The sequence below is a fragment of the Akebia trifoliata genome, chromosome 10 (genome assembly GCF_017979445.1).
Source record: "Akebia trifoliata isolate Shusen 1 chromosome 10, ASM1797944v1, whole genome shotgun sequence".
Taxonomy (NCBI): domain Eukaryota; kingdom Viridiplantae; phylum Streptophyta; class Magnoliopsida; order Ranunculales; family Lardizabalaceae; genus Akebia; species Akebia trifoliata.
The window spans coordinates 16,292,885-16,364,973 of record NC_141384.1 but is presented as its reverse complement, the minus strand read 5'-3'; the positions used below and the strand labels follow the sequence as shown (position 1 = coordinate 16,364,973).

At 35.6% G+C, this 72,089-nt stretch overlaps 1 protein-coding gene and 1 long non-coding RNA gene across 3 annotated transcripts; both read right to left on the bottom strand.

The window, feature by feature from the left end:
• Positions 1-36,687: 36,687 nt before the first annotated feature.
• Positions 36,688-49,921, bottom strand: LOC147393194 (Glutaredoxin family protein). 2 transcript variants are annotated; one of them, XM_086455448.1, is made up of 6 exons: positions 49,755-49,921; positions 49,562-49,650; positions 48,444-48,676; positions 37,789-37,862; positions 37,136-37,234; positions 36,688-37,045 (listed from the first exon to the last, which is right to left on the bottom strand). In XM_086455448.1, exons 1-6 carry the CDS (start codon positions 49,867-49,869, stop codon positions 36,969-36,971), a joined length of 687 nt encoding a protein of 228 aa, XP_086311574.1. In that variant the 5' UTR covers positions 49,870-49,921; the 3' UTR covers positions 36,688-36,968. The 2 variants fall into 2 exon arrangements, with proteins under 2 accessions (XP_086311574.1, XP_086311575.1); XM_086455449.1 differs by having other exon boundaries at positions 48,444-48,670; positions 49,755-49,920.
• Positions 49,922-54,212: 4,291 nt separating this feature from the next.
• On the bottom strand, positions 54,213-58,002 carry LOC147393193 (uncharacterized). The gene is made up of 3 exons (XR_015182252.1): positions 57,718-58,002; positions 54,997-55,349; positions 54,213-54,906 (listed from the first exon to the last, which is right to left on the bottom strand). It is a non-coding gene; the product is annotated as an uncharacterized LOC147393193 (long non-coding RNA).
• Positions 58,003-72,089: the final 14,087 nt, after the last annotated feature.

Genomic DNA, 72,089 nt, shown 5'->3' with positions numbered 1-72,089 from the left:
AAGGTTCCTAAACTCTAGGTTTACTACGTGTAATACAATTTATCTAGCCACCCTTACCCAAGTGTACCTATATACCTCTCGAACGTACTCAATCAGACGGTACATGGTGACTTGATTTGATATGCCGTATAGGTGATAATCTAAAACTCTAACCCACTTCTCTAAAGTCAAAAGCAATCAGTTTAATCCCCAGTTGAGAGGTGGCGCACAGTGCTGAGCAAGGGCCCTCTTAAATACCTCTTGTCTAGAATAGACGTAGTCTATCCCCCTCGTACAGTAAGGTACAGCGGGGCAGGATCTTGCTTAGGCACTGATTTTGACCAAGAAATGCAATTGGTAAACTTGGATTATCTTTGATATACCGTATAGGTACGAGTCTAAGGTTGTAGTATCCCACGAGGGAACCGACCATGTACTAGTACTACGTTGGCAATCGGGACATGGGACTTTGCGGTTTACAATAGGACAAAAGGTTCAGGTCGCCCCAACATGGGTGCATTGATATACCTTTTAGAGTCACCTGATTAAACGGTACTGATGCCCCAGTTTTATATACCCTAAGATACGTGACTGGAGTTGTGGTTTTCATGAATGACGTCGCATCTCCGAAGAGACCAGGCCACGCACTAGTGCCACATTGGCTAGAAAGGACATGCAAGCGTGCAATGTAACAAAATAAACGTGCTAGTGGTGCGTGTAAATTAGGGTGGGACGTGTCCGGGGCATTTTTCGAATGAAATATCCCGTGGGCCAAATCAAACCTGTAACACCCCAGATTTTCAACTCATGTCTCGAGGAAATTAAATGGTGAGATTTAGAGGAAAATGTCGAAGGAGAGATTTAGAGTAAAATACTCGAATATTGCTATGATTAATTTTGAGGAAAATCGACTTCGCCATTAGATTCAAAAGGATCAGAATATATACATTAGCTTGTAAGCAAGTTCGAATTCGAGTTCGGAGGAAAAAGTTAACAAATCCTCGAATTTCGCGTTAAGTGGGATCCAAAATAGTGGAATTTTGTTAGAGCGAGAATCGAAAAGATTTGATGATACCATTAGATCCGTAGTAAAAAATTATTCAAAATGGTATATTCGTTTGTCGTTTTCCGAGTCCGAATAGTTAAGTTACGATCGAAACTAGAAATGATGGGGAAATTACAAGTATACCCTCAGCCCTTTTATAAAAGAAAACTCACTTTCTTTTATTTCATTTCACTTCTTCATTCTTCTCCAAAGAACTCAACTCAGCCATTCTCTAGACCTAGGGTTTCAACCCATTCTCACCATGTTCTAGAGCGAACGAGTCCGAGTTGAACCTCGACGAAGAAGGCAAAGTTGTCGGCCACGACGAGGGCTACAACTTCACCACCTTTGGTTGTTCATTCTTGTTCATTTTCTCCATCCTCCATCAAAACCAGCCGGGTAGCTCGAGTAAACCCCAACACATTCCATCCGAGGGCTTCATCGAGTTAGGAGCTAGGTCTATACTTCATTGTAGAAGCGAAGGAGAACGTCATTGTCGGATACCTTGCAAACCCTTGCTTATTTGGCATCCAAGTCAGCCCAACCTCAACTCTCGAGCCATCCAACCCTGATTTGTAGTGCTAGCTTGTATCCTTGGCGTCCACAACCAAGTAAGGGACTTCCAATTCTTATTGGTAGCTTTAGATTTCCGAAATGTGCATTTAGGGTTTTGAAACAAAACTTATTGTTTGCATTTAAATCGTAGAAATTGGTGTTTGATTTCAAATTCATGATAGAAGTAGGTGTTTTATTTATGTTTTATCGAATTTTGATAACAAAATCGTGGGTGGGTCGAATGGTTCGAAGAGTGGAAGAAGAAATCGAGAAAGGGATCGAAAAACCCAAAAAAAATCGCGAGTGAGGTTCAGGCTGTAGGTGGGAAGGGTCGGTGCCACCGGCACCTACCGAAGGTATCCTGTCGGTCCCACCGACAGAATGAGGTTTCTGCCACCGACAAAACCAAATAACGCGAGAAAATTTTGTTCTGGCGGCAGGACCGTCGGTCCCACCGACATCTGCCGATGACCAATCTGTCGGTTCCACCGACAGAATCCTGGTTCTGCCACCGACAGCCACTGACAGACACAGTTTTGATTAGAACAGTGTTCTGACTCTTGGCTTGACCTCCTCACACCTTATACACTATTTGTCACCCTTTATTTCATTAAAAACAGTAAAGTAAATGGAAAGTAAAAATTATCAATTTACTTTAAGTTCTTTAATGAAATTAAGGTTTTACCCCCCATTTCGGAACAATGGGAATGGTTTTAAGATCCAAATCTCAAAGGATCAAAATCCAAATTTTGGTTTTAAGAACAAAACGTAAATTTCGACGTTTTCGACAAGTTTTCAAAATATAATAATTTTCACATTACTTTGAATTAGATTACAAAAACTATATGGTGTCGAATCTCGTAAGCGAGACTTTCATTTCGAAAAACCCATTTTCAATTTCGAGAACTTTGAAAAATTGAGTTTCCGACACTTAGCCAAATTTTTACCAGCTTTCATTATTTTTAACAGTTTTTGCTCCGTGCGTCATCGGGACCTTGTTTGTGAATAAACTTTGAAGGTTTTCAATGGAAAGACCGAAATAATGACCTTGAAAGATTGGAAATGGATGGTTGATTTGAAAAGATGAAAAATGAGAATGTTGAAAGAATGGGAAAGGGATGAAACGGTAAATTGTCAGAATCACACCCGAGGGGTGATGTCTGCTTTTTACATGGTATGTTGTGTGTAGGTTGGTGAAAGGATATCCAGGTTATTAATGAAAGGGTTGCATGTTTATTTCCGATTATGTTAGCGCGTGCGCTGAGTACTGTTATTTATTTTAGGCCGGGTGGCCACGGTTGCATGGTAGGAACTGGATATCCGTTCTCAACCCTGTTCTGTTAATTTCTCTTTTGTTTAAATGAAAAATCATATATGTACGTAGCTATTTTGTGAGCTGTTAAAGGGTTTGTGAATGCCTGAAGGGATAGTGTGTCACATCATCCGGAGGGGTACACTATCCTGGGATGTACGGTAGGGACCACCAAACTCATACGTGGTATGGGACGCGTATGAGAGTGGAGTCACAACTGGAATCCGGGTCCATTCCTTTCTTATCTTTACCAGTGAACGTGTATTGTAAAGGTGGTCGTATACGAGTGGAGTGTCATTTGGGAATCACATGCACGCCTGATAGGCATAGACGAAGATGATTAGTCAGTGATCACTAACAATCTAGTAGTAGTCGAACGTTCTAACACATCGAAAAGAGACCCATTGCTTACGGTCACGTCAAACGGCCAGCCTGAGCCGGATAAATGGTCCCGCAAGCGTGGTAGACACGACCAGCCACAAAATCAGGAACTACGATGTTTTTGAGGAATATCATGTCCTGACTGGGAGCAATCTAGTCGTAAATCCCAACTCTTTAATTCCAATACTCCACCATTTGTAGTATGTATATGTTGTTATATTTCGAATTATAAACTGAGAAGCATGTCATTTATTTCAATGTTGTCAATACTATTTGCATAAAATGGAAAATGTATAATGAGTATGGACGATTGATACTATGTGTAATTTTTAAACTGTTTAGTTGTTCATCCCTGGCTATATGTACCAGTTAATTGTGCTTCATATTGTAAAACCTTACATGTATTAAAATGTTCAGTATGCTTTATTCGATCATGCTTAGGAAGGGTTATTAGTAGGAATTGGCTGTGGACTTACTGGGTAACCATTGTTACTCACCCTTTCCTTCCTATTTTTTTTTTAGTTTCAGTACTTGCAGCTACCGAGGCAGGCGTAGAGTCAGCAATTGAGGAGTATCTGGTCGATCAGATCGACGATCAGAGTTTATTGCCTGGTGAGCACTAGGGCCACATCCCTTAGCGTTGTCAGTTTCATCTAGGATGTGTGTAGTTTTTGGATTGAGAGTTTAGGCCTATGTTAGAGTGAGAATGTTTTGGTAAGCCTGTATATTGATAAATCTTCCGCACTCTGATCTACTAACATATTAGATGTAATTAGTCTTCCGCTGTTATTTTTTTCTGTATCTACATTTTTATATGCAGGTTTTGTTATAAATTGGTTTATCAGGTTTGAGTTCCGTGAAATGTTAACATAAACAAAGGAGACCATGCCGAAATTTCGAGGTGCCACCTAGTACCTTGGGATTTGGCCTTGGGATTTGTGTTAGCGTTTGGCGGGGCGCCACAAAACCATCACAATATGGATTTCAAATATTAAACAAAATACAAACAACATCCATAATATTCGATTCAAAATCAAAGCATGCACATGATAAAGATATATCAGATCATGGCATATCAAATGGACAATCACAGAATATTCAATTAGATTTAACATTGAAACCGGCATAGAATGAATCAAAACAATTTTTTTCTTTTGTTTTATTTTTATGGTCCAGTCAAAGATCATTTTGGACGACCTTAAACAAGTTGAGATTTCAAAGAATATTTGAATCTCAAGGTTTTTCAAAAATTTTATGAATTTTTTAACTTCTTTGTACCTCAAGGGTTATCGAAAAACTACTATCAAGAGGGTAACCTTAAATTCGGGATTCCCATATCCTTTAGGATTAACATTGATCAAGCTTGAGAACAAAATGCCCCTAGTCTGATAGGAAACATTGTACTGGAGATAATTGAACACAATTTTTTAAAAAATACCCCTAGTATAAGGGGGAAAAGTACATGTTATGGAAAAAAAGAAAGTGCTCCATGTTATGAAGGTTTGAAATATTTGATTACCACAAACGCAATAAAGATTCAACTTTTAATTTTAACATTTTACATTGAAGGTTTTGAGTCGAGCTCAAGGGAACAAAGCATTGCCTTTTTGAAATTCAATGTAAAATCTACCATTTTTCCTTTTGGTTCACTTGGAGAAGTAGAAAATTTTCAAATTAATCGTAGATGATGCTTGTGACTTCTGAGTCTTAAGCTGGGTACTGAAACTTGGTGGCTCGGACTACCCTTTTAGCTTTTCAACTTCATGGAAGTTTTCTTCTGTTTTTCTTTGTTGCTCTAACTTTTGCCTAGATTACCCTTTCAAGTTTTCAAACTAGCTAACATGCTCTAACTTTTGCTTAGATCGCCTTTTCAGGTTTTTTATCTAGCGAGTCCTTTTTTTCTTTTATTTTCTTTGCTCTAATTGTTGCCAAAGTCGTCCTTTCGGATTTTCAACTTTGCGAGCTTGTCTAAATTTTTGCCTAAGTCGCCATTTCGAGTTTTCAACTTAATAGGCTTTTTTCTTCTTTTTTTATTTTCTTCCCTTCTGAACTTCTGGAATTACTATCTGATCATGCTTTACTACATTTCTTGACTTTTTTGCACGGTACTTAGAAGGACTTTCATAGGTAAGCTTAGGACTGGGCATAGAAAGAAAGGAATTTTGAGGTTCAAAAACCCAAATATCCCTTATGTGGCATTTCTTTTATTTTACTTTGAATTTTCTTCCCCATTTTGAAGATGTTTTTTTTTTCTTTTGAATTTTTTTCTTTCTAGGTTTTTTTTTGTGTGGGGAAATATACTTTTTTTTATTTTGATATGGTCGGGCCTGAAGTAACTTCTCAGGTTGCCTACGTACCCCAGAATTTTTGGATCAGACCAAAACGTAGTTCAAATTTTTCCTTCCCCTAGGTTAGGTGATCAGGCTGAGAAAGAAAAAGGTATTTAAAAAAAAAACGATTACAAAGGGCTGAGAAAGAAGATATTGAACTGGGTAGCAGGAAAATTGATTTGGTCAAAGATAGCCTCCTTAAATGTAGTACCGCTTGATCTGGTCAAGATTGGTTGGTTCTGGTAGTTCAATTCTATCATGATCTTGAAATCTGATGGTTAAATCCAAGAATATTTCTTAATGAATGAATCTCTCCTCAGACTTCCTCCTATAGTCAAGGAGGGGTGCTCAATTTTCTTTGAAGTCTAATGGTTAAATCATTGACTTGTAAGTGGTGAACTTTGACTTTCTTGTAAGTGACTCTTCTCTGATAAGTTTACATGTGGTACAGAACTTCTAGGTTGTTTTTTTTTTCAATCTAATTTAGCTCTTCGTACCCAATGACGAGCTTAGTCCATTTTTAGCTATTGACTTTCTGTCAAGACCTTGAGATACGGGATTTCCATTTCAACTGGTAAGATTGCTTCCATATCATATACTAGAGAGTAGGGAATAGTTCTAGTAGAAGACTGTATTTGAAGTACGACACCCCCATAGTGTGAATGATAGCTTTTCTGACCAATTTTGGTATGATTGACATATTATCACGATGATTATCTTGAGACTCTTACTAGCTACTTCAACCGCTCCATTAATCTGAGGACGGTAGAGGGATGATTTGTGATGCCGAATCTTGAACTTTGAACACAAAATAATTACTTAAGTTTTGAAGTACGACCCATTATCAGAGATCAGCTCAAAAGGTACCCCCCTATCGGCTGATAATATGTGTTTGAATGAACTTTACAATTCGAGATGTAGTGAAGATAATGCTAATACATGTCATAAAATCTTCTTTGATTCCATTGATATGGGCGAGTATCTACTCTGTGTTGAACAACACCCAAGCTTGTACCTAACTTATCCTCATAAGATCACACGAACAAATCTTTCAAAATTTCTGAGTAAATACATTATCCCTTTGTGTTCCTTTGGAGGATAAGATGTTTTCTATATGAACTTCTCTAGGAATTATTTTCTTTCGAGGTCAATGACCTTTGCTTTCTTGATTAAAGATTGAGCCCGACCATTATCTATCCTTGAAGTTAGATTATTAGTTAATCCGTTAATGCACTCGAGGTATTCAAAAAATTTCTTTATCCGATCAATTTCAGATGGGACGACAGACACCTCTATAAACTAACTTGACCCAACAGGAAAATAGTAGACTTAATCTAAAGAAAACATGACATTGATGGATTGGTATAAAAAAAAATTGGACTCAGGCTAACCCACATAACTCATGGAAACTCAAGATAACTACCCACAACGGGCTTGATTATGGATTGAGGACTAGGGGCATTGCTTACAACCGGCAGGACTGAGGCATTATGATCTTCAGGGAACAACTGTGTAATTTTACAAGATTTTGGGGTCATTTCTGACGATTCACTTGGTGTTGACATTCATTCTAACTGACCGGACTACTGACCCTAGTAAAATGGTGAACGATTGAGCTTAGGTGCAATGATAACCCTTAAACATCATTGAAGGTGAATTTAATCAATTCCAAGGTTACCCCCTTGATAACATTTTAAATGAACCCTAAGATTTTATTGAATTCTGTACACCAATCCATTAAACAATTTATCTATTCAATGATTATTTAGAAGGAAAATAATTTTATTGCACTCTTGAAAATTATTGGAAAATAATGTTTTTATTATATAAAAATTTTCACAAATCTGATTATTTTTTTACATTTATTTTCTTTTTAGAAAAACATATTTTGGTAATTTTTCAAGGTCTATGCAAAAAAATAGATTTTTTGTAAAAAACATATTTCAAAATTTTTCTATGTAAAAATAGATCTTTTGTAAATCATTTTTCCTTCCTTTTCTTTTCTTTTGGAAAATATTTTTTCTGAAAAATATTCTTATTTCGGAAAATATTTTTCTTGGTTGAAACCCGAATTAGAAAAGGGTTTGAATTCCATTTTCATTTAAATAGCCCGGCCTATCATGGTCGTTAGATCGAGATGGACTGGGTCATTATGAATCATTGCCAAATTTTTAAAATGGACTCTTTATTGGGTTGGTGCACCTAGTAATACAGTAATTTCGAATCAGGTTTAAACAAAAAGATTGCTCCTTGAGGACAAAATCGTACATTCCTGATCTCATCATTTGCAAGGTCAATTTCCAACAAACAACCCGGGAACACCCACGATAATTTTGAGTCGTGACCTATAGGGAGGTTTTTATACTCATGGTTTACTACATGCAATGCGATTTATCTGGCCACCCTTGCCCAAGTGCACCTATATACCTCTCGATACGTGGGACTTGGTTTGATGTACCGTATAGGTGATAATCTAAGAGTCCAACTCAAATCTTTGAAATCAAAAAACAGTCAGTTTAATCCCCAGTTGAGAGGTGGCGCATAGCGGGGTAGGATCTCGCTTAGGCACTGATTTTGATCAAGAAGTACAGTTGGTGAACTTAGATTAATTTTGATATACCGTATATGTACGAGTCTCGGGTCATGACATGTGACTTTGCGGCTTACAATAGGATAAAGGCTCAGGTCGCTTTAGCCTGGGTGCATCGATATACCTTTCAGTGTCACTTGATCGAACGGTACTGATGTCCTAGTTTTATATATCATAAAGGTACGTGATTGGAGTTCTGGTTTTCATACATGATGTCGCATCTCACGAGGAGACCGGGCCATACACTAGTGCCACGTTGGCTATAAGGGACATGCAAGCGTGCAAAGCGGTAAACGTGTCAATGGTGTGTGCAAAACAAGGTGGGGTGTGCCCGGGGCCTTTTCAAACAAATGGGCCCATGGGCTTCATCATATTATCACAACATGGGTATCACACATATTAATCAAAACAATACAAATCCCATCACATCAACATTAAGATCAAAGTAAGCACATTCAAATATCTATCAAGATCATGTCATAATAGATAAGTAATCACAAAATATTCAATCAAATTCAACTTTGAAACATGCATAGAATGAACCAAAACAATTTTCTATTTTATTTTTATGATCCAATCAAAGATCACTTCGGGTGACCCTAAATTAATCGAGATTCTCAAAAAATATTGAATTAATGATAAAATCATGCTTGTGGAAATGGAGATTTTTTTATTATTTATTATTATTATAAAAAACTACTAAAAGCAAAAGTCTAAAAAAATAAAAAATAAAATAAAAAAAATCATGTAACCCGCAAGTGAGTCATTATTGCCATACCATCTTTTACTAATGCCACCCCAATTTTTATGTAAATCACTATGTAACTGCTATCATTGAGGTAACATTAAAAAAATTGGTGTGTCAATAAAAATCTCTTTGGTCACAAATAGGGCTGCCAATAGTATTTTACAACAATTGAGACATTATGGCACACCCAATGTTTACTTACAACACCAATTCTTTTGGAAAATAAATAATTATTTACATATGGATTGGTGTGTCACAAGTACAAATTGGTGTGTTAATAATAGATCTCTAAAACTTTCGTCAAGCTTCCTGGCCCCCCTTCTTTTAAAAAAAAAATTGATTTTTTTTCTTTTTATGTGTGTTGCTGCCAACACAATACACACAGCACTCGCAACAACCTTTTTTTATTTTTTTTATAACAAATCAACACCCCATGTAGCGCTAACAAAAATTGGTGTGTCTATAGCCGATCTCAAACAACACAGAGAGTTATTTCTTCTCAACAATGGCTGCCATGATATGTATTCTCCTTAATGAGATTAAAAGATTCACGATCGTGGTTGCCACAAAGAAAAGAGATCGGCTCATAAAGTCGCTTGACTTTTCCATCTCTCCGATCCTTCAATTTGTTTATATAATTTAAAGATGCAACAGAAATTATAGAATCTATGATCGTCGAAACATCTAAACCAGATTTTCCCCAAAGTAGATCTAATTCCATCCAAATCGATGGTGATGAGATCATCCTAGCTAGATAATTTCAGCAAAAAGTTTCAGATTTGTCTTTCAAATTCTAAAACTCTCCAAGTTCATCCACTTCTGCTTGTAGAAACATATTTGATTCGATTCGATCCAATCGATCATCCCTCATCATAACGGAAGGTGACGAAAGATATCCCACTTTTCTTAAAAAGATAAATCAAAACACTCCAAACCCAAGAATACGTCAGGTTCATAAAGTACTGAAGAAATCATAAAAAAACGAATCTTGCAAAAAAATCTCGCACTTAATAAAGATGGATCGCCTGTTCAAATTTCTAATCGACAGTGAAACATCAAATTTTTTTCAGGAAATCTAATGCACCAATTTTTAACATTTCTCTTTCTTGATATTCTCTTCGTTTTGGTCATTGTGGTCCAGATTGAGAACCTGTGTTTCAATCATGGAGAAACAATAGTTTCTTCATGAACGAAGGTTTGGATTTTGGTTTGAACAGTGAGTGTGTGTGTGTGTGTGTGTGCGTGCAAAAGAGAAAGAGAGGTCAAAAAGAAAGGCATTTTTTTCTACTATTTTTTTCGTCCCCTTCTTTTGCTCACATTGGGGAAGAAGATAGAAGCAGTAAAACACGTTTTCTACTAATGGCACACCACGTGTAAAAAAAACTTTTATGATTTTTTTGTTTGCACTTTTTTTTCTTGGAATCCTCTCTTCATCACAAACGACATTAAAAAGGCAATTTTTTTTTTCTTAGCGCATCACTCACAAATAATTTATTTTCATAACTTCTCACCTATGCATATTAACGTGCTAAAAAAATAAATTTTCATTCAAAAAAAATTCCTTTAAAAGTCTATGGCTCCTCATCCCAACCACCATCATTCCGTCCTCAATTCATATGTCAATTTGAATATTTCATTATTTAGAGTCATCCCAAAATGACCCTAGATTGAATCATAAAAAGAAAATTATATGCCAAATCAAAGTATCCAAAATCGAACCAAAGAATACCAATAAAGGATAATACAAGTCCAAAAATAATTCAAATAATAAAAATGGGTCAACACCCATTTTTTCACATCATCATCCTCTCAATATCCTGCATTATTTAGGGTCATTCCAAATAACCCTAAGTTAGCAAATAATATTCCATAATAATACGCTAAAAAATGATGCCGAGAGACCATAATACCATCCCAAAAATAAATGAATCAAATAAATTAAAAAATAAACAAAACAAACATAAAAAAAACTAGGTCTAAATGGCAATGTTCTCATACTTGGGACTTTTCAATTTGATCCTCAATAATCCCCAGTAAAGTCATTACTGAAAGTGCCCTCGATCGGTGGGATGTGTAGATCCGCTTTTGATTTTCGAGGTTTGGGAGTCGCCATCTAGTTATTACGGTATAGAAATCGAACATTGACTCAAGATGGATAAAAACAACTAATCTACAAAAAGAAACTAAGTTCGGGGATCATGTTACGGGATTGAAAGGTGTTAGGCACCAACCCCGCCCAGTAAACGCCAGTCTCTACTATTTTCCAAAAAATAGATTACATCGCTAAAAGACCTAAAACAAATAAAAATAAAAATAAAAGTAAAAAAAAGAATACCTAGATGATCGCAACGATTTGTTCCCTCAATACTAGCAGGGAGCGTCCTTATACGAGTTTCCTTGCTTTTCCTCCGTCATTGGATCTATTTTGAATCTCCAAGCTGAAGTACCTCTTTCTTAGATCTGAGTATTTCTTAAATTTTTTGATGAATTTCTAGGTATTTTTGAAGGATTTTTTGATATTTTTTGAGTAAAAACTGGGGTTTGGATGATAAGCAGAGAGTTAGGGCTTCAAAATCAGGGTTTGGAGAAGGTTAAGGAGATTTTTTGACCTACTTTTTTTATGGTTTATTTTGACCTACGAAATTAAGTTGTGGAGGCTCTCTATTTATAGATTTTTTTTTAAAGAATTAGGGTTTGAATAGGTCTCCTATTAGATAAGATAAATTAGGATTTTGACTTTAGTCTTATGAGATTGATTTGGTCTTTTTAGATTAAGGTTTTGACTTAAGTCTTATGAAATTGACTTGGTCTTTTTAGATTAGGATTTTAATTAGGATTTTGACTTAAGTCTTATAAGATTGACTTGGTCTTTTTAGATTAGGATTTTAATTAGAATTTTGACTCAAGTCTTATGAGATTGGCTTGGTTTAGATTTTTAAATTAATTTTATTAAGGTTTTACTTTACGTTAAATAATATTTTATTTATTAATTTCAAAATTAAAATTTTTTTTAAATTAAAAAATTACCATTTTGCCCCCGAAGAGAACTTTTGCATTTCAAGTCGGTTTTCGATGTTCCGGGATGTTTTGAAATTGATTTTTCGTAAGACATTCAATGGGATTATTGGTTTGTATCACTTATGAAAATTTTTAGCATGAAATGATTGTCAACCTTATGAGGGGCATTTTCGTAAATTTTTTAAATTTTGTACAAATTGGCGAAATGATTTATTTGATTTCATTTTATTATTTTATGTGTTTGAATGGGTTTTCCTAAGCGTAAGGGGGCTCTAAGGATGTTTTGATATTAGGGGTATTTTGATAATTTGATCATTTTTTTAGTGATTTTTATTGTAAAGCTTCTTTTTGTCTACAAGATGATGATTTCTATGTTTTTGAGGTTATACTTTCCTAGCTTAGCATGGTTTTTACAGTTTTGTTAGTTTGAGATACCTCGTCTGAATTTTTGAAACATATCTAGTAACAAAATAGAGCATTGGAATAATCATCCATCATTGGAAACTGTCGCGATTAGGTTGACGAGTTGATTAATCAGGCGAGTGCAAAAATGGGGTGTCTCAACTAGTAACCTACGCACAGATATAGCATTAAAAGTTGGATCCCCCTTGGATCTAGGCTTACATAGGTCTTCTCTACCTTAATTTTCAAGGTAAGAAACTGGTCGGGGCCCTAATCTGATAAGAGTTGTGGACATGAGATTTTTGTTTCCAAATATCTCTCACTTTGGGTTTGGAATCGCCACCATTCTTTTTATAAAAGGGGTATGAATGGTCACTCAGGTTGTATATTTTGAAAAGTGTGTTATTTTAGCATTTAATGACCCTCGTACGGATGGGGCTCGTTGGTCTACCTTGGATCTAGGTAAAGGGGTTCATATTAGGGAGTAGGGAAGCTGTTAGGCACCCTACTCCTTATACCGTTTGTAGTAACCTCAAATTTGGTGGATTTGAAAATAAACAAAAAAGAAAAATCAGATAGATCTGATTGTGCCCTCAAATGTAAGAGACTTTGATATTGGTTTAAACTGTTGAGAGCCTCCTTATTGAAAAAAGGGCCCTTCTATGGCTTAAACCTCTTGTGGCGTATAAGTGTAGAGAAAAGAGAGGAATAGAAGAGGAGAAAGTAAAGAAAAGAAAAGGGAGTTTATTTGCTTCTTTTTTTCCAAAAAGCCACCTTGATTATGTTTTGATCTTCTTTGATCTTCAGATATGTGCTCCCTTGTCTTGATTTTGATATGACAAGGAGTTGGACTTTTGATGATTGAAGGTTGTGGGTGTTGATATTATGAAAGAAAGTTGTGAGTTGAGAGTGATTTAAAGGGAATTGTGGGTTGAAAAAGTGTTGAAAGAGAGTTGTGAGTAGAAAAAATTGTGAGTAAAGGGGTATTTTTTCATTGGGTCCTATTTTATTGAGAATGAAGGAGAATTTCTAGATTTTTGAAAGTCATTTTTAGGGGCATAGTTTGGTGAAATAATGAAAATAAGTAAAATGGTTTGAGGTTTGTGAGAGGGAGTGTGTATGAATTGATGGTGGTTGTATTTTTTCATTAGGTCTTATTGTGTTGATTGGAGAGAAGAAATGTTTAGATTGGTAAGGGGTGTAAAGATGACTTGTAAGGATAGGTTTGTAGGAAATGATGAGAATAGGTTAGGTAAAGGTATGGGTTGAGATGTGGGTAGATTTTTTTTAGAGAAAGGTGATGGGGATAGGTAGATGAAGTAGGTGAGTTGAGGTGGTGACATGTGTCCCACCTTAATGATCTTCGGTGATTGGTTGTGATTTTAGGATTTGGATTGAGAATTGGGCTTGGGTAGGGTGGCTTGGGTGGGTAGAATGATTGTGGTAATGGGTTAAATAAGTATGATGATGGGTTGTGAGTCCAATGAGCTAGGTGTGGTAGGTTGGTGGTTTCGATGTAATAATGGGTTGAATAGGTATGATGATGGGTTGAGTCCAATGGGCTTAGGTAGTAGGTTGGGCTTGGGTATAGTAATAGGCTGAGTTGAATTGGGTTAGGCCCTTCTATGGCTTAAACCTCTTGTGGCGTATAAGTGTAGAGAAAAGAGAGGAATAATAGAAGAGAGAAAGTAAAGAAAAGAAAAGTGAGTTTATTTGCTTCTTTTTTTCCAAAAAGCCACCTTGATTATGTTTTGATCTTCTTTGATCTCAGATATGTGCTCCCTTGTCTTGATTTTGATATGACAGGAGTTGGACTTTTGCTGATGAAGGTTGTGGGTGTTGATATTATGAAAGAAAGTTGTGAGTTGAGAGTGATTTAAAGGGAATTGTGGGTTGAAAAAGTGTTGAAAGAGAGTTGTGAGTAGAAAAAATTGTGAGTAAAGGGGTTTTTTTTTCATTGGGTCCTATTTTATTGAGAATGAAGGAGAATTTCTAGATTTTGAAAAGTCATTTTTAGGGGCATAGTTTGGTGAAATAATGAAAATAAGTAAAATGGTTTGAGGTTTGTGAGAGGGAGTGTGTATGAATTGATGGTGGTTGTATTTTTTCATTAGGTCTTATTGTGTTGATTGGAGAGAAGAAATGTTTAGATTGGTAAGGGGTGTAAAGATGACTTGTAAGGATAGGTTTGTAGGAAATGATGAGAATAGGTTAGGTAAAGGTATGGGTTGAGATGTGGGTAGATTTTTTAGAGAAAGGTGATGGGGATAGGTAGTTGGATGAAGTAGGTGAGTTGAGGTGGTGACATGTGTCCCACCTTAATGATCTTCGGTGATTGGTTGTGATTTTAGGATTTGGATTGAGAATTGGGCTTGGGTAGGGTGGTTGGGCTTGGGTAGAATGATTGGGTAATGGGTTAAATAAGTATGATGATGGGTTGAGTCCAATGAGCTTAGGTGGTAGGTTGGGTTTCGATGTAATAATGGGTTGAATAGGTATGATGATGGGTTGAGTCCAAGGGCTTAGGTAGTAGGTGGGCTTGGGTATAGTAATAGGCTGAGTTGAATTGAAAACAAACTTTATCATTCACTTGCTTGTTAGGATAGATCTTTCTTTATGCCTTTGCTTTGTTCATTCTTTTATAAGCTTCTATTGTATGAAAACCCTTGCTGTATACTTGTTACGAATGCTTATTTTGCTTGGCATGCTTTCATTATTTATCATGTTATCCTTCGAACATGTGCCATTAGAAATTGTAGGATTTTCTTTGAATGTTGGGGTAGTTTCTTTAGGTTAGGTTGGGATGGATTTCAGAGAATGAGTGGGGGGTGGTTAGGAATGGTTCGGATGAGTCTAGGGTGAGTTTTTCGTTGGGCATTTATGGTAGGTTGAGTTGGAATTGGTTTTTACGAGGTTCGAGGTGGTGAGGCATAGTCACGGAAAAGGATAGGGTCAAGCTTTTGGTTTGTGGGGAATGTCTTGGATGGATTCTTTTGGCCGGGTTAAGGTTTTGGTTGTTGGCGAGTTTGGTCCGGGCTAGGGTTTTGGTTGTTAGTAGGTTTGATCCGGGTTAGATTTGGTTTTGATGCGCTGCCTTTATCAAATAGTTGGTTTTTCCTGTAAATGGTATGTACTCCAAGGAGTAGGGCAGCTTTGATTGGTGAGGTCAAGGATAGGTCAACTATGAGGACTAGGTATAAGCGGGATACTATCAGGGCATCACCCGTGGAGGAGGCAATGTAGTCTTCGGTGAGCAGTTAGTTTTCCAAGAGCAAAGCTGAGGTTGGTACTTCCTGACGTCGTGCTGCAATTAGACATGGACCCGGAACGAACTGTAGACACCCCATTTTTGCATCCGCCTGATTAATCAACTCGTCAACCCGATCGCAAGGATTCCCAATGATGGATGTGTATTCCGTTGCTTTATTTTGTTACCAGATGTGTTTCAGAAATCCGGATGAGGTATCTTGAACTGACAAAACCTTATAAATCACGTTACGCTAGGAAAATACAACCCCAGAAACATAGAAATCATCATCTTGCAGACCAAAAAGAAGCTTCACGATAAAAATCACTAAAAATTGATCAAATTACCAAAATACCCCTGACATCAAAACAACCCTAGAGCCTACGTTACGCTTAGGAAAACTCTCTTGAACACATAAAATAACAAATCGAAATCAAATAGATCATTTCACCAATTTTAACAGAATTTAACAAAATTACGAAAATGCCCCTCATAAAGTTCACAATCCTTTCACATAAAAATTTTCATAAAGGATACAAACCAACATTTCCATTGAATTCCTTACGAAAAACTGATTCTAAAACATCCTAGAATATCAAAAACTGACTTAAAACGTGAAAAGTCCTCTCCGGGGGGGTTATTAAACGGTAATTTAAACAATTTTCATGATAAAAAAATTCCGAAATTAATAAATAAAACATTAAATAATTAAATTTAAACATTAATGAAATTAATTTAAAAAGTTGAACCTAAAAAATCGATTAATCGGACTCTCAGGCAAAATTGTTGAGGGTTCGTGGGATATTTCTTTAAGGACCCCTCCATTTGGGGGTCCAAAGAATTAAAGAAAGAATAGAGGGGGGTTCTCCAAAAATTAAAAGTAAATCAAGCAAGACTGAAGTCAAGGTATTAAAGTCAATCAAGTGAGACTGAAGTCAAAATTAAAGTCAATTAACCAAGACTGAAGTCAAAATATTAAAATTCAATCAATTAAGACTAAAGTCAAAACATTAAAAGTCAATCAAATAAGACCAAAAGTCATAATATAATTCTAATTAAATAATAACTCTATCTAATAGAGTTCTAACTTAAAAACAATTCTACCTAAAACAATTCTAATTAAAACACAATTCTACCTAAAATAATTTAACTAACTAAAACACAACTCTAATTAAAAGATCTCTAATTAAACACTAACTCTATCCAAATCAACCCCTAAAAACATCTATAAATAGAGGTGCTCACACCCTATTTTCGTATCAAATAATAAACCCTAAGAGAAGTAGGTCTAGAAGCTCCCATAGCCCCCCAAAAACCCTAATTTTGGAGTCACAACTCCTTACCTAACATCCCTCCTTCAATTTTAGTCTAGAAAACACCCAAAAGCCTTCTAAAAACACCCCCAAATCCACAACGAAATTGAAGAGTTCAGATTCAAAAATAAGGAGATACCTTGCCTCGGAGATCCGAAGTCAAATCCGGAAGCAGAACGAAGTAAGGGAGCACGGTACAAGGAGTTCTTTTTGTCAGATCTGAGGGAACCAAGTCCTTGCCATCGGAAAGGTAAACCTTTTATTTTTATTTATTTTCTTATCTAGGTTTTAGCAATGTAATTTACTTGGGAATTTAGTAGAGACCGGCTTTGGCCGGGCGGGGTTGGTGCCTAACACCTTCCAACCCCGTAACTTGATCCCCGAATTCAGTTTTTTTGGTTTTAGATTAGTTTTTATCCGTTTAGAGTCATTGATCGGTTCCTAGACCGTAATAACTAGGTGGCGACTCCCAAACCTCAAGGGTCAAAAGCGGATCCGCGCACCCCGCGGATCGAGGGCACTTTCACGAACAGGACTGGAGAGGAAGCTGGTAGGAATAGTCATGGTGGTAGAGGGAGAGGGGTCAAGAGAGCCCGTATTACAATACCAGTAGAGGCAAAAGATGAAGTATCAGACACTCCTCTTTTGACTAGATTGAGTAGACACGTCTCGATGTATGTGAAGATGGACGTGCCGACTCCTTATCCATCGAGCAACTTCAGAGGTAGCTGGAGGACATTCATGATGGAGTTTGCCCTCTTCACTGAGGACTTAAAGGGCCAATTTACCCGGATCAGGTTTGGAGATTTCTTGCGGATCTCCAATTTCAGATCGAACCAGCCAATATTTGTAGCAAGAGCAACATTCGCAGGGCTCGGGCTCACTTCAATAGGTGTAGGCTTCATGAGGTGAGTAACTTTATTTCGTTTTGTAGAATTAGAGTTTTCTTTTATCTTTTAGGATCTCATTATTTTTTATTGAGCAGATATTCTCAATCTCCTTTCCAGACCTTCCTTATTCTGTTCAAGAACGTCGAGAGGTGTGGACATCCTTCGATCGAGACATGCGATGGGAGATCTATCCAGGTTTTATCGGGCATCTCTCCTATTTATATTACTTTAGGAAGCGATTGTTCTTTCAGTACAATCAATCTCTCAATATCCCGACAGCTCCAATGACGCCTTCTTTAATGGATTTACTGGCAGAAGAGTACTTGGCCTGGGTCGATGAGGTACCAACGCGAAGGCTTCTAGTGGAGGGTGACTATATTAGTTGGTTCAGGACTGCCTCCATTAGTTCTTTGATGCCTGTTATGCCTGTCCGTGTTGGGGTTAATGAAATCGGTGGGGTCTTCATCCGAGAGCATGATGACATAGTAAGTTATTACTCTTCTCTTTCTTTTCCATTTTGATTTTATGTATCTCTCCATTTCTAATTGTCTAATTTTTTCTCAGGTTTATGATCTACGTCACCTCCGATAGGTACGGTGTGATCAAGGCTCAAGAAGCCTGATGTGCTGAGATGGAGGCTCAGTGGAGAGTAGCTCAGGCAGAGGTGGAGGCCTAGGTGAAGTGCATCCACGAGCTTGAGATGATGCTAGCTATGAGGGAGTCCTGTTCACAAGCTGAGATGGTAAGTTCTTCTTTTCCCTTACTTCTTTCAATTCAGTATCTTTATCACTGTCACTTGATTTCTTGTTATTTTGCTTTCTTGTAATGTTTCAGGATTATCGTCGATGCTATGATGAAGCCAGCACATCGGCTCATCCATCCCCTCCTATGCTTCTATTTTTTTTACTAGTTTCAGATGGTGTTGGACCTTCTACCTAGCCCCCAACTTTCATGACAGATCTTTCAAAGACTTCCGATATGGGCTTAGGGATGCACGATCTGCCTGCCTATTCCAAGACCGACTCCGTCTTCTCCGGTCTTGGAGACATAGATTTTTCTAGCGTCGATTTAGCTTTCCCATATGCTCCTGGGTCAGACGAGGATAATGTATATATTTCCCTTGCACTCATTGTGTAATTGATTTTGATTATATATATATATAACCATGTTTATTTCATTTTGGATTTGTTGGGAAGAGATCCCTTGTGTAATATAAGGCCTTTAAGTATTTGAGTACGTGAGTCTCTAGGACTCCCAGTTGGCCCTTCTCTTGATCGAGAAGATGGAGTCGGTCTTGGAATAGGCAGGCAGATCGTGCATCCCTAAGCCCACAAAGGCTTTGATGGTATTTTCAGGCTTCCTAATAGTCTAAATGCGTACTCCAGGATGTTTGGGCCCACAAAGGCCCTTTCGGTGTGATCAAGACCTTAGACACCCCCAGATGAGCGTGATTGGAGTATCGGAGTCTTAGTAAACCTATTGTGACTACAATTGAGCAATCGGGGCTTAGAATTGGTAAAATCGAATGATTGGGGCCTGTAGGACCTGCATGTATCAGTTCAACCACAACACAAAATATGAATGTACTGGTCCGTGCATACAACACGAACTGCGCAAATTTTGATGGGTCTGTGTTGTATGTACGGACTGTTTCATTTGTATTCAATCCATGCATGGAGTATGGACTCAAGTGAATTTATTCAATCTGTACTCTATATACAGACCAACGCCTTTTATTTTGGCTTTTTACCCGACAAAACCTCGTTTTATTCTTATCATCTATGATTTCAAAATATTTCACACATCCTAGGGCATCAATGGAACCCACTCATGCTTTGGGGAATCCAACCAATTTCGGTCTCGTGGCCAAAAGCTCATCTCCCATTCTTAAAGGTGTTCCCAACCTCCCAAATCTCAAAAGGTACGCCATTGTAGACCCATTTTTGCAACAATGGCTTAACTCTATGACTCATGAAGAGAGAGTTAGGTGGGACTCCAATAAACTTGGGTTTACTCTCTCTTTGTCAAAGATGACCATCATGTGGGACTTGATGGAAACTCTTATAAGATTTTGGTTCCCAAAACTCAACTTGTTTCGTTTTGGCAATAAAGAAATAACTCCTACGATTGAGGAGTTTGAACGTATTCTCGGCCATTGCCAATTGCCTCGAGTGGTCATACCACCCTTGCGTGAAAGCTACAGAAATGAGGTGTCGGGATTCTTTGGGGGGTCCCAAAACAACAATTAGAGTGAATTGATGGAAATTCGAATCTTTTCAAGGTTTATAAGGCATTTTTGCTTCGATGAATGGCACCATATATATATATATATATATATATATATATATATATATATATATATTCTTTTTATTAACAAAAAATGTAATGTGAAACCTTTTGAAATGAAGAAAAAATAAGTTTTTTACTTACTTGGCCTCAGGTGTATCTATTGCTTTGAAAACATGAAGTTTGAATAAGTCCTAAATTTTTTTCCTCATTGGTCAAAATAATAGTTTTGAAAACATCTGAATTTTTTTATTTTTCTTTGTTGAATAAATATTGTAAATGTAGAATATGAAAACTTTTGAAAAACTTTTGGGACTTAGATGATTTCTGTGTTGTTGCCAATTACTGAGGATATAGATGTCAGTAGCTCTTTGGCTTCTTAAGAGTCATTCCCAGTGCCCCAATATTGGATAAATATCAATTGAGCGTGAGACTTAGGATTTCGAGAAATTTTTTGTCATTCACAGTTTATACTAATATGGGTCAGGGTTCATTTTATTTAATTTTTTTTCCTTTTTTCCCCTTATTGGCCCTGGTGCCAGTTACGATTTTCACCAGACCTGATTTCCACATTTTTGCACATCGACGCCCTTTTAGGTTTTCATCATGTCAGTAGCTTTGATCTTACCATAGTCTGATTTTTTACTCATAACACCCTTTCAGATTTTCACTATGCCCTTTCAGGCTATGCTTGTATTTTTTTTATTTTTACATTACAATTTTTGCTTGGAGTCTCTGTGTCTTTGTGGCTTGGTGACTCAAGTTGAGGTACGAGATCGGTGACTCTACTCTTGTAGTGGCACTCTTTCTTGAGTGATCGATTTTGATTCTCCTCTCGAGTTTATTGATGACTTCTCGTGGCTCGAAAACTCAAGTTGAGCTGTAAGATTAGCTACTTTACGCTTCAAGACGCTATTTTCCTTAATATCCGATCTGGATTCCCCTCTCGAGTCTTCCAACGACTGATAAGACTTGAGTTTTGGATCATGTTGCAAGGTTATTGATGCTGCCATCGTCATTATGATGCCTTAAAACGTTTCTTGATCTGAACGAACTTTTGGTAGGACGAAACGTTGGCTTAGGTTAAAGGTAGTAGAAAATACAAAAAAAATGTTAAGGTATGAGTTTACTTAGAGTGGGTTAGACATGAGGTTTGTCTATTTTCATTTTGAAAAGGTGATCTATGTCTCCTCCCAGTGTGTCTCGAACTTCTTTAGACTAAAGATTTGGGTCAAACTCAAGATCAAGTGTTTGAGTTTTTACTTTTTTTTATTTTTTTGTATTTTTAGTCGTTCATAGTTTATCCTTGTGCGGGCCAGGAGTACTTTGATACGTTGGTTTTTCTACTTTTCTCTTCTTCTTTTTTTTCTTCTTTTTTATTTCGTTTTGTAATGTTGACATGTCCCAATCTTAGGTTAAGAAATGAACGTGATGGTTCAAAAGGGCTGACTAAGGTTGGATAGTTATTTTAGGATAGCAAAAATGGCCTTTCGTCATCTCAGGGTCCGATCTCATGCGTAGTATTTCTTGATAATATCAGCATTGATTGATTGAGGGAAGACTTGTCCATCCATTTATGTAAGAATCAGAGCTCTTCCTATCATTACCTTCTACACAATGAATGGTCTCTCGTAGTTTGGTATGAATTTTCCTCTAACATCTTCTTGAATCGATAGATTTTTTTCAAAACAAGGTCTCTTGGTGAGAAATTTTGAGGTTTGATCTTCTTGTTTTAAGCACGTGTGATTCGTTGCTGGTAAATTTGCCCATGGCAGATAGCTACAAGACCTTTCTCCTCTATTAGATTCAGTTGATCAAATCGAGTCTGGATCCATTCTGTTTCATCTAACTCTACTTCTTTTAAGATTCGGAGGTAGGGAATCTCATCTTCAATAGGTAAGACTACTTCCATTCCATATATCAATGAGTACGGAATTGCCCCAATTGAGTTTCGAAATGAAATCTGATAAGCGTGGAGGGTAAAAGGCAACATGTTGTGCCAATCCTTGTAGGTAACTGTCATCTTCTCAATGATTCTTTTGATGTTCTTGTTAGCAGTCTCAACTACTCCGTTCATTTTGGGTCTATAAGGTATAGAGTTATGATGCGTGATCTGGAAGTCTTCGCACATTTTTACCATGTCTTTGTTCTTGAGATTTTTGGCGTTGTCAGTTATTATTCCACTAGGAAGAGACCATACCGACAAATGATATTATTCTTAACAAATTTCAAAACGCTGCTCTTTGTGACATTGGCATAAGAAGTTGTTTCTACCCACTTTGTAAAGTAATCAATAGCAACTAGGATGAAACGATGTCCATTTGAAGCTTTTGACGAAATCTGTCCAATGACGTCTATGCACCAGAGCGAGAAGGGCCAAGAGGTAGTCATGCTATGCAATTTCGAAGGTGGAGCGTTGATTTTATTGGCATAAATCTAACAAAGATGGCATTTACGAACGTGTTGATAGCAATCACTTTTCATTGTAGTCTAGTAACATCCCATTCTCATGATCTTCTTAGCTAGCATGTGACCATTCATGTGAGGTCCACAGACCCACCATGTACAGTCTCGATCAATTGTTTAGCCTTTATTTCTACGACGCAATGAGAGAGAATCTCATGATGTAATTTTTTGAATAAAATCCCATTGCTTAGGAATAATTGACCTGCCAACCTCTAGATAGTTTTTTGTTCTTTTACCATTATATCTAACAGAAAGGTTCGATCTTCTAAGTACACCCTAATGTCTGAGTACCATGGTTTCTCCTCAGGCCATGTTATATCCACCAGTAAGCAATAGGCTGGTTCATCCAAGATGCCAATTTTGATAGGATCAATGACTAGGCCTTCTAAGATACTGATCATGGAAGCAAGCATGGCTAGTGCTTCTGCAAATTGATTTTTGGCTTGAGGCATGCAAATAAATGAGATCCTGTGAAGTTTGAGCTCAGTTCTTCAATGTATTAATGGTAAAGGACTAATTTTTTTTCTCAAGTCTTCCATTCCCTGGTTGCCTAATAGACTACTAGACTTGAATCCCTGAATACATCGATTTCGTCCACTTCTAGGTCAATTGCTACTTTTAACCTATGATATTTATTGGAATATGTGAATTTTAGTCAGATAGCGATTAGGACATGAGACCCATTAAGTTTGATCAAAACCGCCCCTATTCCATTTCTTTTCTAGTTTATAGCTCTATCGAAGTACATTTTCCAACCTTGCTCTTCATTACTATCTTCAACTTTGATCAATAGGACGGCTTCATCCGAGAAACTCGTCTTTAATAGCTCATAATCAAGTAATGGATGCTCAGCTAAGTGGTCGACAATAACTTACCCCTTGATAGCTTTTTAAGTGACATAGGTGATGTCAAACTCAGATAACAACAATTGCCATTTTGCGGTGCGACCTGGTAGTGTTGACTTCTCAAAAAGATATTTGAGAGGGTCCATTCGAACGATGAGCATAGTTGAGTAGCTGAGGAGGTAATGACGCAGTCGTAGAGATACCCATACCAATATGCAATAAGTATTTTTGAATGCCAAGTACTTTGCCTCATAATCAGTGAATTTCTTGCTGAAATAGTAAATGACTTGCTCTTTTCAACCTAAGTCATCGTGTTGTCCCAACAAACAGCCCATAGACGTTTCTTGTACCAAGATATACATTAGCAAGGGTGTCCTGGTGTGGGAGGAACCAAAACTGGTGGATTGGATAGGTACTTATTTATCTTGTCAAAGGCTTCTTGGCAATTTTCATTCCATGCTTTTGATACATCTTTTCTAAACAGCTTAAAGACTAGTTCGCAGATAGGTGTACGTTGTGTGAAGAATCTATTGATATATTGTATTATACCCAAAAATGATCTAATGTCCCTTTCTGACACTAGTGCCTTCATCTTGAAAATGTACTTGGTCATTGCTGGATCTATTTTGATGCCTCTTCTACTGATGATAAAACCTAACAATTTGCTTGACATTGCCCCGAAGACACATTTTGCCCAGTTTAGCTTCAGACTGTACTTTCTTAATTGATCAAATAACTTCCTCAAATTCATCGAACGGTATTCCTCCAAGCTGGAATTAGCGATCATGTCATCCACATAAACCTCCATTTCTTTATGGATCATATCATGGAATAAGACTGTCATTACACGTTGATAGGTTGCCCCGACGTTCTTGAGCTCGAATGGCTTGACTTTGTAATGAAAAGTACCCTAGGGTGTAATGAATGATGTCTTCTCATAGTCTTTTCTACCATTCTTATCTGATGGTAGTCGAAAAAATCATTCATGAATGAGAACATGTCATGCCCTGTTGTACTATCAACTAGAGTGTCGATGTGAGGTAGTGGAAAATTATCCTTAGAGCTGACTTTATTCAAATCCCGATAGTTGACCCACATTCGTACTTTCCCATCCTTTTTTGGTATCGAGATGACATTGGCTAGCCATTCAGCATATGTAGACACTACAAGGAAACCTACTTGTAATTATTTTATTACTTCATCTTTGACTTTGAGTGTCCATTCTGACTTGAGTCTTCATAACTTTTGTTTAATTGGCTTGCTTTCAAGAGTGATTGGCAACTTATGAACGACGAGGTTTGTGTCTAGGCTGGGAATATCTCTATAAGACCAGACGAGATGTTTTGATAATCACGAAGTAGTTCGATAATTTCTTCTTTCTGCTAAGGTGTTAAAAAGGCTCTAATTTTTACAGCACGTTAATCATCTTTAGTGCCAAGATTAACCAAGTTTGTATCCTCAATGTTTGGCTGACAACATTTAACTGCAGTTGTCAGGGTCGGGTTTAGCTCCCCCCAAGTTGGGGAAAATGACAACTAACGCCCAGTCAATGCTGGTAGGGAAGGGTGACTTTTTCTTCTTGCTCATGGCAACTTCCATTTTCGCGGGTTCTTTTATTATTTATAAAGAATTATTGCCGGAATCCCTATTTAATAGAATATCAACGCCGTCCACGAAAGAGGGTTATGACTCAACAGTTAAGTCTTTCTGTATGTATTTTGGTTTGAGACTTACAATTATTGGCTTCCTCGCTGGCTTTGGTAGCAGTTGTTCAGATAAGTTATCGAGTCTGGCTTGCGACCTTAGGAAACTAACGCTGATATGAGAGACGTTGCCCAAGTTCCAGACATTTGGCTCTTAGTTCTATCTTTTTGTTAATCAGAGTTCCCCTTTTCTTATCGTTCATGTCAGCAATGTATTTTTTTGTAGGTCTAAAGCTGAGACCGAAGTAAGGGGTGTGCTTACTTGCGATGATCGGAGTGGTTCTACCTTTTCCTCTAGACCTAAACCTTGCTTGGGTCGGTAGCCAGATTCCTTCATTATCCATCCAATCATCAATTTTGCCTTCAACAATTATGCTCTTACCCTTTCCATTCCTTTTTCAACTTGGTTGACAATAATGAACTGGTAAGAGTGGTACATCACCTTGTTTTTTATCATTTCCACGTCTATGAATTGCATATCTGGAGTTTTACCATATGGGATTAGGTTCTCTACTATTGTAAAATCCTGAGTTTTATTCGTATCTCGAAGAAATAAATAATGAAATTTTGAGAAAATCCTGAAAGTGGGACTTAGGGGTAAAATTTTAAGATGTTTTTGATCATTTTTTATGAAATCTTACCTCACCATCGGATTCAAAATGATCGAAAAACATACTTTAGCCTATAAGCACGTTCAAATGCGAATTCGAATCGAAAAGTTGCAAAATCCTCAATTATTGAGTCGGACCAAGCTAAAATAATATTTTTTGTTAGAGCAAGAATTGTTAAGATTCAATCATACCCTTGGGTTCCTAACAAAAAATTATAGAAAATTGACTACTTGTCATTTTTGGAGATCAAAAAGTTGAATTATCATCAAAAACGAAAACGACGTCAATTTTAGTGTCCTATCGGGCCAAAAATTTAAATTTTTGTTAGAGATAGAATTTATAAAAATTGACCACACCATTAGATCCAGAACCAAAAATTAGACAAAATAGAGTATTCACTAATTACTTTTGGATTCCGGATGGTCAAGTTATCGTCAATCGAAACAATAGGCAAAATATCGATTTCGTCCCAAGACTTTATATAAATAAAATTTTTAAATTTTTTTTATATTCATCATCATTCTCACGCGTCCAAAACCAGCCAACATTTTTATAAAAAAAAATTATTTTTCCCTCGACTTTCCAACTCAGATTCGCCGCGAACGGTCTGTCGTTGACAATCGACGCAGAAGGGAAAAAAGTCCGCAGCCTCGACATCTACAGAACCAACCCAATTTCCTTCCGTTTTCTTGCATTTTTCACCTCGTATAATCAAAAAACAATCGTATATATATACGGGAGTTTCGCAACTTCAACCTCGGATTTCATCCGTTTCGGGATCAAATCGTCCTCCGTCACATAAAGGAGAAAAGATGACGACATCAAGATCTTCGAAACCACCGGGTTAGATTCGAAAATCAATCATCTTGAAGTTTGAACTATCTCGATTTTCACATACGCACTTCAATTCCTTCGCTCAGAGATTGTAAGGAACTCTCAATTTCTATTCGTGATTGTAGATTGAATAAACTGCATTTAGGATTTTATCAAAAATTTGTGATATGTTTCCAAAAATTTAGAATTCAATTGATTATTTCAAATTCACACTAGAACTTACATATTTGATATGTTTAATTGTATTTTATAACAAATTATACATGAGTAAGATATTTCACTAGGTTATTTCTGTTAGTTGGGTCCTGTGCACCGCTCGGACCCCGTTTTGATCTAAGTTTTGTACTTCTTCAATGTTATTAATAAAAATAAATTTCATAGTTGAAAAAATGATTTAATATTCAATGAACTCATATTAAGTTGATGAATATTAGAAAGTGGATATTTTGTTTGACAGATTGAAAATTGTAAAAATCGAAAAAAGGGATAAAGGGTATGAAACGGTAAAATGTTAGAGTCACACCCGAGGGGTGATGTCTGCATTTTATATTGTTATGTTGTGTGTAGGTTGGTGAACGGATATCTAGGGATAATGTTACTAATTGCATGTTTATTTACTTTCTATTAGCACGAGACGTTGTTTACTTTTATATTCCATTATTCATTTTAGGCCGGGTGGCCACACTTGCATGGTAAGAAACTGGATATCCATTCTCAACCTTGTATTGTTAATATCTCTTTTATTTTCAAATAAAAATAATATATATGTAGCTATTTTGTAAGCTGTTAAAGAGTTTGTGAATGCCTGAAGGGATAGTGCGTCATATCATCCGAAATGGTGTACTATCCTAGGATGTACGGTAGGGACCACCAAGCTCATACGTGGTATGGGACGCATATGAGAGAAGAGTCACAACTAGAATCCGGGTTTATTCCTCTCTATCTTTACCAGTGAACTTGTAATGTAAAGGTGATCGTATACGAGTGATTTGTATATTTGGAAATCACATGAACGCCTGATAGGCATAGACGAAGATGATTAGTCAGTGATTACTAACAATCTATAGTAGTCGAATGTTCTGACACATCAAAAAGAAATACATTGCTTACAGTCACATCAAACGGCCAACCTGAGCCGGATAAATGGTCCCGCAAGTGTGGTAAACAGCGACCAGTCACAAAATCAAGAACTAATACTTTATTATGAAACATCACGTTCCGACTGGAAACGATCCAGTCATGAATCCCAACTCTCTAATTCCACTACTCCATCATTGTGTATTATGTACATGTTACCTTATTTTGATATATAAAATGAAATGCATGTTCATACAAAAATATAATATTTTCATTTGACCAATTAGATTTGTATAAAAAGAAAATGTTATAGTGAGTATTATTGATCGATGTAATGTGAGTTTTAAAATGTTTAGTTGCTTATCTCTGGCTATATGTACCAATTAATCGTAGTTTATTCTATAAAACTTTACATATGTTAAAATGATTTAGTATGCTTATTCGTTCATGTTAGAAGATGTTATTGGCAGAAATTATTTTCTTCCTTACTGGGTAATTATTGTTACTCACCTTTTCTTTCTTCATTTTTTTTAGTTTCAGATCCAAAGCTTAGCGAGGTAAGTGTAGAAAACGAGTGAGAATCATCTGGTGGGTCATATAGACAACCAGAGTCTGTCACTTGGTGAGTATTGGGGTTATACCCCCTAGTAATGTCGATTTGTCAAAGAGTATTATAGATTTTGTTCTAAGCGATAGGACTTTTGTTAGAGAGAAGAAATTTTTGTATAATCCCGTATATAAATTTATTTTTCTGTACTCTGATCTATCGTACGTTATTAGATGTATATAGGCTTCCGCTAGTATTATATTTTTATATGTATATATGCAGGATTGTATGTCATTTATCATGTGCAGGTTGAATGTCTTGGAATGCTAACATAAACAGAGGAGACCATGTCAAAATTTTGAGGTGCCACCTAGTACCTCGAAATCTGACATGGGGATTTGTGTTAGCGTTTGGGCGGGCCACCACAACTATAACTGATATTATCTTTTACCTCATTATGAACTTGACCCTCTGGTATAAAGAAGACGGTACTGCCCCTGCAATCCATGGCTTCCCTAATAGAAGATTGAACGTTGTTGGTATGTCTATGAATTTAAAGATAACTTTAAAAGTACACGGGCCGATAGTGACTGGCAAATCAATTTCTCTGAGAGAGTCCCTCCTTGAGTTATCGAATCCTCTAACGACCTTGTTGTTAGGCTTGACGTGAGAACATTCCGCATACAACTTGCGGAAGATCTCTAGAGGGCAAACATTTAAAGCTGAGCCGTTATCGATTAGCATTATAATGACCATCATGCCTTTACACATAACCATGATGTTTAGTGGTTCAATAAGTTCACTTTCCGTGAAGACAATCAGGTTGGGAGCCATGATTTGTCCCACTATCTGCTCTAATTGTGTAGGTGAAGTAGTTGCTAGTACATGTGACTTACCCAAGACTTTTAAAAGTGCCTGTTGATGTTCTTCTGAGTTTTGCAGCAGACCCAAGATATTGATGTGTGTCGGGGTCTTGTTCAGTTGTTCCATTATAACTCACTCTTGCGTATGAGTTTAATGAAATCTGATGCTTATTTGTCTATCGTTTTATGTGTTTTTCCTTGTCCTGCCTTGTCTTCCTCAAATATTTTATCTTTCCCTTTCTCCTTTATTTTTTCCTCATTCTCTTCTACCACTTCTTCTTTCTTTTTTTCGACCCTTATTGCATTTCCCAGTATCCTATGGCATGCCCAAATCTTGGTCATGTGACCAATATCTACTACCATAGATTTCTTCATTGTTTTTACCCATGTTGAAGTGACAATGCTTATCTCATAGCTTCAGAGGACTATCTAGTTGGAACTGTATGGTTATTGGGGATGGTTCGGATTTTACATGGAGGATAAGTGGTGGTGGTTCTGATGAAGGTGTAATAGTAGTTTGAGTGAGAATTGAATAGACGTAAAGAACAACTAGTGATAGTCACGAGGATGAAGCATATGATATGTGAAGAGGTGGGCGAGGAAATGAGTTCTAAGGGTTGGGAGATGCGTATGGAATGATGAGTGGAGAGTGTATGGTTATTGGGGATGGTTCAAGTTTTACATGGAGGATGAGTGGTTGTGGTTCTGATAAAGGTGTGGTAGTAGTTTGAGTGGGAATTGAAGGGGCATAAAGAACAACTAGTAGTAGTCGCGAGGATGAAGTATATGGTATGTGAAGAGGTGGGCAAGAAAATGAGTTCTGAGGGTTTGGAGATGCGTATAGAATGATGAGTTGAGGTCGGATAGTGGAACTTGTAAATTGGTCATCGGAGTAGATGGTCAAGCTAAATACCCTGAGTAGTAATTGAGTGGAGTTCACGGTGTATTGAGGGAGAGTGTTAACAGTTGGTATTGCTAGGTTTTTTGTTAGGTGGACTCTAACTTTTGATCCTATAGGAGCTATCAGCACTGAAGGGTTGAAGTCAGATTCCTTTCTTACAACTATGTTCACTACGGATCCATTACCTTCTCCGTTATAGGCAGGCAGAGGGCTCTGATTGATGTTTTGTTGTGGAGCTTGGTTTGTTTGACCATCCAATATAATGGCCTTCCTATCAACCAGATTCTGTACTTGGTGCTTAAGCTGCCAACACTGATCAGTGAAGTGTCATGGTGCACCCATATGGAACTCATAGAAAAGGTTGGGATTGTACCCCAGTCCTTTAACAGCTTCTGAGTTCGGTGGTCGCTTAGTGAGGTACTCTTCCTGGAGTAATGATGAAAGTAGTTCCAACAATGTCATTAGTAGCCTGGTGAATACCCCATTGATCCTGTTAGGTCTTGCTTGCTGGTTCTGACCGAACTACAGAGTTTGCTATATTGGAATAAGTTGTCAAAGAATCATCTAGAAGGGATTTTGTGGCGCTAGAGCCCAGGCTGCTCGAGGTACTGGCATCCAAGGAACTTGAGGTGCTTGTTGCTTTTGAACCAATGCCTGAATAAAGAAAGGTTGGCTAGGTTGTACGTTGTTCACTTGAGTCTCCTCTATTTTCTTGACCAAAGACACTAATTATTTTCTGCCAATGTTCCTACTGCTGCGCTTAGAGCTGTGAAATTAAATATTAGACCGGTTCAGATTCCATCATCGACCCAGTCTGCTAATTAAACCAAATTGGAGAAAGTACCCGTGGTATGCCCCACCAGATGGGTGTAGAATGAATGCCCCAATATAGAGATAAACATCGTGTTCATTTCTTATTTGGTTAAGGCTAGCCTTACTTGGGAGGCTGATTCTCGCCACCTTTAGGCGTATTCCTTCACCGTTTCCTCGTCATCTTTGCCATGTCGTTACGATCCAAACCAACATCTGTGCTAAACCTGTAGTTGTGCCAAAACATTTCAGCCAAGTCCTGCCAGTTTTTTATGAGTGTATGATCCAGTCCTAAGAACCATTTGAAGAATGACCCAATCAGATTCTTTTGAAATAATTGTACTAATAATCTGTCATCCTCGCCATATTAGCACATTGACCCACAGTACAATTGGCCTGAGGCCCGATTTATCTTACTCAATACCTCCCTGAGGAAGGGAGAGAGAGGGAAACTAAGGCCAACATTAATTTGGTTGGCGTAGACCATAATCTCCCCCTTGACAACATTCACCAGGGTCCTTGCATACCTGAATAAACACAAATGCAGGGATATAGTCCCTTCCGAAGTTGGGTCATGTTAACAGTCATTCAGAAATCATGTTTGTAGAAAAGAGAAAAAGATTACCTCAACCTGAAAGAGGTAAAAAGGATGGTAAAGTAGAAAGAATAAAAGAGAAAGAGTTTCATAAAATGCAGCGACATGAGATCACAAAGAACAATAGCACAGTAAGAGGAAGAATGAGCACTAAGTCTCCTATTTATAAAAGAAAGTAAATGAGTATGTATGCCTGAGAAAATAGCCTAATCCAACCTAAACGTCACAGTTTGGGGGTAGTGCCGATGATAGTGGGGCATGTGGATGGACACAGATGAAGGTCTATTCGTCTTAGCCGTCAGAAATGATTTGCAACGACATTGCATTAAATTGTTTGATTCATTAAGAGTAAAGGTAATTATGGAGAATCAAGGCAGCTAATAAGAAAGAGGTTATGTGTCTCGAGAAGACAGTGAGACTTCGCATCTCTTTGAGATGGGATAATCGTAGAGGAAAATAACCAATCAATTATCTAGATCATACACGTATCCAGGCCAGTTGAGTGGTACCATGCGCAGATTAGCATGCAGGCACTACCCAGCAGTAGGGTAGGTCAAAATAGAGATCTCCCTAGTCTTACTAGAAGGACAGCATAGCACCGAATAATACTTGGTCTGTCAAGTAGGGCAAACCTGATCAAAGAATACCCGTAATCCTAATATGCGCACCTCAAGCCCAGAGATCTCCCTAGTATAGTATATCCAATCTAGAAGATCCCCATTCTATTAAAGGATCCAAAGAATCAGGGATTCCTCGGGATCACCCCCAATGAGAAGGGGAAACCTAAATTCGCAAGAAGGATCTATAAATAACACGATTAGCACAGAGGAAGGGAGCTTTTTGGTGGATTGGAGGTCTAAACAGTTGATTAAATTATTTATCTGCTTTTCTAACTTGAGCGTTGAAAAAATTTTGGCATGTACAACGCCGACATAAGAGGTGAAAGGATTGACTTCAGACTTATGAAGCAGAGTCCATCAGTACCATTCACCGAATTCTAACCACACAAGCATTCATGTCAATAATGTGGGAAACAATTTCAGTTTTAATGTCACTCCAACAGGACTCTTATTATTATAATGAGAGAAGGCGGAGTAGAAGATCTTTACATTTAAACTTTCTATAATCAAAGGTCATTTTGATATATAAAAAAAACCAATAAAATTGCAACACACCACTTTAGAATCACGTGGGTTAGTTTTTAAAAGTATCTTTTTTATTATGTAATATTCACAATCCTTTTAATCAACATCTTAAATGACAGATAAACCCTTTTGAAACATGTGCGTTCCCACGTACCACCTTCTACTTATAAAATAAAAGAAGTTATTTTTTTTTTGTCCTCCACAAAAATATATCGCATAACTGAATAACTCGACCAAGTTTGTAACCCGACTTGCTGCATTTTTCAAAGACCCAACCAGTTTAATGAGTTGATTTTTCGCTGGATTTTTTGGTCATCTCGATGAGTTTTAAGTCAACTCTCTCTCTCTCCATCGAGTTTTGCTACCTAGGGTATCGATGGAGGTGCTTTGCTGAAACTTGGAAGTAGCCCTCACTACCTCATGTAATGCACATATGCTTGGTTTCCTTCATTTAAAATTTTAAATGGAATCACATTAGCAACAGAACCCTTATATGTTTACCTCGAACACCTCAACGATAATTTTAATAGTAAGTTCTTCCTCCTCCTAGCTGGGTAACCAGTGTGGTACCTGTCAAATGCCCTCCCTAGTGTGCTCTATTATTCTATTAAGTAATCAGTTCGATTCAGTTATGCTAAGCTGGGCTTCTAAGCACCTTAGGTACTGATTAGCTTTGTTGAAATACTGTCCTAACTTACTTTCCAATCCCTTAGATTATGCCACGTAGTAGGACGTAGATATATCCTATACAATGTCCTTGATCATTGCTCCTCTACTTGATTTCCAATGTCTTGATCAAACAACCTTTGAATTCGTTCTTCGCGTATTGATCTTTAGGGCATGAAAAAATCATTTTACAGTTGAATTGCTTAAAATGCTAAGCTGATAGACTCCAATCCATAAGTGAAAGTACAAATAGAATATCTACCAGTCTAGAGGATAGACAGGAATGAAATTACTAAACCCCCAAGGTACCATTTGTAAAGAAATTGCTCCATCAACAGTATAGATAGAAAAACATAGATGAAAGAATACAAAGAAACAATGAGATTTACATGATTCCCACAAGACTGAGAGACGGTCAAGAATCCACACCGATTCCATCACAAAGAGAAAACTCTCTATAGGAAATATACCCTCTCACCAAATAAAGAGAAAAATATATGCCACCCAAAAAAGTAACTAGGATTTTACAATTCGAGCGCAATAGATGTAGCACTTGTTCCCATAACACCATACCATTTTCGTTGTGCCTACCAATCTAAACATTGCACAAGAATTTTTGGGAACTTGTTCCCAAGAGTGTATCGAAAGATAGCAACCAAACACTCATCAGGCCAATAATAACGGACAAGTCAAATCAGACGTATTTTGAATAGGAGCCCTTAAAACCACATATGGAGAAATTAGTGATACCCCGGTGCGAAATGCAAGATGAGGTCTGTCCCATTTGACTTTCGTTAACTTGATCAAATCATTAAACAGTTTTTTGTTAACTAAAAGTGTGAAATGATCGTAATACCCTCATTTAAGTAAAATTACCAAAATATTCTTCATTCAAACAAAACCTAATGAAGATCAAATCCCTAGGAAAAACAAATTAAAATTTGGAATGCCTAAATCTAACGAATTGACCATAGCATCTAAATCCTAACCCTCGGTTGAATAGAGACTCACAGTTGAATCTTTTCAATGGAGATCGAGTGGTTGGATTTCTTCATTCCAAGATTTTATGATGATGCTGCCATTAACGACTCGTGTAAGTTGCGGAGAGATCTAATTAGATCTGATATTCAAGTTGGCAAAGAGTCTGACTAGCCTAACTAAGGATTGAGGTCCTAGGGCTCAACATGTGCAATCCAAAAACAAGATCCAATGCTTCAAGGTTGTAAGAGGATAAAATTCTATGAACTTCAACAAAAGTAAAATCCCAAAAATAATTATTTTTCATTGTTGAATTTCCATTTAAGTTTGGTAGCTGTCCATTTTCAAAACCTTGGATCAAGTTCAAAAAAAATTGTTTTTCTATTTTTTTTTTTTCTTTTTTTGGATTTGAGTTTTTCAAAGCAAATTAAAGAGTTGTGGAGTTGGATGGCTGAGGTGGTAATCCATTTAAGCAAGACAAACCTTAGAAATGCTCATTCTTTACTAAGTTACTTAGGAAAATGTTTCTCTTTGGGGAGGGTGAAAGAGTCATGATCTGAACGGTGTCTTGTTCCTATATCAAGTCCGGTTTCTACGTGGTATGTTTTGTTTTGATTTAAAATCCATAGGGCTTGGTGGAGGGTGGAGGGTGGAGAACAATCCTTAATTTATACTCCATAAAGATAAATATCAAAGCCCTTGTAAAGAGGTTGAGAACAATCCTTGATGAAATCATGTCACCTTACTAAGAGTTTCCTCCTCAATCACAAAAGACAGGTGGTACCAAACAATGTGGTACGTGCCCATGATGTTCTTAACAGTGCTCTTAAACTGGAAAAAAGGGAAGTCCTCGTATTCATTAAATCGGATATGTCTAATGCCTATGATAGAGTGGAATGGAAATCCCTATTAGAAACAGTTTCTATGAACAATGGTAGCGCTTAATTGAACAAAGCATATTAACTGTATTATCCTCTTAAAAAAGAACCGTCTTTTCAGCTACTTTCCCTGGTTCTGCTGCTCTACACAATGGATCGGATGAGATCACATATATATCCCTACAACACAATATAGGTCATCGAAAGGAATTCAGACGCCCCACCAAAGCAGAAAGCCAACATCTTACAGAAAATGGATTCCTATTCGAAGAGTACATAACCATATAGATAAGCTCACGCTAACTCGTCCATTTGGGATCCAATTCGAGATTTTCCTTGCAAGATATCGGGAAGGTAACTTTTGAATGAGACCCCAATAGGAATTTTCTATAAATCATCTCCACGCCTCTTCATTATCATAGCAGAAGCCCTAACCAGACCCCTAATAGAGGTGAAAGAGAATATTCATGACGACACCCTTGTCTCCCACCTCACGCTCACTTGGAGTTTGGAAGAAAAATACCTAGGGACCCCTATGTCCATTGGTAAGACCAAACGCATAGCTTCTTACTCCAACAAACTTAAAGGATGAAGAAGAAAATTCATGCATAGCTTTTTAGAAGTAAGAACACAATAGATAGAATCTCCAAGAAACTTGAAGACAGGAGAACAAAATTCATGCCCCATGCAGATAGAGCTGTGCGACTCCAGCCATTCTTTCTTATGTGATGTCTTGCTTTGCATTTCAGAAGTCCTAAATGATCAAATAAAAAAGACAACTCTGGTACCAAAATTCTATCCACACAATTAATTAGGATAAAATATATGTAGACTGAAACAACTTGTTAAGACGACTAGGAAGTTCCCCATTTCAACCTTTTGTTCCAGTCAAAAATGGCTTGCAATATGATTCAAAACCACCAATCACTTTGGACCCAAACTCTTAAACGCGAAATATTTCAATCATCTCAACCCATTTTGTGCAGTAATTTAAAATGATGGATAATGGTGTTCGAAATCGAAGGGCCTCAATGTTATTAAACAACAATTTGGTACATGGAGAATAGGTAATGGCGAAGTTAGGGTGTGAGAAGATAATTGGGTTCCGGAATGAAATAGAAACCAACTTTTATCAAATGTGAATCAAGAAACCATGGTTACTACAGAAAATTGGAGAGAGAAAAATGCTGACAGGTTAGAGATATATATATATATAATACTCCACTGGTTGTCAAATACTGACAAGTTAAAAGAACGAGTCATGGCGGAGGGATTGATGGCACAGCAAGATTGCTGTCATAACAGCACCCTCCAGAATCCCTTAGGTGCGTGCCTAAATCCTTAATTGGTGTGTAATATATATATAATATTACTAATTAATCAGCTAAAAAAAAAAAAAAAAAAAAAAAAAAGTAAAGTAAAGTTAGTGCGGCAATGTAAGTTATCTTATTTATTTATTTATTTATGGTCTTCCCAAAACATGTGACAAAAAGAAAAAGTGCACAACCGGATTCTATGTCAGAAACAAGTGAAGTGTATGGCTATCCCAATAACAAAATTTGAAAAATGGTGGCGATGGTGATTATACCACGACTTTGTTACTTGTTTGTCACTTAACCTTCAAATACCTCCGACCACTTGGATCCATTACCACACAAAAGCAACACAATAATTAGTCCACAAGTTATTTCTTCCTTATCACGGAAACATCTTAAACAACAATTTCAAGCTAGGTCATAAAATTCTTACTGGAACTGTTGAAGAAAAGGGAAAGTAGAAGAAAATCTGAAGCCAATATAAGCAACTGAGAACGTCGAAATAAAGTAAAAAGGAAATGTCAACTAAAAAACATTCTAGGACCAAAGGATACAGTCCCACATGTTTGATATCCCTACCGAACCCGATAAGCTCCAAGTTACTCTGGCAACTGGAACTAAGTCTCACATTCTTGTTTCAGAGATCATTCTTCACATCCTTCGCAACACCAAGAATCTTAGCCAACTTTCCACTTTCATAAGCTTCAACAGTATCTGATATTTAGATAAAAATGAGCTAAAAGGTTAATGTCTTGCTAAAACAAATGTTTACTTTGAAGAAAAGCATGATGATGAGTAAATTACCATCTGAGCCACCTATGTGCTTTCCATTCACGAACACCTGAGGTACAGTACTCCTCCCAACAATCTCACTCAAGGCATCCTGGATACCCCATCCATCCTCTGTGGACACATGAAAGCAGACCCTTTTCAATATATTTTTATATGGATATATTCCAAGTGTAAGAAAAGTTGATGGAGATGGCTTTGTGAAGGAGCATTGAAGCTCCATGGGGATAGAGATATGTTTGAGAAGGTTGTCTTATCTACCCTCACTAGATTGGAAGTCATTATGGGCATCTCAAATGATTAACCCAAGATGCAATTTCAAGCATTATGGTGAAAAAATTATTAAGCTTCTGTTACAGTTAAATGTGTAACAAAATCTGTCTCTCACAGCTCCCTAGGCAATGAAAATAGAACATGGGCCATACAGGTAACCAAAATTCGTTAAGAACACATTTATACAACTGGACAACAAGTTGGTCAGTCTATTTCTGCATTCATCTTAATTTTCCTTTCCTCGTGAACCTACGATTTTGGTGACAAATTCCTGAGATTGCTCAAACTAAGGTATTGAAACGTGTTAAATGATGCAGGGAACACAATATAAACCCTGTCTTTCAGTTGAAACAAAAGTTCTTTTTGCAGTTATATCAAGGTAATCGCAAATAAACCTCTCTGGTCTAGCTCAATGACATGTGGTGCCTGGTTCAACTCTTTGAAAACAGCTTTGGCCCTCTTACAATATCTGCACAATACACAATTAATGGTGAGAAACATTTCTGAATGGGATCCAACTCAAAGTCTAGACATAAGTATATTAAAAAATTCTTCCTTTTTAGACTGAATTTTCAATTATGTTCTAGATATGTAAATTACCAAATCTGGTAATAATGTATCAAAGTTTTGCAAGTTAATATGGAAACCCTAGACTTGGGCATAATTGGTTCAACATGTACACAAACATGTTTGGAATGTGAAAATAACCAAAGAATGCAAGAAGTGAAGAGGTGGAGAAGGAAAAAGGTGTTCATGTTTACTCTTCATCCCAAGTGCACTTAATTTTCAGATCCCCCATTTATGTTTTGTTGATGACTTCAAGGTATTTTATAGGCGAAATATTGTTTCAGCTCCCACACTTGGTGAGACTTAAAATATGTTTGCAGGGTTAGCACGCTGGAAGCGAATCTCAAGAAAAATAAAGCCTATAGTGCAGGTATACCGTCCTTTACCAGGGAGATTATTCATGACATTCTCAATTTCAAAGAAGAGGTATTTCTCGTGAAATATCTGGGGCTTTGGTTCATGCTTGCTCCACCATCATCGACAATGTCCTTTTTGGCATACAATCCGGAAGGGAAAGCTCCTATTTTATGTAGGGTAGGCTGAAGCCTTGTTTATTGGATTAACTGTTTCACCTTCCCAGGGAAGGTTTTTTGCCAAATTTCTTTGGTCTAGGACAAAGCTCCCAAGGAAATTCCATCCTATTAGATGGAGCCGAGTGGGCTCTCCAAAGGAAGTCTTGGGCTCAGGAATCTCTGAATAAGGATCAAAAGCAGCAAATCATTTGCCATGTTTAGACCATTGCTAGAAAAAATACTCTTTGGGCGAATTGGGTCTGACGCAATTTAATGAGAAACTAAGTCTTTTGGAAACAGTTCTTGTTCATGGTGAGAAATATTGGCTTTAAAAGGTGGCCTAAAAATGCAAGATAGGTTCACTTCTATGGGCATCCTTAACCAATCAAATTATTTCTTTTGTTGGGCTGCCCGGGAAAGTGAAACTCATTTTCATAGGGTGTTGGTTTGCTCAGTTCATATGGAAGGAAATAATTCGCCTTTCAGGCTAAAACAGAATCTTTGGTGAAATTTGTGAGCGCATAGTCTCCAATGATCCATTGAACATGGGATCCAACTTAGAGAAAAGTTCCTAATTCACTTCATATGAAGGACTTCTGCTTGATATGGAAGCTACAAGCAAAGGAGGATGCTAATCATTGGGTGTACACTAGACTATAAATACTTTTTGTCTTAGTATGCTCTGGTTGGTGTCTGCCTAACCCCTGCTTTCTTTTTCGCTGATCAATTAAAAAAACACAGGAATTAAATGTATAAAGAGGGTATATCCCCAAGCTTACAAAACACGAAATAAAGTAAGACCATCCCTTTTTGTTTAGAGCCTTCTTTGCTTCGATGGGCATCAAAAGTAAAGAATCTACTACTAGAGATTTTTCTAAAATGGGAAGCATAATTTGCCAAAGCAGAAATGACTATTTTATCTCTCAACAAAAATTAGAAATAATCACTTCAGGGTATTTCCGACCATCCATTCTTACTAGTCCTTCCTCTCTATAGGCATCACAACAAAGTTGCATTCCACGTACTTTATCTTAGCATTACTTATTCCAAAGCCTTTTAATACCAAAGCAGTACTCCAGAGCTTTAGTTTTGTGATGACTCACTCTCCGGTCTCATCAACTAACAGTATGTGATTTGCACATGACATACACTAGGGACCAACTCTTGAATATGAGCAGTTACTTTATTTATAACTATAACAAACAAACATAAGACTCAAGCCGACCCCTGATGTAATTGGGAACGCATTTTTTTCCACTGTTCATTTCACACTAGCAACATGTGAAGCAAGAAACATGCCTATACGATGAGTGTCATAGAGATGGGTATGTTGAGATAAATGAGTGAAAAGACTGGGAAAGACAAACTAGAAATAATCACATCTAAGAAAATCTACAAGCAAAATCAACAAGAAATTACAAAAAATATATATATATATATATATAGATTAGTGAAAAGACTGGGAAAGACATACTAGAAATAATCACATCAAGAGAATCTACATGCAACAACAGGATCTTTTTTGTTTTGAAAGGTAAATAAAGACGTTTTTTGCAATTCCAATGAAGACCAATGATGGAACCACATGGGTGTGGTTTAATGCTTGTCAATACCGTAAAATGGAGAGGATGAATTGAAAAATAACATGGATCGATGTAGTGAAAAAGAATTGAAGACAAAGCTTAACAAAAGATATATCTCTAAATAGAATTGAATGGAGGAATAGGATTCACATTATTGAGTCTCGACAATTAATTTTTTGGACAAGGCATGAGGTGAATATGAAGAAATACATAAAAATAGGGAAAAATAATAAATATACAAAGGGCAACAAACCTATCCATATATGACATATCTTAAGCATACTAGAATGCAGATTAGGAACCCTACCAATTAAGATTTCTATTAAAGGGACATCATCATCGAAGGATCATTCCAAAGCCATGTCTACTGTTATTGCAAGTGTGTTCACATCCACTCTTTTGTTTTTTGCTAAGCAAACAAGGGTTATTCGTCAGGAGATGAAAGTGGGGATCAACACTCCACACGCCTCAATCCACATACTTTGGATCTTCCTCATGCTTAACCTGTTCTTAGTTTTATTGCCAATTGGTGGCTACTACTAAATTTTCATGTATCCATTCAGTACTAATTTTATCTTTATTAGTCTTTCCACTCTTCATCCTCATCTATGTTACACTCAATCTATTAATATGTGCTTCTTTATCACCCAACATTCAAAACTCCATAAAGCCTAGTGGTTCTTACTGTTGTCTTACATAATTTTCATTTTAATGTTAATTTGACTGGGGGATTCCTAGATCACGTAGAGCTGTAGTAGGACACCTCTATTTTAACCATCCATCTCTAAGAGCGACAAGTACAAAATATAGTAAATATTAAATAAAAAAGAGACAAAAGTGCAATCCAACATATTAGGCTATTTGGTGTGGAGACACTGTGTGGCACGTGAGTGGTCCCATCACCAAGACAAGTGAGAAATATCATCAATCAGTTCACAAGGTGTAATAAAAATACAAATAAGGGGAATGCACTAGTGATGGATTGGCTGGCTTAGATCTAATAGGGCTGATTGGTTAAGTGGGAGTGTGATGAAGGGCCATCTTTGGTGATGTTATACTAGGCTGGAGACTTATAGATTTTTAAAGAGTGGATTTGGATACTTATGTTAGAATCTAGTCTCACACGGTTTTGATTCCATAACAGAATGCCAGTCTTGAAGCCCTTGCTAAGAACCAAAATCTAAATTTTTGTTTCATTCCTAAATCTTGTTCCTGTGTTTTTCACTCTTTTCAGACATTTCTATTTTCTATAATTATTGTTGGCATTTTTTGTCTATTTTCAACATTTAAAAGCTCTGTGGCAAGTTCTCCAAGTTTTCAAACATCAAACTAGCTGAAAAGTAATGTATATAAGTTTGTGGAAAACTGTGATCGGGCTAAGAAGAAAGGGGAAAAAATGGTAGGAAACAACATAGCAATATAAACAAGCTAGAAATTTAAAAGTCTCTTGTTGTTCAGTCTCACACATGGACAGATATAACATGGAATTTATGAATAACTAAATTAGGCTCACGAAAACTAAGACATGTTTGTTTTGGTTTTATAAAATATCCAAAAATACCCATTTTTGTGTGTTAGCTCACCCATATGCAAACAAGTGTTGTGCCCAAGGTTTAAAATCTCAGTTCAATGTAATGTTTCAGTTCAGAGAAAAACCAACAAGATCTTAACCACAACATTCTTGAAACATTCAATGTTGATGGGGACATCGTGAAACCACACAGAATTTACCAGATGAGCTGGAGACCATTAGCACTTTGGATAGATGATTTAGTAGCATTAGCGTCTAGTTTAGTTAGTTTGGTGTTTAGTATAATTTTTTGGAGTTTTATTAGAGTATTGGGCTTTTTTGTGCTTAGTGGACCTTAATGTTTTTGTTTTTTTTTTTTTATTAATGGGTGGACACACTCACTTTAATTAAGTGGGTCACTTCTTTTTATTATTAAAAAGTTTTGGGCACAATAGGGGTATTTTGGTCCTTTTATATTATTTTAGTTAAATTAGAATTTGAACTATTATAGGATTAGGATTTGAGTTATTATAAAAGGCTTCTTTACTGTAAATTTTCACTAATGATGGATGTTATGAATGAAGAAAAGAGATTTTATCAGTTTTGTCCATATTTGGATCATGGTGTGAGACCATTCTTAGTGTGATACCAGGGTACCATCTACTTTCTCTATCTACCTCTCTAAAAATCTGTAAGGGCTTTTCTTTTCTCTTCTTATTTCATATTTTCATAGATTTAAACTGATCAGATCTGCCACAAATACTATGCGTACTAATCCTAATTTCAACCCTTTGATTCCATCAGTTTTTCCCCCAAAACAAAAAGATCCAATCATTAAATTTTTAAATAAAACTATAATATTGGGAATGACTGCCCTTATACCCCTAGCCAAACCCTCTTTTGTCCTAAGAAACGAATCAGACAGTCTGAAACCAAAATTTTAACCCTAGATTACCTCTAATCCTAATTTATTTTGATTTTTACCCTGCTGAAATTGATTTTAACCAAAACTCTTGTGCAACCCTCCTAAATCTTTCAAAACCTACCTCAACATCATCCCATAAACCTAAACCCCTATTACATCAATCCTACACTTCATTTTCCTTACTTTAACTATACTCTTGGAATTATTATTTTTTTATAGGTATGCTTGATTAGTATAGGTAATATGGTTAGTAGTTAGCATAAGAAGTATGGGTCCAAGGGGGTTTGAACCTAGGACATGGGAACAACCCTCCACACGTCTTACCATTTATCTAAGTGGCATCTCTTAATATGGGAATTTCTCCCTAGAGATAACAAAACGTGTCTTGTTGTTGCTATCTTAAGATAAAATTGATACCTATTGATTACATTTTTGGACATTGACCATCCCTGTTTTTTTTTTTTTTTTTTTTTTTTTTTGATTAGTTAAAATTTTATTAGAAAAGATGGGGATGAGAAGTCCCATAGTATAATAAGAAATAGAAGAGTACAAATCAAAGACAAAAACCATAAAGAAAAGCTGCTGCTCTCCTAAATTACAAACAAGATCCCATAACAAAACGTACCTTGAAACCCTTGATTGGGTTTAAGAAGCTTCCCATTGATACTAGATTAATACCCTAGGCTAATTGAAGTTCTAACTTCCTTTAGGATCCGTTGATTTAATGTTAGGGAGTAGCACCGCACGATGGTGATGGACCTAAATCTATTCACTAACTATTTGTTAGGTTTTTCTAAATTTGTGGAAGTTTTAGATCATAATAGTTTTTATTTCAGCAATTAATTTTTTGATCTCACGTCATCATTTTATGATTACTTAATCCTGCCTCAAATGATTTAGAGTACGTTTTATTTTGGTCTCAGCCAAAATCGAAATCTATTGCCAAAACATTCCAAACTGGCACCATACTTTGACCCATGGGGAGTGTTAAGAGTTATTTATTTATTAGTTGGGCCCACATCTTCACTAAGTGTAAGTGGGTCCCACATGCTTTTATATATAATATAAGTAGAGAAGGGGAGGAGGGTCCAAACTAATTCAAGTTTGACCCTCTCTCTCCTCTCCATCTCTCCTTGTTTCTTCTATTCTTTTTCTCTTGTGGATTGATTCTTGGTCTCCAACTGTATTATATATGTAAATCCACTGGAAAATACCATGAATCATCTCCCTATTCATTGTGACTTCGTCCATAAGGTTTGGATCCTTTTTTTTATCTATTTCAGATGTCATGATTTTTTCTTAGCTCAACTCTTCCTTTATCTCAATGCTATGAACCGCAGTAGTAGTGGACAAGAAGAGGATTCTTTGGAAACTAACGCCCTTTGTGGTTAGTTAGGACTTATGGAAGGACAGGAGCAAAAGTACTTTTGAAGGGAATGAGAAATCTTTGTGGGGAAGCATTATTTGTATCTTGGGTTTTGTGTTCAATTGATGTAAGTTGTTTAAAGAAATGGAGAATTTATTGTTGTTTTTTTTAGAATCTTCTCTATAGATGGGACTTGATTTGTGAAAGCAATGTTTAATCTTGTTGTCTTCTTGTCGTAACAGAAGCATGTGAATCAATAGATTCAATAGATAAAAAAAGCAATAGCTTGAAAAAGATAAAACAAAGAGCTAGAAATTATTTAATTAAGTAATTAAGAGGGAAAAGAGAATTGAATTGATATTTGTTGTTAAAATTCGTTTTTGAAGCTTCTTACATAGATAACTCTATCATAACAACTTAGAATCCTTCAAAAATACTAAGAAGTAACTTTCCTAATCTATCTATAACATAATAGCAACTTTCTAAACCTATTATAACTCAATTTGGACACTTTTAAGAACTTCTAATTATAGCCTAAACAATAAAAACGAATTTAGACAAAATTTGAAACTACCAAAGTATAGTACTCCAAAAATAACTATAAAATAGAAATCCAACTAGAATTAGAAAATAGAAATAAATCCTACTAGAATTAGGAAACTACTTAAGACTAATTAGAATTATAGAGGAACTACATTAAGCATCAAGCATCAAGCCCCCGTTTTTGAAGAGAACTTGTCCCTGCGTTCAGCGCAATAAAGAAACTTCATCGAACAAGATAGTATTGTCTTCCAGTAAGTCCACACAACATAAGCATTATCGCTGTTTTTCTTGAGCATGCGGAGTGGACCTATCGTCTTCAACTTAGTCTTGTTATAAGTGCTCGTAGGAAAACAATCCTTACTAAGGTAGACCACCAAATCTCCTTATTCATAGGATTTGAAACGCCTATGCTTATACTCGAAGAAACGTTTCACATTAACCAATCAATCAAGGAAATCCTCGATGTGGAGAAGGTCATTGAATTATGGGTGTTAGTTACATATTTTGTCAATCCCGAGACTAATGTTAAGTGTCTAATCGATTTGCCATTGAAGACTTCGGTAAAGCTGCTCAACTGCACACACCTCGACAAAAAGCTCAAATGTTTGTGCACAAAGCCTAAAAGGTAATGAGACCACCTAAACCATTCCCCACCACTTAAATAATTGATAGGTCGACCCATATTGATTAGGAAAACTCTGTCCTCGACCCGTTCCTTGATCAGACCTTTTAGGAACCAAATTTGGTCATTTAGGAGACATTAGAAATTTGACCACCCTAAGACCATCCTCTTTCCTTAATGATTATTTGGAGACCTTATATAGGTAAAATCTACTACACCTCTAAACCCTTTCATCACTTCACTTCCCAAAAGCTTGTTTTGACCAAAAATGGCAAAAAGGGTATTTTGGTCATTTTACACAGTTATGCCATGGCCCACCCCTTGGTGGCAGTTTAGAGATATTATACATAGTAAAATGTATCAGATCCCCGAACGACGTGTCAATCCAACGTTTGAAAGTTATGGCCGAAATACCCCTCGATGGCATTTTGGTAATTTTCTAAAGGTGCTACCCTTAAAATTAACAATTTCATCGTTGGAACTTCAGGTGACACCTAGCGCCGTTGACAACAAGCAATAAATGGTTATATTTTTTACCGCTAAGCTTCAAAAACCTCCCAGATGTCTTTAAAACTCATTTTTGAGTTCATTAGGAGGTTGGATTGATCCCTAGAGAACTTGTGCTCTCCCCTCACCCATCTAGAAAGCATTTTCTAAATATTAGAAGGTCCAAACCTTAGTTGAAACCCCATTCAACCAATGCCCTTCCTTTGATTCGATCCCTTCTTCAAATTCCCTCAACCCTTGCACACATTAGCACATCTATTGGAGTAAGACGCTGACATTGAAGGAAGGAGTGAAGCACGAAAAGCCGAAGAGCTCGAAAGATTGATTGGAAGATCCAACCATCAAAAAGCTCTCGTGGACACAAGGACTCAAAAAATTCAAGATCGACATTTGCAAACCTTAAACAACCATCTTTTGTGGATCTTACCAAGAGTTTTGATACCACTTGGCCTAGCAGAAGCGTGTAAATCAATAGATTCAATTGATAAACAAGCAATAGCTTGTAGAAGATAAAGTAAAGAGCTAGAAATTAAGTAATTAAGAAAAAAAAGAGAATTGAATTGATATTTTTTATTAAAATTCGATTTTTTTTTTTTTTTTTTGATAACGAAGGGTATTTGGGCCAGCTTGCACGCATCCTGACTAGTCCCTACGCCCCACACCCAAGCTATGGCTGGTGCTTGCTTGGTCCAAGCCAGTGTGTGGCCACCACAAGAATATAATTGGTGGGATTCGAACTTGAAACCAACTAGGGAGCAAACCTAATGATACCCAAGTCTACCACTCAACAACTTAGAATCCTTCTAAAATACTAAAAAGTAACTTTCCTAATATATCTATAACATTTTAGCAACTTTCTAATCCTATTATAACTCAATTTAGATACTTCTAGGCACCTCTAATTATATCCTAAACAATAAAAACAAATTTAGATAATAAAAAAAAAAAAAAAAACTTGAAAACCAATTAGAAACTGACAAGGAATAGTACTCTAAAGTAACTATGCAATAAAAATCCTACCAAAACTAGAAAATAGAAATCCTGTGTACAAGAAAATAGAAATAAATTCTACTAAAATTAGGAAACGACTGAAGACTATAACTAGATTTGTGGATGTCCTACATCAGGTAGATGTCTTGCACCACTTCTCTTGAGAGGTTATTTTGCTTTCCCATTACTAAAATCTTCTTTTATTTATCTGGAAAAAAAAATTACTGAATAACTCGACTATCACTCTACAGCAAAAGAAATATCAATAAGATCAAGTAACGGTTAAGAGAAATTTTGAGAATTTGAAGTAGGAGAAATGACTTTTTTTTCCTAATTAGAATCGTACCACCATCACCAATATTATCTACCAATTGATATGCCACGAAAGCATTGTCCATTTGATATCATGACAAAACTATCTACTCAACAAACACAAACAACTTCAATTTTGTTCAACATCAAATGGAGTAGCAAGTAGAATTGAAAGAAATTTTTGGGAATTTGAAGTCGGGGAAACAAATTGTTTACAACTACAACTGTACCACTAGCATCATCTGGGTAGATCTAGATGCCAATTCTAAATTTCTACGATACCGAAAAATGGATAGATTGTTTATAGATTAGGGTTGCCAGATTTAACAAGAGCTGAAAAACTATCGTATATTTAATACAAAGGTTGGGACTTTTACTTATAATACTTGGAGTCTTCTTTGGTAGAGGAAGGTAACTCATAGAGTAACTTTTTATTAAGTGATGATGGGAACATCAAAGCTTGAAAAGTAATTTTTTTTTTTTTTTTTTTTTTTAATTTTCTGTTCTAGACCTTTATTTTTATGTTTTTAGGGCTTATTTTCATGTTTTATTAGCCAATGGAATTACTATAATGTTTGGGGTAGTTTGGTAATTTTATTATGTGTTTTATTTAAATTTATAAGAGTCAGAAATTGAGGATAAATAAAGTTACGAAAATTAGAATATTTATTGGGTATTTTAGTTCTATTAGGATTCTTAAAGAGATTTTCTTTATTTATAGATTGTATTAGGATTTTTTAATGAAAAGTTGTGAATGGAGTAAAAACAAATTACAAAATTTTTCATGTTTGAATGTTAGTGCATTCAACGTGGTAATAATACCATGAAAATCATTAGGGTAATTCCAAAGTAAATCTACCAATTTTTTCTTTTTAATCATATTTTTTTATCTCTATCTTCTTCTTTAATCTTTTTTTTTTTTTTTTTTCTTGTTTATCTATGAGAAATCAACCCATCCAAACCCTTCTTGAATCTTGTTAAAATTCTTGAATCTTGAATTTTAATTCTTGAAACCCCTTTTCCTCTACCCTTAATCATTTCCTATTTCTATTAACACTTACCCAAGTCCAACCAAGTACCCAGTAATTGAAAATTTTTGTATTTTACATATCAACATATGGCCATTGGGATTGTAGTTGTAATTGCAAAACATCAAAATTAAACCCCACAACTCAAATCCTTTTGGATTTACCGTATCGTAGCCCAAATTCCTAACCCAAATCCCAAATCAGATTCCCCTAATGCCCCTATTTCATCGTCGTGCATCATTAAGTGTATAAATTTTGGGTTAAACTCTAGATTTCAGGGTTCCTTAATCATTCGCAACTTTGATGTTACTTTTCATCATCATCATCAAAGCCATATCCCAAAACTCCAAGGTCAGCTAGATGATTCATGTTCCTCTACTCAATTATATCTAAAGTCATCTCTCTTTTGTTAATTCAAGTGTCCAAAAAATCACTCTCACCATTGAAACTATGATATTACATGCGAATCTCTAAATTGTTAAATTCTGACTTATGAATCCGTAAATTCTAGAAGTTATAATGCCACAAAAAAAATGAAAAAAAAAATAATAATGATGATAATGAGAAGGGACTCAGAAAAATTACGGGCAATAAGACTTGGAGAAAATGACAATATCATGGGAGGAGACGGTTTTCTTTACGAACGCGGCCTCAGGAGTAGAAGCCCTTGCAGATGAGTATGACGTAGTGCAAAGAGAAGCAACCATGATAGATATCACCAAAGGCATGCTTCCATTCATCATCATCCTCCTCCCTATCAAAGCCATTTCAATATCAGATCTCCTCTTTGATGTCACTGCTTTAATGCTCCTCTGTAACTACAAATTCACACAATCAGAAAACCTAATTTTGAGCTTTCCTTCAATTTTTTTTGTAGGAAAACACTGGATAGATAATAAAAGAAATGACTAGAGAACCCAAATTAGGGGAGAGGGGACCTCTTGAATCAGAAAATCAGCATGAACTAAAAAATAAATCTGATTGGATCATCTCAAGTTCTCAACCATTGAACTTTACATGCTTTGTGAACTCTATTTTTTAATAACGAGGGGTAGGGGTGAAATTCTTTTTGAATATTTTCATCATTGCAAGATAAACAAACAAATATTTTGTAAGAAATGACTTTAATTACGCTTTATTTTCCATGATTTTTTATATGCACTCTTACAAGCAATAGTCATAAAAATCTCCATTTTTTTTTCAAAAATTTGTAAAATCTCTGAATAAAGGACTAGCCAATTAAAACAGTGAATCGGCAAATTACTCCATGATCTATAAATTATTTGCAGAATATTGTAACATCTACACCCTCAAAAATGTTGTTCTCTTCAAAATTCAAATCTCGAAAACAACATAAGGGGGTTTGTAGGAAGGTTGAAGATGATTGGTTTTGGTAAGAAACTTTATCAAATTTACCCAAATTAACCGAATAGTTACCAAATTCGAACCTGGTCGCTATGCTACAAGGTTAAAAATAAATAAATAAGGTCTGCAGTTCATCACAGACAACGAGGCATTGGGGTTTGATGCGTTGCCCTAATCTCTCTGTGTCCACAAAGAACACGGTTTGGATCGGATCATGGTGTTTCAGGACCGATCAGATAATAATCAAATTAGCTAACTCAAACCCTAACCCTAACAATTACAAGCAAATCCAAAGCCTAAACCGGTATATAAGAAATAGAAATAAAAAAGGAAAAAACCTTAGATTGAGGGGAAATGTAGGAGATGCGACAGTTCAATTGAGAAGTAACGAAGAAAACGTTCGTGTTGTTGTCGAAACGTAGATTGTCTGATTCAAGAAATAACAGAGAAAGAGAAAGAGAGAGTCAGAAAAAATCATAGAAAGTTACAAATACGAAGAGAAGAGAACTGAAAAAGAAAAAGAGATCGTACTGTTGGAGAGGAATCGAAGAGGTGTATGTGTTGAGAAATTCCTCTTTGTTTGAGAGAGAATTGCAGATGAAGAAAAATTCACAGTCTTCGCTGTGGCGATTGTAAATGCTTCCATGGATTGGTGACTGCTGAGGAGAATAATGTCCTTTCACTCAATGTCATTCCGAATTCCGAAATCCATGTATCTCGTCTCGTCACAAACACAAACCGAGTTGTTGGAGACGAGTCATATTATCTAGAACGAGTCAAACTCTAGCAAGTTGCATTGAAACGCCCACACTACTACTCTTCATCCCATCAACTTTTCTTTTTTTTTATAAGCGTAAATTTTATTTAAGGAAAAGAGGTCATGGACCCTCCTTCCCCAATTATCCCTTTTTTTTTTTTTTAGTAATATACCTCATTAATTTTACCATTTTTTTTTCTTTAACGATAAAGAGAATGCATGTGTAATAAGTAAGATAAAACTCTAATCTATATAATAAAATACACCAGTGGACTCTATTCTTGTTATAATTTTTTGAGTATAAAAATTGAGACAAAGGAGTAAGGTCCACCCAACTCTATTTTATTTTCTTCCCTCTTCTACCCCCTTCAATTTTATTGTCTTTTTTCTCCTCATTTTTTTCAATGAAATCCCCATAGCATTATTATATTTCCTCTTTTACCCCTATTAATCTCAAAGATAATTTATTAGTACCTCAAAACACTGATTTATCTATATTTTTTTCAGGCATTTATCTCAGTTTTTATTCATATTTTGTTATGTTAAGTTAATAATTATTTTAAGATTCAAAATATCATATTGCATGTTCTACCATGTTAAATAAGTTTATTTACATGAATTAATTGTATTTGTCAGAAAACCTGATTATGCACGTGTTCATTATGCAGGTAAAAGTTCAAATCATCAAATTTGGATACCTAAAATCAAGAATCGACTTTGCATTACCATCTAGAGGACCAAAGAAGCAAACCAGCAAAATCTCAGAACCTAAGGAGCTAATTCCACCGCGTTGCGGTGAGCTCTAGTTGGTGAAATTAACTTGGAACGCCTAATTTTTTGTATGTTACTCCCTCACATGCACCTAAATGCAATGTTGATGGCGGTTTGAAATGGATTTTTCCATATTCTTGTATTTCTATAAATATAATATTTTCCCAATGAGGAAAAGCTCATCTTCCTTTAACCCAAGGCCTTTGGGCTTTTCTTTTGTAATTTTTATTTGTATCTTAAGTTTTTTCTTTTTAAATTTCTATAATTTTATGAGAAAGAGAGAACAAGAGAGTGTAACTTTGGTTCGACATGAATACAAGTATTGGTTCTATGACTTCTTCTCGTTTTCTTGTCATAGCCATGGGTTAGAACTTCATCCATTAGTGAGAGAAGGAGCCTAGGAGCAAGTTTTTATTGTTGTATTTTTGTCCTCTATTTTTCATTAATGCTTTAATGTTTATTAGGTTCATTTCAAGGTCTTGTCCAACTCCATTGGATCAAAACTCTATTTAAACCCTTACACCTTTTATTCTTAACTTAGATATTCCATGTTTAGATAAGTATAAGATGCCACATACTTAATCTAAATAATTGGTAGTGAGGGTTTCACACATTAGTGAGTAAAGGAGTCCTAAACTCCATTGTTAATCAAACTTGCTTCATCTTCCAACCCATTGAGCTCACACCAAGTCCTTGGAGTTGAGTTAAAAGAAAGATAGGACTTAGATTAGCTCTAATACTTGTCGTAGGTGACTCTAATCTCTAATGATGCATGTTTCTCTAATTTTTCTTCTCTATTAGTTTAATTTCCAGCACATTTAATTTTATTTTTGTGACTTAAAAACATAAAATTAGTTTTAATAGTTTGAATTAATTTTGTACTTTTTACTTGATTTTATCACATTTCCTAGTGTTTGTATACACTCTATTTTACAGGTACCTGATTTGACAGTCCGTCACTCGATTGTTGTGAGAAGTCCTTTTTTAATTTTCTCCAAATCCTTCCAGTTCTCAAAGTTTTTGATTTTCTATGATTCCATTATTTGCTCTTCTTGGCACACTTGGCGTAGAAATTACGCATGCTTAGAATCGTCGCCACTTCTACACTCGATTTAACAAGTACATATGCTTAAGATCGCTATACATTTTGATAACTTAAGGACCTCGCAATGCTAGAAAAATAGGATCTAGAGACTTAAAAATAATCATATTAGAACTAAACAAAGCTTTTCGTCGAAGTTCACACAAATTGACAAAATGATTAAAATACCCCTAACATTCGACTCACAATTAGAAACTTCGCTCCACTAGGAAAATTGGGACCCGTGTGGATACAGGAGCCAGAAGTACTTAAAATATAAGTACTTCCAGAAGTACTTTCTAAAGTACTGTCTCAAGTAGCTGAATACGTGTTGTACGTTTGGATACAAGATCTGAGAAGTACTTCTCATAGAGTTTTGTGTTAGGAAACTATTCTGTATTCTGTTAAAATGACCAGAATACCCTTATATGTAATAATTACTGTTTTAACATTATAACTCAACAACATATGCTAAAAAAAAAGTAACAGTTATTATTTTTATTAAATAAAAACATTATAACATCATTTTATATTCAAAATATACTTATTCTTAATTTTTTTAAATTCGACAAAACCTTCCCTAAATATTAGACATGTGAAAAATAAAACCTGTATAAAAACATAACAACTATCATATAATAAAACTGTATCATCATACATAAAATCATATGTAATAATCACACCAACATATGTAAAATAAAAAGAAAACATTCATAAATAAAATTTATATATGATCGTCATACTAGTAAACAAAGATGTTCATATAGTAAAAACATACTAAATTTACCCAAAAATATAATTTATTCAGTTAATAGTAACTTTTAAATAATAAAATTATATAATTATATCACGTCGATCATAAGCTTCTTTTATAGCTTCAGCTATGACTTCTCTCCTACGTTCTATTTCTCTATGTCTTTCTCGTTGTGAACGTCTTGAGGGTCCAAGCTCATCTACACTCCTAGGGACGGCTTCATCTATATAATCTAATTCTTCGTACATAGCAAATTCAACATCTGCCAAAGCTTCATTTCGAATGAAATTGTGCAGTCCCATGCAAGCAATGACGATATCCCTTTGAGTATCAATGGAGTATGTGTGCATGTCCCTAAGAATTGCCCATCTTGCCTTTAATACCCCAAAACACCTCTCTATAACATTACGCAATGAGGAATGAAGATGATTAAATAACTCCTTCTTTTCCTTTTGCCATGCACCCCGTCGAAAGTCTTATAAATGGTAACAGACACCCCTATATGGTGTCATATACCCATCCATTAATGGATAACCAGAGTCAACCAAGTAATATTTGCCTACAAATGAATAATAATTTCATTATTTTATATATATAACGTATAATTGAATGTACTTCTAAGTAACATTTTGAATACCAACTTGACGGAGGGTGAGGAAATCCTGAATTAGGATTATTTATGGTTTTTAATAACACGTTCGCGTCATTTGCTTGTCCTTCCCAACCAACAACTACATATGTGAAGAACATATCGAAAGAGCATACAGCCATTACATTTTGCGTTATACCTTTTCGACCTAAATATCGAAGTTGATCCGCTATTGGAACTCAGCCCCAATATGAGTACCGTCAATCGCTCCCACACAATCCTTTATATAAAAAGAAATTTTATATTAAAGATTAAACATTATAATTTTTTTGAATATAAATATAAAATTACCTTAAAGAAAGACCAGAATCTTCGATTTGTGCGAATTGGATGAGGGATCACATCCAAAGAACGATGCACAATTAGAGTTTTGCACAATTCAATGACAGCTTTCAAGATTTTATGAAAGTGTCTACTCACGGTTTCTTCAGAACGTTGAAATCGATTACCAACACTTCGCATGCCCTCATTTTGTCCTAATATCTTTAAGAACATTCCTAAGGATACTTCCAAAGAAACGTTCCTTGTTCTTTCGAGACCTACATCTTCGTGTAAAGTATTGCATAATTTCTCGAATACATGTTTCTCCATTCGAAATTGTTCATGACATATTGCATTATTCCCGAACAAAACATAATTCATATAATTTTGTCCAGTAAAATTACAATTAGTCTTGGGTTGTCGAACTAATTTATTTTTACGAGCCATGCGATAATGATTTGCTGCAGCAAGTGCAGTCATACATATAATCTCATCGTCTGAATCTGAATATTCCATCTTGTTTCTGTTTACATTATTAATAAAAAAAATATCATTTAATATTCCATATTAACAATCATATAAATATATTCAATTTATAAACAATCATATAAAATATTAAAACAAACATTTTTAACAACCAAAACATAATCCATAAGACATAATCAACAATCCACAAACCATAAATAAATAGAAACTTAATCCATACAAAATAAATCCAAATCATAATCCATGAAACAAACTTTCTTTTATTAACCACATAATCCACAAAAATAAAGGATTCATAAAAGACCGACCTATAAAAAAAAAATTATACTACTCTCTAGTGATCACCACAATAACGACGGTATTCAAAATCAAGGTACGATAAACGAGCATCATTTGTCGGCAAGTTATAAAAAAGCATTCCTAAAATCTACACTCTCCACAAACTTGGATACTGCATAACAATATCGATACTACCTATAGGAATCTCATCCACTAATTCATTAAGAAGTGACAAGCATTCACCGGGAGTAAACTTTTTTTGCTCGTTTGGAAGTTGATCATTCTGAATTTTTGATTGGAAAAGATCCACCAAACGACTGAATTCAACCTCGAATAAATCAGATTTTCTTCCCTTACTGCGTTTTGATCTAGAATCCCCACTTATTGACGACCTTCTTTGTGATGGTCTTGAACTTGGTGACTCATCAATATCATCATCAAGGTGAGTTGGGAGTATATTTTCTTGTGTCGTTGGAATGTATTCAAGAGTATCATCATCATCATCATCATCAGCAATTGACTCATTCGTCATGTTTGTCGTTGTAGAATATCGAACACGAGATCCGGTAGCTGTGGTACCAACTTGTCCAACTCATCTCTGTGCTCCAATGCCTTATAACGAAACTTATTATCTCCAGAATGTTGCTATAAAAAAATGATGAATATTATTAATAAATATTTATTGACATCTTCATAAATAAGTGAAATCAAATATATTAAAAAAATATGTATTACCATTTCTCGTTCAATCCACCATTCATCGCTCATGATGATAGAATGACCGTTCCAATCGATTCCAGTTACACTCATTAGATTGGACCAAGCCTTCCAATCTAATTTTGTTTTGTTCCAATGATTTTTGAATTGTTTTTGTTCAAATTACATCCCGTTTTCTTGAAAAATTCATTTCGAACAAACTTCCATCCTAATCTGTCTAGAGTTGGCCCATTCCTATGACCTTGCGCGACTGCTTCAACACATAGTTCAACAAAGGTCTTGTGTAAATACGGACTCCAATTTGCTTTACCCTTGTCATTTTGTGTTGCAACTTGTTTGTCCTTGTTCATATTTGTTGTTTCAGAAGACATCTTAAAATGAAAATAAACAAATATGTAAAAAAAAATCATGTGTTAGAGAAAAACATAAATAAATCAATAAAAAACATTCTCTTATAATAATAACCTAAAAAAAATATTTCACGACAACTAATTCTCATGGATTAGCACTTGAAATTCAAAGCATACAAATACATGCATTGCATACTTTTTAACTAAAAAATCATTTCAAAAATAGTTTACTCTTCTCTTTTGGCCAAATCATGTCTTAAACAAATATATTTTTAAAACTTGTCTTATGGTGTTAATTCACACCTTAAACACTTTAAATGATGGTGACTCCCAAACTTAAGTAGACAAGGTTTAAATACCCTTAATGTTGATAATGCACCAAAAGTGATCAAAATACCTTAATAAATATATAATTACATTATATATATATATATATATTAAAAAATTAGAAAAATAATTATTATCAATTAATTTTTTTTTTAATTTTATAATTCTATCAAAATTTCGGCAGCATCACCTCTTAAAAATGAACATATGAAATTTTCCTGATAAAAAAAATACCTGCATAATATACTACATAATACACAATCTAACATCCACGCAACATCCCATACACATTAACATTTAAAAAAACACATATACGTGTATCAACATATTTTAAACCATTAGGACTCCAAGAGAATTATTAAAGTTTCAACTTCTCTAACAAAGCAATTCTAACTAATGAAATAATACTTTTAGTTTGATGTAGATCTTGTGTGTGTGTGTGTGTGTGTGTCATCTTTTACATTAAGGGATAAAGGATGCGAAAAAGAAAAAAATTTGTTCATTTTGATTTTATTTGTATTTTTCTCAACTTTGAAAGAGGATTTACTTGTCAAGGATTACTGTTTATTGTTAACACTACTTGTTTAATTAGAATTTTCTTCTTATTGACCACACACGCCATTAAACAATATGAGGAGATCATAAAATATGAATTTCTACTTTTAAAATTAAAATTATGAAATTTTATCTCATGTTTCGGAAAAAAAAAAAAAAACAAACAAACCAACGTCAACATCCATACAAATTTGTTATATATTTATAATTTTCTCTGTGTAGATCGAATTGAGCACAATATAAAATCTGAATCAATCAAAAGAAACTAATCTCATTAATTTTGCTGAAATGTGCAGCTCAAAATCTCTGATTTGAGTGGCAAAATCATTATATTATATTTCTCAGATTTATGATGGGGTCCATGTCGTTGGAGCATCCCAAACATAATCGGTATTTATAATGAGCTCTCCACAAAAAAAGATCTAGAAATGATCTTTGTCTCTGGTGATACAGATCAGGCGTCATACAATGAGTTCTTTTCTGAAATGCCATGGCTAGCAATCCCATTCCCTGATTTGGAGACACGTAACCGCTTGAAAGAAATTTTCAAAGTGCCAAATGCGGCACCATAGTTTCTGATCATCAATCAAAATGGGAAGGTTTTGTTTGGTGTTGAAGAAATATTCGTAAGAGAACATGGAGACGTTGCTACTGCACGAAAAATCATACGAGAATAAGAAGTAGATGCATACCCATTTACGCCAGAAAGAATCAAAGAATTGAAAGAAGTAGAGACAATCAAGAGGGATTACGTTGAGATCACTCTTGGTTTCTACCTCTCGTAACTTTTTGATTTTGAGGGATGGAAATAAGGTAATTGCACATAAATTTTGCTCCATATAGGTATACAACAAACATTGTAGGTTTTTCATGGAAGTTTTTTTTGCAATATGCACGCACATTATTTTTTTATTTGTTGTTTTCATGCAGGTTGATGCATAGTGTGATTTGTTTACTCATTTTGTTTATGTTACATCTTTCTCATGTATGTTAATTGTGCAACTATTACTTCCTATTTTAGGACTACTTAACAGAGGAAAAGCTATATTTGGAGGTCTGTAGGGACAATATTTTACAAACATAAATATAATGATATTTATCATTTTACCATTAAAGTTTTCGCATACCTTCTCATGGTCTTCTTTCATGGAAACATTGTTTTGTGCTTGTTCAGTAAAGCTTTTTCTTCTTTGTGAAGTTTTATTGTGAGGCATAAGATTGTGTTTGTTTTGTATGCCTTTTGGTTGGAAACAACTTGATTGAAATCTAAAGATTCCTTGTGTCATCAACTTAAGACTAAATTCACCACCTCATCTACACAGAAATTCCTATGTTCGAAAATACGAACTATATTTTTATTCGATCGATTTTGTATAATCAGTCGATTTTGTAACAAAATTATCAAACATAGAAATTCCCCAAATTATCAAATACAGAAATTCCCCTTTGCCTTAAAAGATATGAGAAGATAAGAGAACATCGAATGAGTGTGAGCCGATCGACTTACCTATGAGGAGAGGATGAAGTCGCCGCTGCAATCGTCGGAGACGTCGTCACCGTACTCACCTGAAGGAAGTTATGTTTTCATCGTAGGTAGGAGAGGGTTTTGACAAAACTTCTGTCAAGGATTTAGGGTGAACGACGAAGGTTTACAAAATGAAAAAAACAGGGATGGTTTGCCGAACTGACTCAGAGAGGTCGGAGAGACCGTCGTCGTAGTCGCCTGAGGGAGGAGAGGCTTTCGTCGTAGAGAGGAGAGGGTTTCGGCAGAACTTCCGTTGAGGGTTTCGGGTTGAAGACGAGGGTTTACAATATAAGAGGGATTTTTTTGACGAAGTGAATCGAGATATACGGGGTAATTTCTAATTTTCATGAGGGTAGTTTTGGAACCGCACCCTATTAATTGACGGACAAATTGGCTCCCCGCAAAAATAGATTTGAGAAGCACTATTCTCGGTATTTCTCATAGAAGTACTAATTTTACTTTTTTGAAAAATTATTTTTCAAAGTACTTATTCGTCCAAATGATCCATATAGTGCTTCTGGCTCCCTGTTGAAGCTAGAAGTACTTTAAGAAGTCAATTCAAACTTTAAGAAGTACTTTTTGGATTCTAAAACAAAACTAAGTTTTTCACCAATATTTGCGTAAATCAATGAAACTTAGAGATTTATGATGCTTAGGGACATGAAACGTCGAATTTTCTCATAAAATAACGATTTTTGTTACACGAAATGACATTTTTTCGTGAAACGAAATGACATTTTTTCGTGTAAGAAAATGACAATAAATGGCTACATAAAATGATGATTTCCATTATATGGAATGACACCCAACAATCATAATGAAAAGATAAAATTAGAATTTTAATTTTAAACATGAAATTGGGTATTGAATTCTTGTCGATAAAAATTCAAGTTTTTTATTTAATGCAACTCAGTAAAAATGGAATACTAAATTAAATGAAGGTGGGGTGCCAATACTACTCATTTAAATTAAAATACTAATGACTCATCATCTGCAAATCAAGAAGATTCAAGATCAACAAATCTTAAAAATAATTAAAATCAATCACCAACCTTAAAATAGTTGATCACAAATTTGAACAATCAATGGAAAAATAAACCAATTGAGCACTAGAATTAATTAAAATCAAGCCCATCGAATCAATCAAAAATAAAAATTTATCCTGTAGAAAAGAAATCTAAGCCAATCCTAAGTATCCAATCAAGCTCATTAAATCATGAATTAAAATTTAAAACCAGTCTTTGATAAATCATAACCCATAAATTTAAATCTTTTGAGCCAATCGAACCGATTGATGCCTTAAACCCACTAATATGCCTACAAATCGTCAATCTTTAATGAATAACCAATCAATTTAAAAATCATCACCCAATCAATAGAGAAGACTTAATGAGATCAAGATGGGAAATGTGCGAGATGCACATGATCACCACCCCTCCATGGTTTGGCCAAACAAGTGACACACAAAAAAATAAAAACAAAAGAAAAATAATTGGATTAGGAAAATAAATAATGTGGAGGCAAGTAAGTTTCTAACAAATCATCCACAATTCGCATAGAAATCCAATAATGTAGGATTCTCCCAAATTCTTTGGTAAGAAATTGATTTTAGAAACCGAATTTTATAGAGATATCAACAAAAAGAAAATCCCATGATATCCATGTTGAAGTGGAGAAAAAAAATAAGAACTCTTTATTCTTTGCATAAAATCATGGTTGAAGGAAATTTTGGAATTGACTAAATCAAAGAGTTTCTAAAGAAGAAAAAAAAAGTTTATAAAAGGAGGAGGATGGTCTAATCTTCACAATCCTAGAGAGTCTTGGTAGCTACCTCTCATCTCTCTCCCACCACGTTTCAGAACCTCTCGTCCTAACTCTTTTCTTTCACATCAACAACAAAAAAAAAAAAAAAAAAAGTTTTTAGATGAAAAGGAGAAGAGGAAGAGGAAAAAAAAAGAAAAAAGAAAAAACTCACCTTTGTTTTTCTCGCTCATCCAACCCCAGCAACAACACCCAATTGGCTTTTATCTCCCTTTCACCCTCTCACGCACAATCAGACCCCCACAAGTTACTTCCTTCTTCTTTCTTAATCTTCTTCAAACAAACTCCCACAGTCCATACCTCCATTCATCTTGTTCTCCACATCCAAACAGCCCAACCTTACATTCATCTTCTTTTCTATGACCACAACATCCCCTCTCTTAACATCACACTCTCATCTCTATTCCCTTCTCTTTCGGCCTTACATAGCCCAATAACACCCATCTTCGTCTCCAAAATCATATTTTTTCCCTCTCAACTGCTCCTCATCTCTTTCATTTTCACCTCAATCAGCCCCTCTTCTCTTTTTTCGCTTCATTATAGACACTATCAAAGAACTAATCTATTTCTTTCATCTTTCTCTCTATCTTACTTTCTTACAACAACCTCATAAAGCTCACGTCATCTCCTCTTGGCCATCTCCCTCTACCTCTCTATCAATCTTACTATCTTAAGACTTACCTTTTTACATGAGATAACAAAAGCAAAAGTGGAAAATTTCATACCACTGACTCCTTTGTTCATGTGGCTCATGTTGTCGAATCAAACTTACCCATTCTAGCCGTCTTCCATGTGTTCATCTCAGCTATCGAGTCATCACACCTCCAATCACTACAGTAAAATAGGGTTATAGCGATGGTCGTGACCATCGCTATAGGGAAAAATACCGTTGCAAAAAGCATCTAGCGACAGCCAGGGAGGTTGTTGGTAGTCATCACTAATAGTCCCATTGTTATAAGTATTATCGATGGCCAACTATTCATTAGGTATAGGCTATAAAAGATTTTTTTTTATAATAAAAAAAAACCAATTTTACACCAGCCCCCTCATGTATTGCTAAATATTGGAGATACCCCTATGTTTTGAAATTAATGACCTTGACCCTAACTACCAATATTAAAAGACCCAAATGCCCACTCTACTAGAGTTCATTATGTTACTATTACCAGACGGATACAACTTCTCACCAGACATCCTTGACGAGCTACTAATTTTACTTTTACATTACAAAAATTAATGGACATGGAGTAATTAAAACCACTTGTCACCAACTACAACATGTTAAGCTCCTTTCATCTAATATCCACTCCCAATGTCATATAATAGTGGACAACACAAGAACAATTCTTACAAAAACAAAACGAAAAATGCAAAATAAAGTAAATAATTAAGGAAAGACCCAACAAATGTAATTGAAAATGTAACTTTGATTTGTCTCCCCACACCCATACCTCAAATCTTGAAGGAGCAAACTTCTGTAAAAACTATGATGCTTGACATTGAAAGCGCCCTCAATCCGCAGGGTGTGCGGATCCATTTTTTACTTTGAGGTTTGGGAGTCGCCACCTAGTTATTACGGTCTAGGAACCGAGCATTGAATCAAAATGAATAAAATAATTAATCTATAAAAGATATTAAATTTGGGGATCACGTTACAGGGTTGGAAGGTGTTAGGCACCAACCCCGCCCGGCAAACGTCGGTCTCTACTAATTCCCAAGAATATTACATTGCTAAAGACCTAAAATAGATAAATAAATTATACCTGTGACGATCACAATGACTTATTCCCTCAGATATGGTAGAACAACTTCTCGTATAAATTCTCCTTGCTTTGTTCTATCACCAGATCTACTTCGGGTCTCCAAAATAAAGTATCTCCTCCTTAAATCTGAGTTTTTTTTATTATTGTGAGGGGTTTCTAGGTAATTTTTGAGGAGTTTTGAGAGTCTTTTTAATAAAAGTTAGGGTTTTGATGATAGGTAAGGGGTTAGGGCTTCAAAATCATGGATTTGGGAAGGATAGGGTGACTTTTTGACTTACTTTTTCTAGGGTTTTCTTTGACCTACGAAATTAGGTTGTGGAAGCTATTTATTTATAGAATTTTTTTGGTAGAGTTAGTGTTTGATTATGTTTTTTTAGGATTTTAATTAGGGTTTTGACTTTAGTCTTATGAGATTGACTTGGTCTTTTTAGATTAGGGTTTTGACTTTAGTCTTATGAGATTGATTTGGTCTTTTTAGATTAGGGTTTTAATTAGGGTTTTGACTTAAGTCTTATGAGATTGACTTGGCTCCTTTAGGATTTTGACATAAGTCTTATGAGATTGACTTGGTTCCTTTAAGGTTTTAATTAGGGTTTTGACTTAAGTCTTATGAGATTGACTTGGTTTCTTTAGATTAGAATTTTGACTTAAGTCTTATAAGATTGACTTTATTTCTTTAGATTAGGATTTTGACTTAAGTCTTATGAGATTGACTTGGTTTAGATTTTTTAAATTAATTTTATTAAGGTTTTATTTCACATTAATTAATATTTTATTTATTAATTTTAAAAATTAAAAATTATTGTTTTACCCCCGAAGAGAACTTTTGCGTTTCAAGTCAGTTTTCGATGTTCCGGGATGTTTTGGAATCGATTTTTCGTAAGGAATTCGATGAGATTATCGATTTGTGTCACTTACGAATTTTTTTAGCATGAAATGATTGTCAACCCATACGAGGGGCATTTTCATAAATTTATCAAATTTGGTGAAAATTGGCGAAATGGTTTATTTGATTTCATTTTATTGTCTTATATGCTCGAATAGGTTTTCCTAAGCGTAAGAGGGGCTCTAAGGATATTTTGATGTTAGGGGTATTTTGGTAATTTGATCATTTTTTAGTGATTTTTATCGTAAAACTTCTTTTTGTCTGTAAAATGATGATTTCTATGTTTTTGGGCTTATATTTTCCTAATGTAACGTGGTTTCTATAGTTTTGTTAGTTTGAGATACCTCATTTAAATTTCTGAAACATATCTGGTAACAAATAGCGATCGGGTTGACGAGTTGATTAATCAGGCAAGTGTGAAAATGGGGTGTCTACAGATGCCCCTCTTTGACAGAGGGTTGAAGCAAACTAGATAGTAAAATCTATTTTGGTCGATAGTGCGATATCTGAATGCTAAAGCTAGTGACAATTCATTTTGCAGCCTGATTTAGCAATTCGCCGGGACGTTCGGATCCTTGAGGGTAAAACTTTTCCCGAACTAAAAAATGTCAGGTCCTTGAGCGTGAGCTCTCACTGACAACGTCAGATCCTTAAATTTTAGAAAATTCTCCCTGACTAATGCAAAAGTGCATATGTGTGCATTGGTGTGATGCTAATTTTGAAAAAGTGCGCTTTTATTTTGTGCATTCATGAAAAAAATTGAGTAAGGTGACTGAGCAAAACATGAAATCTGGGCAAAACTGAGAAAAAATTTGAGTTTGAACAAAGAAAAATAAGATCTAAGAAAAATTCGAGCAAAAGTTGAATGTCTTACTCTACCTGCCCAAGGTGAAAGAGTAATGAACTGATTTTTTAGGGAGTCCTACTCTATCTTATCAGGGTGAAAGAGTAATAAAATAATTTTTTGGGAGTCCTACTCTACTTACTTAGGGTGAAAGAGTAATGAACTAATTTTTTGAGGAGTCCTACTCTACCTACTCGGAGTGAAAGAGTAATGAACTAAGCTTTTTTGGGAATCCTACTCTACCTGTCAGAGTGAAAGAGTAATGAAATGATTTTTTGAGGAGTCCTACTCTACCTACTCAAGGTAAAAGAGTAATGAACTAATTTTTTGAGGAGTCCTACTCTACCTACTTGGGGTGAAAGAGTAATGAACTAAACTTTTTTGGGAGTCCTACTCTACTTGCCTAGGCTGAAAGAGTAATGAATTGATTTTTTAAGGAGTCCTGCTCTACCTACTCAGGGTGAAAGAGTAATGAACTAATTTTTTAAGGAGTCCTACTCTACTTACTTGGGGTGAAAAAGTAATGAACTAAGCTTTTTTAGGAGTCCTACTCTACCTACTCGGGGTGAAAGAGTAATGAACTAAGTTTTTTTGAGAATCCTACTCTACCTACTCAGGATGAAAGAGTAATAAATTAATTTTTTGAGGGAGTCCTACTCTACCTACTCAGGTCAAAGAGTAATGAACTAATTTTTTGAGGAGTCCTACTTTGCCTACTTGGAGTGAAAGAGTAATGAACTAAGCTTTTTTGGGAGTCCCACTCTACCTACTCAGGGTGAAAGAGTAATGAACTAATTTTTTGAGGAGTCCTACTCTACCTATTTGACGTGAAAGAGTAATGAACTAAGCTTTTTGGGAGTCCTACTCTACTTACTCGAGGTGAAAGAGTAATGAACTAAGCTTTTTTGGGAGTCCTACTCTACCTACTTATGGTGAAAGAGTAATAAACTAATGTTTTAAGGAGTCCTACACCTACTCGGAGTGAAAGAGTAATGAACTAAGGTTTTTTGGAAGTTCTACTCTACCTACTCAGAGTGAAAGAGTAATGAACTAATTTTTTGAGGAGTTCTACTCTACTTACTCGGGGTGAAAGAATAATGAACTAATTTTTTGAGGAGTCCTACTCTACCTACTCGGGATGAAAGAGTAATGAGCTAATTTCCTGAGAGAAACAAAGGGGGGATTAACACCGCATTTGACTTTTTCTTTAAAAAACAAAGAGTTGGATTTTATGAAGGTCCGATCAACATTTTAACTTGCTTTTGAACCCTAGGGATTTTCAACAAATTGCTATCAAGAGGGTAACCTTTTAATTCAGTGTTAATCTTATCCTTTGGAGTTGATTAAACTTCAGAACAAAATGCCCCTAGTTTGACAGAAAACATTATACTAGGAATAGTTGAATTCAGTTTGAAAAAGACTACTCCTAGTGTAAAGGGGAAAACTATATACTTTAGAAAAGGAAAATGCCCCTTATTTTGAAGATTTGAAATCTTTGATTACCGCAAGCGCAATAAAGATTTAACTTTTAACTTTGCCTTTTTTATATTGAAGATTTCAAATTCGGCTCAAAGAAATTGGAATAAAATATTTCTTTCTGAAATTCATCATAGAATCTGTTCTTTCTCCCCGTCGGTTCACTTAGGGATATGAAGCTCTTCAGATCAATCATAGACAAGATACTTGTATCCATTGGGTTTATATTTGATTTAAACTAGATATTGAAAATTGATCATTCAGACTTTTAATGTTTCGGCTCGGACCGCCTTTTAGCTTTTCAACTCCTTGGATTTTTTTTCTGTTGCTCTTATTTTTGCCTAGATTGCCCTTTCAAGTTTTCAATCTGGCGAGCTTATATTTTTTTATTTTTGCTCTGATTGTTGCCAAGGTCATCTTTTTGGATTTTCAACCTTGCGAGCTTGCCTTAATTTTTGTCTAAGTCACCTTTTCGGGTTTTCAACCTAGCAGGTCCCATTTTTTTTTTCTTCTTTTCTTTTTCTTCCCTTCTGAACTTCTAGAGTTACTGTCTGATCATGCTTTACTACATTCCTTAACTTTTCGCATGGTACTTAGGAGGACTTTCATGGGTAAGCTTAGGACTAGGTAGAAAAAGAAAGGAATTTTGAGGTTCAAAAACCCGAATGCCCCTTGTGTGGCATTTTCTTTTAAATTTTCTCTTTTCCTTTGAATTTTCTTCCCCATTTTGACAATATTTTTTTTTTGAATTTTATTTGTGGGAATTTTTTTTTATTATTTTGATGTGGTCGGCATGCAGTAACTTCTCAGGTTGCCTGCGTACTCCAAAATTTTCGGATCAAACCAAAACGTAGTTCGGATTCTTCCCTCTCCTAGGTTAGGTGATCGGGCTGAGAAAGAAAAATGCATCATTTTTTTTAAAAGGCTGCAAAGGGCTAAGAAAGGAGATATTGAACTGGGTAGAAGGAAAATTGATTCGGCTAAAGATGGCCTCCTTAAATGTAGTACAGCTTGATCTGGTTAAGGTTGATTGACTCTGGTAGTTCAATTCTATCATGATCTTGAAATCTGACGTTTTTTAGGTAGTATTTTTTAATGGATGAATCTCTCCAATTGAATTCAGACTTCCTCCTATGGTCGAAGACGAGTGCTTAATTTTTTTTGAAGTTTGATGGTTAAATCCTTCACTTGTAAGTGGAAAACTTTGATTTTCTTGTCAAACGTGTGAGTGACTCTTCTTTGATGAGTTTGCATGTGGTACAGAACTTTAAGTTATTTTTCTTCAATCAAGTTTAGTTCTTCGTACCCTTGACAGATCTAATATGCTTTTGACAATTAACTTTCCTTTCATATCACATAACAACGAGCACTACAACTTCCGTAGAAGATCGAGTCATACTAATAGTGCAAAAGATAATTTCTTATACCAATCTCAATGTGACTGAAACCTCTTTTATGATGATAGATTCAAGATCCTTGTTGGCCACTTTAATTGCTCCATTGGTCTTATTCTGGGAGCTCTAATGTGTTGAGAAGTCCAACATTGATATATTTCGTAACTTCTCATCTGATTATGTGAGTCCATTCTGGTTTATACATGTGGTGTTCCCATAGGATGAGTATATATTTCGTGTTGAACAACACCAAAACTTAACCAATATATCCTCATAGGACCACGCAAGCAAGTCTTTTGAATTTTCTGAATTAATTCATCATCTCTTTGTGTTCCTTGGGGATAAGTTAGTTTTAATCTGAATTTCTTGGGAATTATTTTTGTTCTGAGGTCAATGACCTTTGCTTCCTCGAGGAAGACATTTATCTTCTCATTCAAGAAGGGGTTCCTTATTAGAGGAATTTCTCCTTGAAGCCAGTTTATTAGTTAATTCGTTAATGCTCTCAAGGTATTCAAAAATTTCTTTTACTCAATTAAATTCAGATGGGGTGACTGACATGCAGACTCGACAAACTAACTTGACTAATAAAAGATAAAAAAGACTTGATTATTGAATTGATAAAAAAAAACTAGACTCAAGACTCATAAAAAAACTAGAGACAATTACTCACAACAGGTTTGATTACAGACTGAGAACTTGGGACACCGTTTCCAAGTAGTAGGACTGAGTCTTCTTCTTCAGAATCTTTGCCTTGTTCAAATTTAATTCTTCTTCCTTGGCCAAGGCTGCATTTGATGGCAAAAAACTCATTAAGGACCATCACTCTAGTAAGAGGGGGTTGGGAGGCTTATGATTGACTAAACGGATGAGAATGATTGAGCAAAATGAGAGTTGAGTGTTAGATACCATGTTCAAAGTTTGAGGATGTTGGTAAGTGGATAGAGAGTTGGTAGTAACATTTGGCTGCTCAGGGACAGGAACAATAACTTTTTTGGCGTCAATGAAGTCTTGAACTATGTGACGAAGAACGACGCAACGATCAGTAAGATGATCGGGATTTTGGTAAAACTCATAAAATAGGTTGGGATTGTGAGAAGTGGGAAGTGGATTTGGTAAAGGTCGAGATTGGAGAGGTGCAATGAGCCCTTTACTTAATAGTTTCTGAAAGAAATGCTCAAAGGCATCCCAAGATTGGTGAATTTCCTGCGTGGTCGAGGTTGATTAGGGTTAACTTGGTTACTAGGCAGGATAGTAGATTGGAGGGGTGTATTAGACGTTTTGGCTACATAGGTGTGATCAGTGCTAGACTTGGAATTAGTGAAAGGATTTTTGAGCTTGTTATCAGAAGGATTGGAAAAGATTCCAAAAGCGAAAGCATCTTCCACTTGGCTACCGACTTGCAACAGAGACTCGAATGTAGGAAGGTATTGGGAGACTAGATGTCGAGCATACCCTTACGAGAAATTTTTTAAGATAATAGCCACTTGTTCTTTCTCTGAAGGTCTATCCTACATTTGTGGAGCCTTGGCCCTCCAACGACCGATGAGTCATTAAATGTTTTCCCATTCTCCTGTTTAGTTGACTCCAAATCCCTTCTTGAAGTCTCAATTTCGGTACTGTATTTGTACTGATGCCAGAAAGCCTTTAACATATTTTCCCATATACCTATTGTAGCTGGATCTTGAGACATCAGCCATCGTAAAGCTGATCCTGATAGAGTTCGCTGAAATAGTAATGTCATATGTTCGTCGCTAAGTCCCATAGTACGCATGTTAGTGACATATACTTTGAGATGGGTTCTTGCGCAACCCACTCCATTGAACTTAACCATTTCAGGAATTACAAATTTCTCTGGCAATTAAATCCTAGGGATACGATTCAAAACTTCAATACCTGCCGCAATCTCATCAATACCCTTTATAGTCTTTAGAGTTGACTCTAATTGAGACATCCTGTTGGTTAACACAGGATTTTCATCAAAGTGTTATTCATCCCCGTCAAGTTCAAAGACCTCATGTGTACGTCTTGTTGCATTTTCTTCTACCCTTTTTCCTTTTGGATCATCAAGGGGATTGTCTGTTGATTCTGAAATCTGTTCTAAGGCTTCCACCTTGCCTTTTATACTGTTTATATCAGTGGCAAAGATTGTCAAAATCTTATGGAACTCTGTAAGCTCAGATTCTGAAACCATTTTCTACTGTTGACTTGGCATTGACGTTCGTTCTAACCGACTAGACTTACGACTCCAACTAAGAGATGGACGCTTGAGTTTGGGCGTAATGATAACCCTGAAACCCCATCAAAGGTGAAGTAGGCTCTTAGCAATTAGAAATAGAGGTCCCTCTTGATAGTATTGGTTAAGTTAACCCCTAGATTCAAAACTCTAACCAATGCAATATTCTGATAAGAAAAACATTACATGAAGATGATTTACCGATCGATCATGAATCTTAGAAAATTTTGAATCATGATTAAGGGTTGTACGATTTTCTAAAAGTAACATCCAGATTGTACTAATCAGTACATCCCTTATTATGATTTTTTTTAACCGATTCCAATTTTGTGAAATATTCGATCCATTGAATTAAACTAGCCAATACAAGGTGATTGGGACTATGTACCCAATTGAGTTTGGACCGGTTCGATCCAATGGATCCGAATGTTCTTGAATCACTTCTTCCAATATTTTTAAGCCAATTAGTACAATCGGCCCATGTGTTAATCCTAAGATCCATTTACTAATTGGGCTAATTAGTTTAATTTGATATTGATCGGCATATTTCATCAGTTGAGTCTATTGGGTTGGATCGGTATTGCAGGTTCGATTGAAGCAGTGTGAACCAATTCACCCGCTTACCTCTTGGATGGATTGAATAGAGCAACCCGGGAACACCCATAGTGGATTCGAGTCGTGACCTATAGGAAGGTTTCTAGGCTCTAGGTTTACTACGTGCAATACAATTTATCTGGACACCCTTGGCCAAGTGCACCTATATACCTCTCGATACTTGGTGACTTGGTTTGATATACCGTATAGGTGATAATCTAATACTCCAACTCAAATCTCTGAAGTCAAAAAACAGCCAGTTTAATCCCTAGTTAAGAGGTGGCGCACAATGCTAAGCAAGGGCTCTCTTAAATACCTCTCGTCTAGAATAGACGTAGTCTATCCCCCTTGTACAGTAAGGTACAGTAGGGCAGGATCTTGCTTAGGCACTGATTTTGATCAAGAAGTGCAATTGGTAAACTTGGATTACCTTTGATATACCGTATAGGTACGAGTCTAAGGTTGTGGTTTTCATAAATGGTTTAGCATCTCACGAGGGGATCGACCACGTACTAGTACTACGTTGGCAATCGGGACATGTAACTGTGCGGTTTACAATAGGTCAAAGGCTCAGGTCACTCCAGCCTGGGTGCATCGATATACCTTTCAGAGTTACCTGATCAAATGGTACTGATGCCCCAGTTTTATATACCCTAAGGTACGTGACTGGAGTTGTGATTTTCATGAATGACGTCGCATCTTCGAAGAGACTGGGCCACGCACTAGTGCCACGTTGGCTATATGGGACATGTAAACGTGGAAAGCGATAAACGTGGTAGTGGTGTGTGCCAAGTAGGGTGGGGTATACCCAGGGCATTTTTCAGATAAATGGCCCATGGCCAAAATCAAACCATTACAACATAGATTCCACATGAATATTAATCGAAGCATTCAAAATTCATAACATAGATCAAAGTAAGCACATTAGAAATATATATCAACTATGATTACGGCAAACCAATCAATGAATATGGCATGGGATAATTAATCAGATCTAATCATTGCTACAGGCACAATTTTTTCTTTTATAAATTTTATGGTCCAATCAAGGATTGCTTTGGGCGATCCCAAAATAAATCGAGATTTCAATAGAATATTGAATTGAGGATAGGATGATAGTCGTTGAGACAAAGGGTGATGATTTTTTATTTTTTTTAAATAAATTGATTTTTTCAAAGAATTTTTTGTTTTTTTAAAGAATATTTATCAAACGAACCCATCTCTTGAAATTTTCATACAAGTAATTTTACTTCATGAAATTTGTCACTCAGCAAACTTAGGGTGAAAATAAAGCTTACCTAGCAACACAATAGGATTTCAAATTTTACTAAGGGCGTCTCGTCAACATGATCACTTCATCAACAATCCAATTCCAAAGTTTTTTTTTTTTTAGAGATTTGATTGAAAAAATGGGTGGCTATGAACTTTAAAATTAAAATTCAAAGTGAAGAATTTTTTCCAAAATTTTCTTTTAGAAGATTGTTAAAATTTCTTCCTCCACAAGATTGTGATGTTGGATCATTTTTTGGGTGCCACGTGGGGTGGTCAATGACTCTTAGTAAGATTTGGGATCTTACCAAATTAGTAGGGCTACCTCCTTCACAACCTGTTTTTACAGACTCAATGAACACTTATCGGCAAAAAGAATTGGTTCGATTCACAAATCTAAAACAAATCAAACGATAGGATTTTTCTCATATATATATATATATATATATAAATCGATCAAAGCTTTCTTCAAACACCAAATCAGGTTTTTTTTATAGCAATTTCTTTAAACCTTTCCAATAGAATTCAAGTCAAGGTATGTTAGACACCAACGAAACCTTAATTTAATCCTTCTCTAAACTCTTGATTCAATAAAACAATCTTTATTTTTATGAACAGAGGTTCAAAAAATGAGGATTTGTAGAAAAATGCAGCCTAAGGACAAAAGTTTTCAAAGTAATAAGGGTAAAAGAAATCAAGATTCTACCTTGAAATCGTCATAGCTCAACCGATCTAATCTAGAGGTGTGTTGGTGAAGGATGAGAGATGGTAAAGAGAGAGAGAGAGAGACATTTTTTTTTCTGTTGTTTTTTTTCTTCCTCTTCTCATTGGAGAAGAAGATAAAAACAACAAAAAACATTTTCTACTAACGGCACACTACAAAAAAAAATTTTGATTTTTTTTCTTGAAATCCTTCCTCATCACGAACAACATTAAAAAAAGGCAAAATTTTTATTTCTTAGCGCATCACTCACTAATAATTTATTTGAAAAGAAGATGAAAAATAAAAAATCATTTTCTGCTAACGGCACACCACGTAGAAAAAATATTTTTTTTAATGATTTTTTTTGTGATTTTTTTCTTGGAATCCTCTCCTTGTCACAAACAACATTAAAAAAATAATTTATTTTTTTATTTCTTAGCACATCACTCACAAATAATTTATTTTCACAACTTATCACCCATGCATATTAACGTGCTAAAAAAACCATTCATCCAAAAAGAAAAAAAAAAAAAAAATTCTTTTAAAAGTCTAAGGCTCTTCATCCCAACTACCATCATTCCGTCTTCAATTCATATGTCAATTTAAATATTTCATTATTTAGGACTATTCTAAATAATCTCCGATTGAACAAAATATATATATATATATGCCACATCAAAGTATCCAAAATCGAATTAAAGGATACCAATAAAGGATAATACAAAACCAAAAAATAATCCAAATAAAAATGGGTTAACACCCGGTTAACACCTATTTTTCCACATCATCATCATCCTCTCAATATCCTGTATTATTTAGGCTCATCCCAAACGACCCTAAATTGAATCATAGTAGATAATATTCCATAATAATATGTTAAAAATGATCTCGAGAGAATATAATACAATCCCAAAAATAAATGAATTAAATAAACTAAAAACAGATAAAAAAATTAGGTCTAAATGACAATGTTCCCATACTTGAGGCTTTTCAAGTTTGATTCTCAATAATCCCCAGTGGAGTGCCACTGAAAGCACCCTCAATCCACGGGGTGTGCGGATCCACTTTTGACTTTAAGATTCGGGAGTCGCCACCTAGTTATTACGGTATAGGAACCGAGCATTGAATCAAAATGAATAAAACAACTAATCTACAAAAGATACTAAGTTCGGGGATCACATTACGGGATTGGAAGGTGTTAGGCACCAACCCCGCCAAGCAAACGTCAGTCTCTACTAATTCTCAAGAATATTACATTGCTAAAGACTTAAAATAAATAAATAAATTATACATGTGACGATCGCAACGACTTGTTCCCTCAGATATGGTAGAACAACTTCTCATATAAATTCTCCTTACTTTGTTCTATCA

Bases quoted from the DNA above. Each gene is read 5' to 3' on its own strand.
- LOC147393194 (XM_086455448.1), bottom strand. From the start codon at position 49,869: ATGGAAGCATTTACAATCGCCACAGCGAAGACTGTGAATTTTTCTTCA. The intron at 49,651-49,754 runs GTACGATCTCTT...TTCTTGAATCAG, and splicing joins TCTTCGATTCCTCTCCAACA to ACAATCTACGTTTCGACAAC. The intron at 37,046-37,135 runs GTAATTTACTCA...TCTAAATATCAG, and splicing joins GCACATAGGTGGCTCAGATG to ATACTGTTGAAGCTTATGAA.